At 36.6% G+C, this 72,089-nt stretch overlaps 1 protein-coding gene across 1 annotated transcript; it reads right to left on the bottom strand.

The window, feature by feature from the left end:
• Positions 1-17,989: 17,989 nt before the first annotated feature.
• FOXN2 (forkhead box N2) lies at positions 17,990-39,083 on the bottom strand. Its single transcript, XM_065891572.1, has 5 exons — positions 38,547-39,083; positions 29,152-29,276; positions 26,379-26,443; positions 20,016-20,084; positions 17,990-18,513 (listed from the first exon to the last, which is right to left on the bottom strand). The coding sequence occupies exons 1-5, from the start codon at positions 39,081-39,083 to the stop codon at positions 17,990-17,992; spliced, it is 1,320 nt and encodes a 439-aa protein (XP_065747644.1).
• Positions 39,084-72,089: the final 33,006 nt, after the last annotated feature.

The raw sequence follows: 72,089 nt of genomic DNA on the forward strand, positions 1-72,089 counted from the left end.
TTTGTGCCCCAGTCTGGGAGGATCCCACGTGCCGTGGAGTGGCTGGGCCCGTGAGCCGTGGCCACTGGGCCTGTGCGTGTGGAGCCTGTGCTCCGCAACAGGAGAGGCCACAACAGTGAGAGGTCCACGTACCGCAAAAAAAAAAAAAAAAAAAAAAGTCTACAAAAAACAAATGCTGGAGAGGGTTTGGAGAAAAGGGAACCCTCCTACACTGTTGGTGGGAATGAAAATTGGTGCAGCCACTATGGACAACAGTATGGAGGTTTCTCAAAAAAATAAAAAGAGAGTTGCCATATGATCCAGCAATCCCACTCCTGGGCATATATCTGGACAGAACTATAATTCGAAAAGATGTATGCACCCCTATGTTCATAGCAGCACTATTTACAATAACCAAGACATGGAAACAACCTAAATGTCCATCGATAGATCAAGAAGATTAGGTATATATATACAATGGAATATTACTCAGCCATAAAAAAGAATGGAATAATGCCATTTGAAGCTACATGGATGGACCTAGAGATTATCATACTAAGTGAAGTAAGATAAAAAGAGAAAGACAAATACCATATGATATCACTTATATGTGGAATCTAAAATACAACACAAATGAACTTATCTATGAAACAAAAACTGACTCACAGACATAGAGAACAGACTTGTGGTTGCCAAGGGTGTGTTGTGGGGAAGAGTTGGAGTGGGAGTTTGGGGTTAGCAGATGCAAACTATTACATATAGGATGGATAAACAACAAGGTCCTATTGCACAGCACAGGGAACTATATTCAATATCCTGTGATAAACCATAATGGAAAAGAATATATTGATATATATGTATAAACGAATCACTTTGCTATATAGCAGAAACTATAACATTGTAAATCACACAACATTGTAAATCAACTATACTTCAATTAAAAAAAACTTTCTCTTCTTAAGGAAATCGTTATACTGTATAACTGGGGGCAGAAAAAAAAGGTAAACAATTAGGGCTCTCAAATTAACAAAAAAACAGTTTCATGAGAGAAATTCTAAAAGAATATGCTTTTTGGGAAACAAACCAAACAGTCTGAGCAAGATGATTCTGGAAATCCAGTTTGGAAACAATATCGCCAGTCCACACCTGGGTCTGTCCAGCCCTGTGCTAAATTCTCTAGCAGAGTCAAGTGCAAAAGAGGAGGGACAATCTTGCAGAACTTTCTGACTGCTTGGAAAACTAAGATATACTTGCAAGGCCCCCTACCTGAGAACTCATACAACAACTTTGTGCAAATTAGGAAAAAGCACTACTCCAGGCAGACAAATTACAAAATGGCATCAGGGCGACAAATCAGTTAAAGACACATTTCTTGAGAATACCTGAACGAGGGTGTGTGCGGACGTATGGAGCATAGGCTGACTTCAGCTCCACTCACCCCCTAACTCTGTGTTGGACACAGACCATACACCTGTGTGACAGCCCAGCTTATGGGGAGCAAGAAAATAATGGGTCTAAAGACACCAAGGAGATAATCATGAGTTAAATCATGACCCTTGTGAAAAAGAGGTTTTAAAAATTTCCAAATTTACCGGTCTTTTCAAACCAAGTAAGGTCCTTAGTCTAAATAGAAAGTTTCCTCTCATGGCCTTTAGAAAGATAGCTTAAAAAAAAAAAAGCCATTTGTCTAGAGATTATTGCCATATCAGCAACAAGAAACCCTGACAGTGTGAGGGTTAAATGTTTGAAAATTCTCTTCCACTGAAGGCTGATCTTGTTGCCTAGTGACTGATGCATCGCTTGCTGCTGTCACTCACCTTTTCTCCAGAGAGTTATCCCACACTCTCATAAGGAAGGTTATGATTGGACAAAGGTGACATCATAGCACAGAGAGGAATGGCATCTCTTTGTCAAGACAGCACCAATAAGATGACTCAAGAGTTGGTGGCCAAGTGTTTTGGTTCCTTTGTTTTTGTTTCTTTAATATAGAGCTAACAAATTTGCTGAAACATTTTCTTCTTTTCTTGCCGAGCCAATTTTGCAGGTGTTAGTAGTAGTGAATTTTTGCCCATAAAAATATTCCTAGACAGCATATGGATTATCTTCCCACCCATTTAATCAACACTATCCTTGCCAAAGCCTTTCCCCCGCCCCGCTCAAGCACTTGGTCAGCACTTGAGAAGCTGAATAGATTACAGGCAGAAAATGACTACCCCAGAGCTCATTATCACACTACTGGTTGCAGAGTGGAATTTCATACAAGGCAGGTTCTTCTGGGTGCTTATCTGAGAAGTACCTAAAGTGGTTCCAAAGCATCAGTTTCAAGGACAGCACTGTAATAAGCCTTCAGCGCACATACATAAGGCATCAAAAAAGTTTTTAAAAAACTAAAGTTGAAAGCACACCTATTTTTAAAATCAAGCAGTTGGAAAAATCTCACGCATTTTAGATAATAAACAAACAAAAGCTCTTCGATTACTTTTAAAATTTACATCACACATGTTTGCTCTGCTTTGAAAATCAAGCCTGATAGTCTTTATTTTTTGTTTTGTTTGTTTATTTTTTGCCCTGACTTCAGCTACACATGTACTCTTGAATATTTCAGGCATTGAAGACATTAGCTATGTGATTGGAGTGTCCGTTGCAGGTTCATTATGCCAGTCTGCTATATTAAATCATCTGTTGAATGTGCTCTTTTCTTGGTAAAAATTGGGTATACAGCATAGTCACAGCTGGTATAATTGGATAATTGCTTCCAATTAACGCTCTATTTCGAAAGCTGCAACTCCATATAAAGCTTAGAGTTAAGCTGTAACAAAGGAAACCCCCAAGGGGAAACAGAAGAGAGTGAGAATTCCTTTCTGCAATTCTACTGGAAAGCAATTAGAGAGAGAGAGTACTAATAAATTATATATGGTCCTGCTTTTACCTGCACTGGTAAAGAACCTGTAGTGTGTCAGCTGAAATGTGTAAATACACCACTGCCTCTCCAAAGAGCTGGCTGCAAGTGTTTGAATGTTACAATTTCTCATTTGAATAATCAACATTTTTCTTAAAGTGAATTCAAGCTGACCATACATTTCCTGGGGAGAATTCATCTAAAAGAAGGGAGAGATAGTATTTACACAGAATCAAGTTACAAGGAAATATTTAGTCTCAGAATTATCATCAAACACTGATTTTCAGGAAAAACCAATTTCATTTGTAATACAATTTCCTTTAAGAATTCAGATTGGTGTGTAAGTGAAAGCAGAAAGTGGGTGGGAGTTCTTTTAAATGGAATCTTAATAGATGTAAGGGGCAAATTCTGCTGCAACATGGTTCTTGCTCATTTGACTAGAAAGATACCAAACATCTTGGTTCTTAAAGTGTTTACTTGGTAACAGTGAATTAGGCTCTTGTAGAACTGACATTGCTATAATTTGATCAAGATTCAGTTTTATATTTACTTTTACTCTACTTATTAAGAGATTTAATGCTGTAAACAAGATCTTAAGGGAATGCTTGAATTACTTAATGAAACCTCTCAGATAGGCTAATTATAAAATTATTCCTCTCTATTCCCTTAATGCCATAAAAAACTTGGGTGGCTTAGATCCAATTATATTTAAAAGTAATAATGATGTATTTTAATAGACTTTGCAGTAATGTAGCCTTATAATAATGAGAAGAGGTAAGATTTTTACCCTATGAAACAACTTGTTAATAAGATACAGTAATATATGTGCCAGTTTAGAGAAACACCACTACTATCTTTTTTTTTTTTCACCACTACTATCTTAACTTCCTGGATTTACATACATTTCTTGGTTTTGGAGTTATTTTGGCTTGAAGGGTAACTGTAACAGGTGATCATGTAGAGGATGCCCTGTTTTGTCAGAAGGTATTTAATTAAGATTTTGGATTTAAGCTTTGCTATGGACAATCTCTAAATCTCAAGGTGTGGTAGCGACCCTTAGAAAAATATCAATAATTTGATTACATTAGGCGCAGATCTGGGATTCTAAGCTCTTACTGTGGTGGCCACAGAACTCTGCAAGACATGGCCCCTGGTACCTGAATACTTCACAGGCCTCAGCTCCTACCAGTCTTTCCTTTGCTCTGGATGCTCCAGGCAAATAGCCATTCCTCTTGCTAATGCTGTAAAAACATTAAATAGCTGCAGCGTCTACTTTAACCTTCACTGTTCCCTTCCTCTGGGTATTTGTGTATGTTGCTCCCGCACATCATTCTAATCCCTGCTCAGAGCCACCTAGGTAAGAGGTCCTCCCCATCTAAAACAGCAACCTGTACTTGCCTAGTTTCAAGATCGGAGAAAGAGCCTGGAGTCAGCAACAGAGACATCTATGGTTTAATGGATTGGGGAGCTTACACGTCTGAAACAAGGTCCTGGAGCAACGCCCCACCATGTGCAGCAGTTGGCAGGACATGGCGGCAGTCTCCGCTCTTGGCGGGAGGGGGAGGTTACCAGTTATAGGGGAAATGACATCATGTTTGCTCATTGGTTACTAGGGAAACTAGCAGAGGGGGATGCCCTTCATCACCCCTTTGATAAGTTATCCCAGGGGAGACGGTCTGATCTAAAGTTAGAACAATCACTAGCTGGGCCCAGGGCGAGTATGTAGGAAGACCAGTCATGTGACTAGGATATAGGAGAAGAACACACTGCTTGAGCAGGGGATGTGCAGAGAGCAAGAGAACAGCCATCTTGGGTGGCCTGACCACACAGTAGCTGTCACCTCTCCTCTTCCTCCCGTTTTTCTTCATAGCACTACCATTTCCGGTATTCTGTTTCAAATTTTTATTTTGCCAGTCTCCTCCCACTAGAACGTAAGCTCCATGAGGGCAGAGACTTTCATCTGTTTTGCTCACTGCAGATCCACGAGGGCCTCGGCAAAAATGTGTTGAATAAATGAATAAAACGCCAATCATTCTTCTTGTGCTTGGTTGGTCCTATAAACTAGAGGCAGAAAAGCCGGGTAGTTAAAGCACAAATTTAGGAACCAGGCTTGGGTTTTTTTAACCATCTACTAGATGGTGTAACTATTGGCAATTTAAGCTCCTTGAGTGTGGATTTCTTTGTCTATAAATAACATTTACCTCATTAACCTCAAAGAGTTGATGTGAGGATTAAATGAAATAACAAACAATATCTAAATGCTTGGCTTAGTACTTGCCATGCCTGTCAAGTAGAAAACACTCATTAAGTAGTAGTTATAGCATTCCAGATAATACCCTTCATAGATGACTAAATCAGATTCAGGTAGTTCTTAATTTAATTAAAATTAAAAAACCATTGAACTCCCAGCAACTGATTTTCCACACCCACCCAACCCTCCTCAGAGAATATTTATTTCTCTCTGATCCATCTCATACTTTGTATGGGAGCCATCCGTCTGACTTGAGGTGACTTTATTCAACTCTCAGCTCTGAAAGTAATAGAATCTGTTGAATGTATTTCAGCTTCTCATCTGTTCCTTACTAACGAATTTTTATTAACTCCTTTACTCTGCAGTTCAAATAGGACAACTTATTTTTGGTTTGCTAAAATGAGTTAGGTCAAGGAGCTTTTCTCCCCAATGTCTGTGTGTTTTAGCTCTCACTCCACCCACCCTGCCCACACCTCTATCTTGGACTTCTTACCTCCAGAACTGTGAGAAAATAAATGTATGTTTCTTAAGCCATCCAGTCAGTGGCAGTTTATTGTAGCAAACAGCCCTAATAGACTAGTACACTGGGCTATATAGTAAGTGTATGTTTAACTTTATAAGAAACTGCCAAACTGTTTTTAAAGTGTCTGTGTTACTTTATATTCCCACCAGCAACCATGAGATTTATAATTGCTTCACATTTTTAAATTCACTTGTATTGTCAATCCTTCTAATTTTAGACAGTCTATTGGATGTGTAGTAGTATCCCATTGGGGTTTTAGTATGCGTTTCTCTGATGACTAATGATGTTGAGCAACTTTCTGTGGTCTATCTGCCATTCATATATATTTTGCTATTTTTCTGCTATTCATATATATTTTGGGTTAACAGTCTGTTCAAATCTTTACCTGTTTTTTACTCGGTTTATGTCTCTTTAATATTGACTTGTAGGAGTATTTTTAATATTCTGAATACAATCCTTTGTCAGATATACATGTTGTGAATATTTTCTCCCAGTATGTTGTTTGCTCTTTCATTTTTTTTTTTTTTTTTTTTTCGGTACGTGGGCCTCTCACTGTTGTGGCCTCAGGCTCCGGACGCGCAGGCTCAGCGGCCATGGCTCATGGGCCCAGCCGCTCCGTGGTATGTGGGATCTTCCCAGACCGGGGCACGAACCCACTCTTTCATTTTCTTAATGGTGTCTTTCAGAGAGCAAGAGTTTTTAATTTTGATGAGGATCAGTTTATAAATTTTTTTCTCTTATGGTTTGTGTTCCGTGTGTTTTATCTAAGAAATCTTTGCTTGCTCTGAAGTCAAAAAGGTTTTCCTCTGTGTTTTCTTCTAAAAGTTTTACACTGTTAGTTTTAACATTTAGGTCAATGACATTGATTTTAAATAAATTTTCATGTATGGTGAGAGATAAGTCAAGACTCATCATTTTCCACATGTATATACGATTGTCCAGCACCATTAAAAAAAAAATTATCCCTAGTTCTTTGAATTAACTTGGCACCTTTGTCAAAAATCAACTGCTCATATATGTGTGGATTTTCTTTCTGGACTATTCTGTTTCATTGAAATATATGTATTAAACCATACTGTGTTTATTAACTTTATAGTGAAATTTGAAATCAGGTAGTATAAGCCATTCAACTCTTGTTTAAAAATGCTATTGGTTATTCTAAGTCATTTGCATTTCCATATAAATTTTAGAATCAGCATGCCAATTTCCTCAAAAGAACCTGCTAGATTTTGATTGGGACTGAATTGAATGTGTAGATAAATTTGGAGAGAATTGACATCTTAACAATATTTAAGTCTTTGGATCCATGAACACAGTGTATCTGTCCATTTATTTAGATGTTCTTAAGTTCTCTCAGCTAGGGTTTATACTTTTCATTGCACAGGTCTTGCACATGTTTTGTTAAATTTTCTCCTTTGTATTTCATTTCTTGCATACTAATGTAAATTGTATTTTAAAATATTTCATCTTCCAGAAGTTTGCTGCTACTATATTGGAGTACAATAGATTTTTATAAATCATTCGACCTAGTATCCTGTGGCCTTGTTAAATTTATTAGTTCTAGTAGCCTTTTGTAGATTTCTTAGGATTTTTTATATACACAATCATGTTGTCTGTAAATAAAGGTGACTTTATTTCTACCTTTCCAAGCTCTATGCCCTTTAGTTATCCCACCCCGCCCCTCCTCCCTCTATTTTATTTTTTGGCCTTACCAAAGTGGTGAGGAGGCCCAGTAAAATATACAAGGAATGAGAGGGGACACCCTTGGCTTATTCATAATTAAAGGGGAAGTGGTCAGCCTCTCACCATTCGATACGATGTTTGCTGTAGATTTTTCAGAGATGCCTTTTATCAGGCAGAAGAATGTCAAGAACTGTGAAGGATGTGAGCCTTTACAGTACTTTCAAGCTAACAAGCTTACCTGCTACAGTTTCATGGATGCTGGCAGAAAACATGAGACTCCTGGGTCAGAGACAAAGAAATTTATTACTTACAGTACAGCAAGCAACATGAGCTTCTCAGTCACTTTGGATTTCAGTTTTCCCATGGGGCTGTGCAGAGCAGCCCAGGTGGATGCTGCTTAGGAAACCCTAATATTTTATAAAGGCTGCAAGCAAATGTGTCTGACCTTTGCCCCAAAGTGAGCCATTCTCTTTATTATGCTGGACCGCTAACAAACTTGTCCTCTACTCTGAAGGTAGACACTATATCCATCTTCCACAGTCATCCACTATAAAAATATCCTTGAAAATATAGTTTTGAAGAAAAGATTGTCAGTGCCTCTGTTTGCAAGACATGGGAAAGTGTGAGACACCCTACTTCACCTCCATTAGGATGATTTAGGATTACTATTATGAGAGAGAGAGGGAGAAAGGAAGAAAAGAACAAGTGTTGGAGGGGATATGGAAAAATCGGACCATTTGAGCATTGCTGTGGGAATGTAAAAGGGTACAGCTGCTGTAGAAAACAGTATCATGGTTCCACAAAAAAATTGAACACAGAATTATCATATCATCTGGTAATTCTACTTCTAGGTATATACCCATCAAAATTGAAAGTAGGTATTTAAACAGATCCTTGTGCACCAATGTTCACAGCAGCATTATGCATAAGACCCAACAGGTAGAAACAACTCAAATGTTCATCAACAGATGAACAGGTAAACAAAATATGGTATGCATTATGGTATGTATATACATTGTATGTATATTATATTATATATTATTTATGGTAAGTTTATAGTGATACAAGCCTACCTCAACAAACAAAAAACCTCATATAACCTAAACTTACACCTAAAGGAACTAGAAAAAGAACAAACAAAACCTAAAGTTAGAAGAAAAGAAGTAATAAAGATCATAGCACAAATAAGTGAAATAGAGACTAAAAGACAATAGAAAAGATGAAGAAAACTAAGATCTGGCTCTTTGAAAAGATAAACAAAATAGATAAACTTTTAGCCAGACTTATCAAGAAAAAAAGAGAACAGTCTCAAATAAATAAAATCAGAAATGAAAGGGAACTTACAACTGACACCACAGAAATAAAAAGGATCATAAGCGATTACTATGAACAATTATACACCAATAAAATGGACAACCTAGAAGAAATGAACAGATTCCTAGAAATGCGTAACCTCCCAAGACTGAATCTGGAAGAAATAGAAAATATGAACAGACTGATTATCACTAATGAAAGTGAATCAATAATTTAAACACTCCCAACAAGCAAACGTCCAGGACGTTTCAGATGGCTTCACAGGTGAATTCTACCAAATATTTAAAGGAGTTAACACCTATCCTTGTCAAACTGTTCCAAAAAATTGAAGAGAAAGGAATGCTTCCAAACTCATTCTTTGAGGCCAACATCACTCTGATACCAAAACCAGACAAAGGTACTCCTAAAAAAGAAAATTACAGGCCAACACAGGAACATAAATTCAAAAATCCTCAACAAAGTATTAACAAACTGAACTCAACAATACATTAAAAGGATCCTACACCATGATCAAGTGGGATTTATCCCAGGAATGAAAGGATGGTTCAATATCTCAAATCAATCAATGTGATACACCATATTAACAAATTGAAGAATAAAAATTATATGATCATCTCAATAGATGCAGAAAACTTTTGACAAAATTCAATATCATTTATGATAAAAACTCTCAGTGAAGTGGGTGCAGAAGGAACATAACTGAACATATGACTTTTATTAAGTCATATATGACAAACCTACAGCCAACACTTACAACTACATCAAAAAGAATTAAGTACCTAGGAATAAATCTAACTAAGGAGGTAAAAGACCTGTACTGGGAGAACTATGAGACATTGATGAAAGAAATTGAACATAACACAAACAAATATTCCATGCTCATGGACTGGAAGAATTAATATTGCTAAAATGACTGGATTCCCCAGGCAATTTTTCAGATTCTATGCAATTCTATCAAAATACCAATGCATTTTTCTCAGAACTAAAACAAGTACTTTGAACTGAAACACAAAAGACCCTGTATTACCAAAATAATCTTGAGAAAGAAGAACAAATCTGGAAGTATTATGCTATTTGATTTCAAGGTATACTACAAAGTTACAGTAAATAAAACAGTATAGTACTGGCACAAAAACAGACATATACATCAGTGGAAGAGAACAGAGAGCCCAGAAATAAACCCATGCTTATAATATCAATTAATCTATGACAAAGAATCGAGAACACACAATGGGGAAAAGACAGCCTCTTCAATAAATGGTGCTGGGAAAACTGGGCAGCTACATGCAAAAGAATCAAACTGGACTACTTTCTCACACGATATACAAAGATAAACTCAAAATGGATTAAAGACTTAAATGTAAGACCTGAAGCCATAAAATTCTTAGAAGAAAACTTAGTAATATGCTCTTTGACATTTGTCTTAGCAATATTCTTCCCCTCAGGCAAGGGAAATAAGCACAAAAATAAACAAAAGGGACTACATCAAACTAAAAAGCTTTTGCACAGTGAAGAAACTATTAACAAATGAGAAAACAGCCTTTTGAATAGAAGAAAATATTTGCAGATGATATAACTGATAAGGGATTACTATCCAAAATGTAGAGGACTCATACAAGTCAACATCAAAAAAACAAACAACCTGATTGAAAAATGGGTAGAGGACCTGAATAGACATTTTCCCAAAGAAGACATACAGATGGCAACAGACACATGAGAAGGTGCTCAGCATCAATATCATAATGGAAATGCAAATCAAAACCACAGAGAGATACCACCTTACATCTGTCAGAAAAGCTACTATCAAAAAGACAATAAATGACAGGTGTTGGGAAGGATGTAGATGAAAGGAACCCTTGTGCTATTTGTGGGCATGTAAATTGGTACAGCCAATATGGAAAACAGTATGGAGATTCCTCAAAATATTAAAACTAGAACTACCATGATCCAGCATTTCCACTTCTGGGTATCTGAAGAAAACAAAAACACGAATTCAAAAACATATATTAATCTCTATTTTCATTGCAGCATTATTTAAAATAGCCAAGATATGGAAGCAACCTAAGTGTCCACTGATAGATGAATAAAGATGTGGAATATATACATACATACACACACACACACACACACACACACACACACACAAATATCTACCTATCTATATATGCCATAAAAAATGAAATCTTGCAGCCTGTAACAATATGGGTGGACCTAAAGTGTATTATGCCAAATGAAATAAGACAAAGACAAATACAGTATGATTTCACTTACATGTGGAATCTAAAAATCAAAACAAATGTAACAAAACAGAAACAGATTCATAGATACGTATATAGAACAAACTGGTTGTTGCCAGAGGGGAGGTGGGATGGAATAAATGAGTGAAATAGGTGAGGGAGATTAAGAGGTACAAACTTTAGTTGTAAAATAAGTAAGTCACAGGGATGTAATGTACAGCATAGGGAATATAGTAATATCGTAATAACTTTGTATGGTGACAGATGGTAACTAGACGTATCGTGGTAATCATTTTGTAATGTATAAAAATATTGAATCACCATGCTACGCTGTACACTTGAAACTAATATAATATTGTAAGTCAATTATACTTCAGAAAAATTTGTTCATTTCATCTAAGTTGAATGTATTGGCTTAACGGTCTTAATAGTACTCTTTTATTATCCTTTTAATACCTGTAGGATCTGTCCTTATGTCTCATTTCATTTCTGATTTTGCTAATTTGTGTCCTCTTTATTTTTCCCCATTAATTAATCTGGCTAGAATTGTATCACTCTTATTGACCGCGTCAAAAATATTTCATATATTTTGCCCAGTTTTCTGGTTGTTTACAGAGGAGCTTAAATCTGACCCTGTTACTTCATTATGGCTGCAAGTCAAAGTGGCAGGGTGAAACAACGAGGACCTATTGTATAGCACAGGGAACTGTATTCAAAATATTGTAATAACCTATAATGGAAAAGAATCTGAAAAGTGTGTGTATATATATATATATTCAGTTATATACATATAATTGAATCTCTTTACTATACACCTGAAACATTGTAAATCAACTATATTCCAATACAAAAAAAAAGGGGGGGGGGAGAAAACCAAGTCATGGAATAAAATTGGGGGAAAAAACCCATAAACAAAGTGTTAGGGTGATTTCTTAAACCACATACACCTTCATCGGCTTCCCTAGGTACTTAAAATAAAAGCCCAAATCTTTAATTTGACTCACGTGGCTTTGCAAATTTTGGCCCCAGCTCTTTTGCTTTGTAAGACTAGCCTGCTACTTCACTGAAAATCTCATGTTTCCTCCAATCACAGGGCTCTTAGTGAATGCTATTAACCTTGCCCAGAAGAATTTGCCATGCTTTCATTCCCAAATTACCTGCTTCTTTCAGATTTCAGCTTAAATTACATTCCTCAGGGTAACCTCCCCTGAAACCCCAGATTAAATGTTATATATTTTGAGAGCTCCGTATTTTCTTCTTTCATGGCAATCACCACAATTCACAATTGTGTTTACATTTTTGAGAGGGATTGTCTATTTTTCTTCTTAGTGTGTATTGTATGTCCAACACTTAAAACCCAGTGCTTGGGATTAAGCACTGAAATACTTCAGTGAAAAGATGTTCAGTTCACAAAGGGTGTGCAACTTCTTGTCAATTCGTCTCAATATACAGGATTATCATATGAATTTAGTTCCATGGCAGAGCACTTTATTTAGCCTCGCTTAAAACACCAAGTCCTAACCACTGGACCACAAGGGAATTCCCGACTGCAGAGTACTTTAATCTGGCTGCAGTCTCTATTTCAAATTCTCAACCAGCAGATAGCAATTTTGCTTCAGGTTCTTAAATCTCCCCTAAATTAATAATTTTTACAATCTTTCTTTCCTGAACAACTCCTAGTTTCCTCTATTATTAAAATTTCCCAACAAGGTGGATTTGTTAAGTATTTACTTGAACCAAAACCTCACGGTTAAGGAAAATCTATAATGGAAGAAAATCCACCTAAACAAAATTTCTGTGTAAGAATCATTTTCAGTTAAGAGGGGATTGTTGTTTATCCACTATATTATGAGGTACATAACTTGCCCTGAAGTTCACTGAAGAGTATTTCTAGTTTTCCAACAATCTTTGGAACACAAACTATCCTTAAATATAAGTTATATTCTCTGTGTAGCACATGGCTATTTTAATTTAGAGGATGACAGCGTCTAAACATTCCTCTACTTAAAATTTCATGGAGCATATTAATATGGCTATTTCTAAGATTAGTAATTATTTTCATTCTTAAAGATTCTCAACACTTTTATATCTAAATTTTTGTATTTTGCTAGCTTCATTTCCCAAAAAAACCCCCAAAAAAACAAAGATCCATGTCCTGAAATTCTTGAGGAAAAGACTAAACATGTTTTAACCTATATTTTAATATTTTTCTAAAAATGGTGTATAAAAATTATACTAGCTCAGAACTTGTATGAGTGAGAAAGTGGTGAATCTAATAGTGAGAATAAGATTCTCTTTAAAAGGACAAATACATGAATCCCAAATGGCTATTTTTAAATGAATCTGGATTTCAAAGGGAGTTTAAAATCAATATGGCTGTCTCACCAACTCATTTTGAATACACAACTCTAGGTAGATACTACCGTTTAAATGACCAGCACAGAACTTCAAAGAAGTGACAGGGGAAATTAAAATCAAAGTATTGGTTGTAGATTATTCCATTTTACAATGGATGCCCAATTTTTAACAGGTGGTTATTATGGGTATTTTTGAAGTAAAACTACTGTACAGTTGACCCTTGAGTAAGGTGGGTTTGAACTTCGAGAGTCTACTCATACTTGGATATTTTTCAATAGTAAGTACTACAATACTACACAGTCCACGGTTGGTTGAATCTGCCTTTACGGAGGAACTGAAGATACAGAGGGCTGACTGTAAGTTATATGTGAATTAACCTCCACGTTGTTCAACGGTCAACTGTATTTAGAAATAGTCTTTTTTTTTGGCCGTGCCGTGTGGCTTGTGGGATCTTAGTTCCCTGACCAGGCACTGAACCCAGGCCCTCAGCAGTGAGAGTGCACAGTCCTAACCACTGGGCCACCAGGGAATTCTCAGAAATAACCTTAATAATTACATATTCTACTCAATTTTTCTTAGTTATATTTCAAAATATCTCATTATATATACGAACAGGAAAAGTTCAACTTCAGGAAGAGAATAATGTAATTCACACTATTTTAGCTTTCAATGATTAAGATGACATATAAAAACCAGGAAAAAGAATACTTTCAAAAAATAGCCTTTAAAAAATTCTGAAATTAAAACTTTTATTCTTCATCTGCATGACTCCAACTTTGTAACACTGGAATAGAAAGAGTGTGTCAGTGTAGGAGTATGAACCACCTACATCTATACTACCAACCCCCAAAGGAGAGAGAAAGTACAAGTATGTTATAAAACAAGGTTTATTCTGTAATACTTTATCATAATGAATTGCATCTCTTTGGTAAAAATAAACTTTATAAACAATTTAATAATCAGAGATTAGATACAAAAACTAAACATTTGTTAAGTTGTTTTTAATATGAGCAAAGACTGGCAACTGAGAAGTGGTTCACTTGGACTGGTCATCTACTTACTGGCAATTATAACTCAAACTCGGTAATTTTTATGCTACATTAGAAAAGAGGATAAGGACAGTTTAATAACTCAAATTTCTTGAATCAGAAAGCATTCTTTCACTTAAAAATAAATAATAGTTACAATGAATTGGCAATTGTACATTTTTATACACTATATAATGGCAACATAATACTTTAAAATTAAGCACTTAGTTTAATAAGAAATGTACAACAATTTTAAAAATAAGTTTTGACAATGGCACTGGCAGTTAGATGCAAAAAATGTGCTTTTAAAAAAATGGCAGGTATAACATTAAAATACTCTACTTTGTCTTTCAATAAATATTTTGACTACATCATTAACATACTAAAGCAAACTTTAAATCAAAGCTTATATAACATTTCAAACTAACAAAAAACTATAAAATATATGTAAACTAGAAAGCCTCAAAGTTTCTTAATTAAATGCTATGGTCTTCACAAAAGGTTGTTAAGTTACTGTAGTATTTAAGACAATAGTCTTCACAGCTTTGTGAAGTATTCACACCTGTTGCTTAAATTGCTGGGAAAGGCCTCCTGGTCTACCAAGACACACACATTCCCCCCTTAAAACTTTCTCTAGTTTTGAATTCATGCTAACATATATTTAACTGACGACCCAGTATGACACTTTACATAATGCCTCAGAAAGTAGCAAAAGAAAAAAAATATATATTCTAAACTTTACTATATACAAAGGAATCTGAATTAAGAGAAGTCACTGGTTACAAGGAGGACATGAAAGGCTCAAAGGTGGAAAAAAGGAGGTGATCCACCAATATTAGCTTCTCCATGTAATACTTTCTTTCTCTGAATTTGAAAAGTAAAATAAAACATGAACTAACTTAGTAATATATTGCACAAATAAATTTCAAAAATACATATTCATGAAACACTGATTCTATGTGGGATGTGAAAGATGAAGATTAACTGTTAAAACTTCTACTAGGGATCTATTATAAACTGGAATTGGTTTTAACAATTTATATTGATGCAAGGCAAATTATATGTTAGTTTAAGTCACAGTTTTAAAATATAAAATCTCTCCAGGATTGCCAAGTTGTTTTTATTATAGTAAAATTTGCTAGTAATATATTCTTAGAAATACAATTTCCAGTCCATAGGACTTGAAATGACTTTCCTTAACTGGGTGGTTATTAGCTATGTTTTTATCTCAACAAACCTGAGGAATGGGATGTCTATGGAAGTATTAATGGCGGACCATAATTAAAAAGGTTCTTCACCCTAAAAATAACTGCCTTGGTAAATCAGCACATGGAAAGTGATGCACTGAATTCTACATAAGAATTCAATATAAAATATCCTATAACTTCTTCCTGTTAGGTTTTAGTGTGAAAGTTTATTGACCTTGCTAGTGATGAATAGAACTTTTAACTTTTAAATTTGTGGGAAGAGTACAATGAAGAGGGAGAGAAAATCAAGTTTAAAGAGTTATTGTTATTTACATTAAGACAAAAATAACTTTGAAGATCTCTATTTGAACTGGGAAGGACTTTCCCCCTCATCTTATTTTCCTTTACTTCACAAATACTAATTATCTAACGGACTGGAACCAGACAGAACATTTGCGGTACAGAATTTCAGCTGAACAAGATAAATTGGAACCAGATCATTAAAACACTGTTAATAAGGTCTATACAGAGGGCCACAGTAAATAGCTTAAAAACATTTTGTTATTAAAATGATTTTTTAAATCTCGGTACTACTTATACCATGGTAACAATTTTTGGTGTTATAGGCACTGTCTACAGTAAAAGATGTTAACTTGGGTTAGCCATTTTCTGTAGCAGATGATGTGACATATACAAAGAACAAAAAAATCCAATACCTCATCCTGCACACTTATTCATTATCAACAAATTGAAAGATTACTATTTTTCAACAGCACCGATTCTGTAAATGTGGCTATCCAGGTTCAATTACAATTAACATGGGAACAGGACAGGTACTATTAATGTTGTTATCCCTGGCTTAAAGTCTTGCCAACTGAAAAAAGACGTTTTCATTATGCTTCCCGTTTCAGTTTTGCCCAAATAAACTCTACAAGTTAAAAATATTTGTTTAAAACAAAATCCAAGAAAATGCTTTATTGTCATAGAAGTAGCTGAAAGTAACAAACCAAAATCGTGAGCTTATGTGTGTATGTACGTATATGTCTGTATGTATATGTATATATGAAATTATCAGAAAATGAAAACAAGGTCATTATCCATGAAACAGGATGTAGCATGAGATAAGACTGAACTTTTGGAAAGTTGCTTCTGCCGTTGTAAAAAAATATATAGTGAATAAGTTGAGTTTTATTAGTATCCCTTGTTCCTTTTGAATGATATAGTCACATTATATAAATGATATGAAAAAATGTATCATACAAGCAGATTTGTTCAAATACTGAAAAAGGCCTTGGTCAATACACATTTCGAACAGTAACAAAATCTTTTAGCATGGATTTAATGGCACATAATAGGTATTATACTGCCTCCTCAAAAGGATGTATTATATGAGATTTAATTTTATATGAATTTTGAAATCCACAAAGGCATTTTGTCTCTATAGTTTTGTTAAATCCTTTACCTTAACTGGGTGCACATACAAATTTAATTCATACAAAGTTTGGGCAGAATTTTTTTCCTAAATGATCTACCTTTATTTACGATAACATAAGTAATACGTATTCAAAATGTTTATATTAGATTACACTCCATTCGTACTACAAGATTCTCAGAATGCAGGACATTTAACAAGCAAATGAAAGATCCTCTTATTGCAGAAGTGTGCCAAAATGGGTGTTAACTTCCTAATACACTCTATGGCTATATCCTCTCATTGGATAGTTCCTCCTCAACAAAGACAGTTAGTGGCTAAAATTTAAACAATGGTTGCAAAGCACTTTGGGAAAGAAGAAATGGCTCCAATAAATGCTATGCAATATCTGGGAAGTTAAAAAATTTCAAAGATAATATGGTAATAGGAATTACAGGGTTCTTAAATGAAATTACATCACAAAATTGCCTTTTCTAAATCTTAGAATTTTTGCTGTACTGCCTATGTACCCCAAAGGAACTTTCTAGACATCTAGGATCTTTTCCAATTTATATTCAACTTTGTTCATGTGTCAACAAAAAATAATTAAAAACAAAAACTAAGACAAAATAAAAAATTGAAATCTCATCCTACTGGATTGCATTGTGTCAAGAGAGGAGTATGTGAGAAAGAAAGCAGCAAAATTTTTAGCTGGATCAGCAACTATAATTAATTACAGATTGGAAGAGAAAACGAAAAAAATGTTTCAGAGTTGCCAATTCATACATTTGGACACATTAATAGAATAAATGATTTTCCCTACAAGTTTAAGACAGAGGCTGGGGATTTTTTTTTACATAATATTTCCAAATCTTATCACACTTATCACAGAAATTATGCTTTTAGGACTTCACATCATATTTATGATTGGGCATGATCCTAACAGCAATTATTTAATAAAAATTTAAAAAACAAAAATGTTTAGAAATAAACAGGTAATTAGCACCCCTCCCCCACCCTGAAACAAAAGAAGTCCATTATGGCTTTGATATCCCTTGTAAAGAATTAAGTAGAAGAGTATTGCCACATTTAAAAATAATTTCACACTAATAAGTATTTCTATTTTTTCCGCTGCTTTTGATTTTGTGTCTTTGCAGTACTTATTAGGGAACCTAGACATGTACGAATTCCAGCAAGGTGGAGCAGAGATCCAGCTGCCTCTTTGAGCTCCTCATCAATTTCTTGACACGACTGTTTTCGCATCTTTTTGTCTGGCTGCCCTTTTTCAGAGGTATCTGCACAAGCCTGTGATGCATAGCCACTGTCTCCAAGAGGATCATCTTCATAATCAACGTCTGTATCTTCTTCACTGTGAAATCCTTCACTGCCATCACTTCCTACATGGCTACTCTTTGGGATAAATTCATATACCTCATCCACAGAAGACAGGGAAGACACACTAGACCTGGATGCACAACGCTGTGCTGTCATGCTACTTGCACTGTAATTGTGGTCTTCTTTTGGATCAATGCTGGTGGCTAAAGAATCACTCTCGTGTAATCGCATAGCACTGGAATGATTAAATGCATTGCTATAACTCCTTTTTTTTTGCACTGCTGTTTTAAGAGGAAGCGGCTTCTCACCTGTGGAAAATAAAGCTTCCATCAATAAATCAAAAGCATTTGATTGCAGAAACAGGCCATTTAAAACTACTACATCACTCCTGAATAAGTGCTTTAGATTGGTAATGTTTTGTGGATTTTTAAATTTTATGCAGACCATATCATCCTGTAGGTATTAATGTGAAACATTTTTAAACCACTTAATGGTATGTCTTGACCTTTCCATGGACAATATAATTACTTTGAGCTGCTTGCACAGAATGCCTCAATATCAATGTGCCACTGGTTAGCTAACCATTTACTTATTGATATTTAGGTTGTTGCCAGTTTTCCACTATTACAAATAATACTGCAATGAAAATCCATCCACAAGTCTTTTCTTACACATACGCAATATTTTTCTAGGAGAGGTAACAAGAAATACAATTAATAAGTAAAAGAATATATACATTTTAAGTTTTAATTGGTATTTCCAAACTGCCTTCCAAAATGGTTGTACCAATTTATATTCTACAGTGTATGACACTACCCATTTCCTATACTTAACCCCTAATATTATCAACCATTTTAATTTTTCATAATCTCATGGACAAAAAGATAGTATCTCAATATCGTTTCACTTTGTATCTCCCTGATTTCTAGAGAAGCCGCATCTTTTCAAACGTGTGTTGTCCATCTATATATTTCCTCCTCTGAGGCCCACCTATTCATATATTTTGCTGACTTTTCTGTTGAACTGTTTCCTTATTTCTTACTTATAAAATCTTTTTTATATACACATGTATACTCAATATTATTTCTTTGTCTGTATATAAAGTGAAGAAATATATTGTCCCAGTGTTATGCTTAAAGATATCTGCTGTTGTCAGAACTCTAAAATTTTGATGTTTAATTAAATTTACACAGCTTTTATGGATTTCGCATTTTGTATCTCACCTCAAAAAAGGCTTTTTCCATTTCAAGGTTATAAACATACTTTTCTATGTTTTCTTATTCATAGCTTTCATTTTTACTTTTAAATCTTCAAGCTTAATTTCTAAGTATGCTATTTATTTCTTCATTTCTTGGTCAATGTAACAATATCTATCACAGCATTAACCTCGATCTCTCAACTGCTCACATAAATTAAAAGAAATATAATAAAACAGAAACTAAGTTATTCAGATGAAAACACAATCTAGTTAGAAAGAAGTAATTCTGCCTGCAACACTGTAATATTTTGCATCCTAAATGACATTTGAGGGACTTCCCTGGTTAAGACTCTGTGCTCCCAATGCAGGGGGCCCGGGTTCTATCTCTGGTCAGGGAACTAGATCCCACATGCTGCAATTGAAAGACGCTGCATGCCACAACTAAAGAGCCCACATGCTGCAACTAAAAGAGCCTGCATGAAACAGCGAAGATCCCGTGTGCCGCAACTAAGACCTGGAGCAGCCAAATAAATAAATATTAAAAAAAAAAAAATAACATTTGAAAGGCACTCACAAAAAATGTATTTTAAAAAGAAAAGTGTGATTGCTTACATTCCAAAATTCCTTGTTCTATAGAAGTATTTAAAAGCATCATTGCAGTGGCAGCGTCAATATCAGATTCTGAAAAAGGAAAAGAGTGATAATATTCATGTTCTTTATAAAAGAGAGTCTACTATAAAGGAGAATTAAGAGGTACTAGAGATAAAGAAAGTTCTCTTCTTTAATTATTCACAATGAAAATAAGAACCTGACCTGCATTTCAATAAGGATTGCCCTTAAACAGATTAAATTAGCCAAGAAAACACAAAAATATTAATACTGTCTTTAGTCATAATTATATACAAGCCTACAAGTACTACAGATTTATATAATACTCAAGAGCTCAAACATAATTATGGATATTCCATAAGAAAAATGGGTTTTAAAAGAAAGGCTGGTAAAATCAGCAGGTTCTATTCCAGAGGTCATTATGCTCTCATACCTACTTCTGTACTAAAAGTTCACCCCTCTCCATCTTAGCCATCTCTGTTAGTCTGAACAATCGTGACTGAATAAAAGTAAAATGGTATAATCTAAAATGTGAAGGAAAAGTTAGAAAATGTTTATAAATTTTAGGTTATAAAGAATAAGTTTAAAACAAGACTGATATGAAACCCCCCATTTCTATATCTCAAAGCTGGAAAATTTTTATTACCCCAAAGTTTTGCATTTTACTTGTAATATCTAATTATAAAGTTATTTTTGATAATAAATTCATGAGGATAGTGACTTGCTTTCTCCTCATCTTGACCATAAACTCTGTGAAGGCAGGAAATGTTTTTGACCTTAATAAACAGGCTTAACTTATCAGAAGATTGTTGCTATGAAGGAGCACATAATACTATACTCTTTTCCCTTGAATAAAATGTGATCTTATGAATCAGAGTCTCTAGATGAATGTCTTTCCAATTAGACTGTCAGCTTCCTTAAGATAGGAATCATGACTTATCCTTTTTATGTTCCATAATGCCTGGAACAAATAGTGGTTCCTTGATAAATGTGTAAAGAATATATTACATCTTTGCCCTTCCTCCTTTCCTTAGATTAAGCTGATTATCACCAAATTACAGAGTCTTTGGCATGTTCTAAGTATTAGCAACTTAGAAAATGGACAAAGATGGGCCTCTAAGAACAATAGAGGTGGGATTTAAACCTGTGCAGTCTACCTCCAGAACCCAGGCCTTCAATTTGTACTCTATCATCATCCCTTAATACTTACTAAGCATCTATAATTAGAGTAGGAAATTTTGTAGAAAATTACCGAGTATACTGGAAATTCTCTATTCTGTTATTCATTCAATAGAGTGTCCTGTTATAAGGCTGACATCATTCCAGGCTGTGAGGATATAGCAGAAAACAAAACAGGAAAATCCCTAACCTCTCATAACACAAAGAAATACAGTATATCAGAGTGAAAAACACTAGGGAGAAGAATTAAGGGGGAAGGGAGACAGAGAATGAGGGGAAAGGTGGTTGCAATTTTAAGTAGAGGTTAGGGAAGGCCTCAAGGAGAGGAAACAGTTGAGCAAAAACCTCAGGGAGGTGAGAGAATGAAACCATGAAGACATCCAAAGGAAAAGCATTTCAGGCAGAAAAAAACAGCAAGTTAAAAAGAATTTGAATCAGTGATTCCCACATGCCACAGTCACAGAGGCTAGCAAAACAAAGACCTCTGCAATTCCTATCTTTCAGAATGAGACCTGACTACAATACGATCAGAGTTCAGTATTCTAACATGTCTTTGAAGAATAAAAGGTACAGCTATAGCTCATATTGTATCTCTGTGTGAACTGGAAAAAAAAAAACAACTTGCCTCCAGGTGAATGTTTCCCTATACCCAGGCACACAGCTTGGGGACTGGAGTGCTGGCTGATTTCAAAGCCCATTCACTGCCTCAGCCAGGTGTCCTTGTGCAGGGCACAACTTGCATGGCATTATACTAACAGAGAGACTCCTGCTCCATGAAATAATTAAATATATACCTTGTTGCCAACTTTATTAAAAAAAAAAAGGGAGTGGTAGTGAGGGAGAGAATCTAATACTGAAATGCATTCTAATGAGGAAACAATTCCAGGAAATTTATTAATCTTATAAATGAAGCACCTATAAAACATTCTTAATTTCTGAAATACAATACCTAAAACTAAAGAAAATTGATTTAGAGACTTATCCTGACAAAATAAGAAAGCTGCATGAATACCATTTCCTTTCTTAAAATAATAACAAAATTAGGTACTGTTTCTACAACAGTAGAATGATAGGAAAAGTGTTCCTTAAATACCCTTATTTCTTGTAGGAATTTGTTACAGGCAAATTAATTTGAATTTTCCCACATGAAATTACTTATTTGCAAAAACTTCTTTGCAAAAGGATTTTATCTACATCTGATTTGTTTGGTTCAGAACATTTGCTAAGTATGCTTCCCACAATGCCTTGCCAATTAACTAAAAAAAAGTTTAACTTCAGTGTTAAAATAAGCACCAGAGAAATGATAGCAGACACTCGGTAATCAAGAACACCTGGTTATCAATACAATTTTGAACTTCTTGGAACAAAAACTGTCTGTGTAGATTTTACAAACAATTTTTATTTATAGTACCAAATCAGTTTTGGTATTAAAATTAAACTTAAGACTTATTTGTTTATTGTCACAACTGAACATACTTCATAATGCTTTTTTTCATTAGTAAGTACTTCATGCTGTTTTAAAGATGGTGCTGTGGTTTTAACAAACATACTATTAGCTATATTATTTAACATATTCAGTTCATGAAGAATGAAAATTTGGTTCATTTATAAAGTCTTTTGTATATATTTTCTCTGACACTATTTAGTTTAATCCTATAATTCACTTCCAGTTTACAGTCATTTGTCGTTAGAGCCATGAGAGCCATCAAAACAGTGAATTAGACAATAACAACAACAACAACTTAGTTAAGTCATATTATTTCCCTTTTTATCCTTCATAGTTCTGACTGGGGTTCAAAATATGCTACTGATTTAATAACTGGTTCAAATAAATCTCTGTAAAAAGTGTTAATTTATGCCTCCTGGTTTATATTTTCTTAGCCTTGATGCTAAGAAATTATTAACAATAATTGAGAAAAAAATTTAAAAGACATCAGTCTTAACTATGTGAAAGTGAGGGTTATAATAAGACAAGTAAGTTTCTATCATCTGATTCTCAGTCCATTTGCTTAAGGAATGATATGAGAACCAGAGGCAGAATTTAAATGGTTATAAGCTAAGTGATAAATATAATAGGACTTACTGCCTTTACCAAACCAATATACACATTTACAGAGCATCCAAACAGAGAACCTGTTTCTTGTGATTCTTTAAAGAAGTAGGAGAGCGATTTCAAAAAATTACTAAGACTTTAAGCTGCTTGGACCACCAGTTTACTTTCATTTCAATTAAGATAAAAATTATGCTAATTTGTAACCTGAAATTTGAACTTAGATATGGACTTAGCCCCTAACTTCATCATTAACTGTCTAAATTTCATATTTCCTTGTAGTATGCTAGTGCTTAAGTATAAATACTAAAATTTACTAACTAGAATATAGTTCCGTTTTTGTCTTCTTTGTTCACTGATATATCCTTGGTGCCTAGAACAGTGCCCAGCACACAAGTGCGCTCGATAAATATTTTTAAACAGATGAATTTACTCCAAACCCACACCAAATATTGACAAAAACAGCTTCTGTTTTGCTATCTCAGTATGAGATTCCTGTGCCTCCTGCTGCCCGCTATACAATACTGTAAAATAGTTATTGGCAAGATGAGCAAAAAAGATTAGACTTTAAAAAAGATAATTCTGTGAAGTGACAGATGAATCTTATATTGGATTCTAATACTGGAGCCAACAATGAAACTTCTGTGATCTTTACAAAACACAAAACTGACAATGTCATCTCATTCTTTAAAGACCTTCAGCAGTTCCTCCAACGCCTCATATCTGGTAGGAGTGCAGGCTTTGAAATCAGAGTTCCTTCTATACCATTTACTAGTTGTGTGACTTTGAGAAAGTTACTTAATCTCTCTGAAGTTCAGCTTCCTTATTTGTAAGAGAGGGTAACAATACCTCAAAGAGTTGCTGTAATGCATACGAAACACCACAGTCAGGAATTCAATGCGAACTAATGTTATAGTTATAGGAAGAAGTTCAAACTCATTATGCTAAATAAGCTCTCCTTGATTTGGCTAATGCCTGCTTAAACTTCTTCATTTGCCTTGCCCACACTAAACGATCACATCTACAGCCACTGGACGGAGGCTACCTGGTCCTCTTCTATGCACTTAGGTTTCAGCCACACTTACCGACCTGCAGTTCCCAGCAACTGTCCTCCACCAAACCTCTACCCAAAAATATCCTCCCAACTTCTGAGGCCCAGAGTTCAAGCATCACAGCTTCTTCTCTAAGAGGCCTTTCCTGACCCACCTCTAAGCTTAATTTGCCACCCACTTCCTTTTCTCCCAATGTACTCTGCATAATTCTAGTCAACCTTCTTCAATTAAACTCTGTTTTCTGAGAGTAGGGCCTGGGTCTCTTTCATCTCTGCATATCCCAAAGCACCCAGTTCAATGCTTGGCACAATGGAGGAATTCAGCAAGTACTTGTAGAATAAACAGTTGAATGTTTAATCGATTTATCGTTGTATTTTCAAACTTTACCCTAGAAATAATATCAAGAGTTATGAAAAAGCAAATTTCCTCAGAAGTCTATGAATATGTGCTAGAGCAACCTGACTTGATAAATTTTCTTAAGTTTTTGTGTGGTAGTACGTTTTCCTGTTAAAACTCAAGAGAATTGTGTATTCTGTTCCAGGACAGACTTGCACTGGTTGACAGAATGCCAACCACCCTCCCCAAGTGAATTACTAGAAGGGGAATAGCCCTAAGACTCACAATGATAGAGATGGAGGGAAGTAAGGTGTTAGCAGTCATGGAGAGATGTAAACTCATTAGATGAAGAAGTACCTAGGCTCTAGTTGTAGAAGCTGCTCCCCAAAGGAAGAAGAATTTGGATGGAATAGAACAAGAGCAAGAAGAAATTCTAAATAAACCCCAGAATTCAAAAGAGAAAATGTTCTCAAAATGTGTATATGAACTAAGCTTAAAAGATTAAGGGTCAGAACTCACTGAGGCAATAAAAAGATAAAGGAAGTTTCAGCAATACCTAAATGTAAAGAGAGCACATTTACTCATGCAGGTAACAGGAAAATGGATACTTGCCTTATGTTAAGTAACAGCATATTTGAAGCAGACTCCCAATCCGCTTAACTTCTCTGCAGAGTCCTCTTAAGCTTTTTCACACTCTTTCCCTCCCTTATTTTTACAGACCACCATCATATTGTTTCCTAGGCTTGGCTTAGTGTAGTTCTAAAGAGCCTAAATATTTCTGATACAGAGAAAGGCTTTTAGTCTGAGAATTTCTATTTTTAAAGGTCATAGAAACATCTGTAGGCTCCAAAGCAACAATGCTAGGAAAACTTATGTTAATATATCACTAACCTGTAAGAGTAACTATGAGTAGGGGGGGAAAACTGCAATTTCAGAATTTTGACCTACTTTTTAAAAGTCTACAAAATTCTAAAAGTTAACATTGCTTTCTTCCTAAATTATAGTTCTTTGTACTTAACCTATAAAAGAAATACGTAAAACCATCCCTAACTCAAAGGCCGTACAAAAACAGGTGGCAGGCCAGATTTAGCCCATGGGACATAGTTTGTCAACCTCTATTCTAGTCTGACAGACTTAAAAAGATAATTCTCTATTGCAGGCATTACTAAGAAATATTTCCCTATTTTCAAGGAAAAGTATACATAAAAGGAAATGAAAACAGGGATATAAAACAGTATACACAGTATAATCCCAGTGGAGAAAAAGTGTGTGTGGGAGGTGGTGGGTGTATGTGCATGTATGTGCATGCACGCAAACATATCTACTCATGTGAAAGGCATAAAAAGGACCAAAGCAATTATATTAAAATGTGAACAGCAGAGGTGCAAGATAGATAAGGGTAGGGGATTAAGAGGTACAAACTACTATGCATAAAAGAAATAAGCTTTAAGGATATATTGTACAACACAGGGAATAGTCAATATTTTATAATAACTATCTACGGAGTATACCTTAAAAAATCGTGAATCACTATGTTGTACACCTGAAACATATAATATCAAGTATACCTCAATTAAAAAGTTAACAGCAGAATAAAGGGTAAGTTTTAGTTTCTTTTTTATAAATGTTTTTATTTTCCAAAACTTCTACAATGAACATTTAATACTTTTATAATTTAAAAATAATTAAACAAAAATTCTGATTTTTGATCTGAGTTTTTATGATTTAAAATACTGATCTTCCACATACCTTTGAGAGTTCGCACCTGGTTCTGCTTGAGTACAGAGCTTAAGTAGTGAGGTGATAAAGAACCACTGAAAAATAAAGAGATAAGACAAGCGTACTTATAAAAGATCTTTATTTCACATTTTATAGAACTTAGTTACAAATACAACTAATTTGTACAATAAAAAACACAAACTATTTTTACCTTGTTTTCTTTGCTAATACTATTCAGTTTAGGAAGAGTCTGCCAAAGCAGAAAGAGCATAAGATCCAAGTTTAAATCACAACTATTTGGGTGTTCTTAGGCAAAATAATTAATCTTTTAGTTTCTTCATCTGTAAAACAGGAATAATTAAACCTCCCACGTAGGGTTGCTGTGATAATTAAATAAGAATAATGAATGTAAAATGCCTGGAACAATAGACAATACGTAATAGTTACTGTTTGATTTTGTATTGGATGCCTAAGTTTGATATGATATTAATACAGGTGTTAAAATACAAATAAAGTGTTTACCAAAACAATGTTTAAGGAAGACTGTATGGTGATGACAAAAAACAGATAAGCTCCTGATTTAATCAATAAATATCAGTATCAAATTAAACTTTCTATATTCATGAAAAAAGACCAGTAGTTTTTTTCTTGTTTTTGTTTTTTTAGTTCCAAAAATTAAGACATTTTTGGGACAAACTATTTCTCTTCTTTGGAATTTTTGATAGTATTTTTTAAAAATCTGCTTTTTGCTAACCAAATTGAAAGTCTAGGGCTTCCCTGGTGGCGTAGTGGTTGAGAGTCTGCCTGCCGATGCAGGGGACATGGGTTCGTGGCCTGGTCCGGGAAGATCCCAGATGCCGCGGAGCAGCTGGGCCCGTGAGCCATGGCCGCTGAGCCTGCGCGTCCGGACCCTGTGCTCCGCCACGGGAGAGACCACAACACTGAGAGGCCCACATACGGCCAAAAAAAAAAAAGTCTATTTCTTAGTCACAGTTTTACGTACTCTATAGATCATTCTCTTCCTCAGACTGACCAATTATGACATGAAAGGGCTACACAAAGTTGTGTCAGATGGAACTGTTATTTTGCCAAACAATGATAAAGAGAAAATGTTTCTAAAAATATTAAGGTAATGTTTTAAAGTCAAAGATTATAATCTTTATGCTGTTGTTTTATCTACCTGTTTTTAAACCACAAAATCAGCTTTATTTAACATATAAATATATGATAAAGCTAAGAGATATAAACATGAAAATGCATCATATCAAAGGCACAGGAAAGTGTATTTTTGATGGTATACAAAGTAGAGTGCCAATTCTCCCATTTAATTTTTAATAAAAAATAACATTGCTAAATAAAACATGAAAGGACCATCAGCAGAACTTACCATTCGCTTCTAAACTATTTTTTTTCTTTTTTTTTTTTCCGGTTCGCGGGCCTCTCACTGTTGGTGGCCTCTCCTGTTGAGGAGCACAGGCTCCAGACGCGCAGGCTCAGTGGCCATGGCTCATGGGCCTAGCCGCTCCGCGGCACGTGGGATCTTCCCGGACTGGGGCACAAACCCGTGTTCCTTGCATTGGCAGGTGGATCTCAACCACTGCGCCACCAGGGAAGCCCTAAACTATTATTTTTTTTAACTAGGACATCTCATAAGCACCAACATTAAAGAAGGTATCAACTCCCAAACAATGAGAATATGAAACTCTGATAACGCCTTTTCTAGGTTTCATTTCATAAGGATAAACCAGTTCTTGTTACAATGATCCTTCTAATCTACTAATATGGTAAATAAGCTTAAATCTCAATAAGTATATATGTATATATATTGCTGACATTTCAACTTTAGTCTTACTAATTTTTTTAACTGTATCTCAGCTATAACCGCTCCTCTAAAAGTCATCTAATAATACTTAAAGAAATTAAACACACAAAATGTTGATAACTGTTGCAAATGGGAGTTCACATTCTCCCTACTTTTGTGTATGTTTCAAAATTGCCCTGTATTATTTTATTAAAAAGCTTAAAAAACTTTTTATAGACTACCCTTAAAGGTATCTTGACAAAATCTGTCATTTTTAACTCAAATTAAGATATGTAATAGAATTTAAAAAAAAGATTCTGAAGGTTTCTTTAAGAAAAGGAAACAATCAGATTTAAGGACATCGTATCATTTTCAGATTTAACTTAAAATTGGAAAGCTATAAGATCAATTTGTTGATCACTGAGTTAGAAAACAGAAGCCAAGGAAAATCATTATATTTACCAGCAGAAACAAAACAAATAAAAAACTCCAAAGCAATGCTATTTTACTTGACAACATTTAAAAATCTGAGACTTGAACATAATTTTCTAATATTAAACATATTGTGAAGGAAAAAAACTTAAAATAGAAAAAGAAATATAAATATGTATATAAAAATGCTGCAATGACAAATTTAATCACCTTATTTAAAAATTTTTAAATATACTTTTACTTTCCCATGTCTTCAGGTCAGCATTAGCACTGCAGACAATTTAAATGATTTAACCTTTACAAAAAGGTTTCAGGTGATACCTGAAATCATATTATCACTGTCTTTAGAGTTTAGTTAGAATATTATTAACTACATTTTCCAGAATTTATGTTCTCACTTATCCAACATCCTGTTTCCTAATAAGTTAGACTATAAGTAAACATGCCTTATGCTAATGTCTTATTCATAAATCTCTATATAATTAAAAAACACTACAACTCTAAGTTTCTCCATCTCATATAATGAAATCTTATCTATCACCACTGACATTTACATGTTAGATCCTGTACCTTTGTGGTGATGCAGGAGGGGTGTAAAATGTTGATTTTGAGGGAAAAGGTTGCTTCTTCAGTGCTTGCATAAGGTTGGGTTTATATTCTGGATCAACACACCATAAGGAGCCTTTTCCATTAACCTAGATTAAAATATACAAGAATTAGTAACCTGGAACTTTAAGACACACAAAATCAGTGTCTGAATGCTTTTAATAAATGTGTGTGGGGAAAAAAACCCAATAGTACCTTTTGAATACAAGGCAAAAGTTGAAGTAAATTTGCTAGGAATGGACTGTGTGACTAAAAGCCCCAGAGGCAGACTGCCTGGGTTCCTATCCCCTGCCCTGCCATTGACCCGCTGTGTAATTTTAGGAAGGTTAACTAACCTCTATTTCTCTGGGCCATTATTCCCTTATTTGTAAGGTATGGATAATAACAGTACCTACCTCATAGGTTTGTTCTATGTATTACATTATGCATAAAGTACTCTGCACATTGCATGGCACTAGGGCCACAGGACTGCACAACTCTAGGACATGGCATTCACATCACATTCTGTGAGAATGATACAACACCAAGCTGTGCAGAGAACAGCATGAAGGGCTGTACAAGGTGGTCCTCTACATGCTAAGATGTCAACAAATGTTACCCCTTATCATTACTGTTAAAGAAAGAAAAGATTAGGTAGTGTCATTCTCCCAAAAGTGCTAAACAATATATTAGGTGATGCATATAAAAATAACTTCATTTTTTATGGCATTAACACTAGTGTTTAGTTTCCCATTTATTTTCTTTTTTGTTTTTTTTTCCAGTACGCAGGCCTCTCACTGTTGTGGCCTCTGCCGTTGCGGAGCACAGGCTCCAGACGCGCAGACTCAGCGGCCATGGCTCACGGGCCTAGCCTCTCTGCAGCATGTGGGATCCTCCCGGACCGGGGCACGAACCCGGGTCCCCTGCATCGGCAGGTGGACTCTCAACCACTGCGCCACCAGGAAAGCCCTGTTACTAATTTTTGTTTTTATGTTACACCTTTTCTATTTCAAAAACCCTTTCTTAAACTTTGAATTACACTTCATAACATTAACAATTATATAGACAACAATAAAACTGACCTGTGTCCTATTCCCCTGCTCCTTTCTGCTTGTATAAAATCCTATATGATGTACGCTATTATCATTGCTGAAGATTTAATGTGATAAATTCCAGGGTGCTTCCATTTCCTGAACTCTTTTTCAAGGTAACATTAGCCTATTACCGAGGCTTTTTTATCTCTAAATATCATGTCGTAACTATTATAGCAGAATGGCATAATGAAAGAATACTGTTTCACACGTTTTCAAACTGAGGTTCTAATCGTTGCTTATTGATTGGCTACTTGATAGTGGACAAATCACTTAATCTCTAGGAGTCTGTCCTCTCATATTTTATCTGTAGAATTAAAAAAACAGGCCACTTCATTGAGTTGTGATGAGAGTCAAATAAGGTAATGTATATGCAAGCGACATAGAGCTGCAAACTAAGTGAATACTAAGAGATTATACTGAAATTGGCACATATCAATAGTAAGTGTATATGGCTTAATAACAATATATTCCTACTCCTAAGAGATGAGGGAGTTTTTAAAAACATCAACAATAAGAACAAAAATCAATTAATTCCGAAGAGACAAAAGTTAGAAAAAAAAGAGATGGATTAAATTGATAAAGGAAAAACATTCTTGTCTGAGGAAAAGTATGGTAATTGAGTATAAGGCAGTTTTTAACATCCTAGCAACTTAAATATATTGGAAAAGAAAAACCATGGGTGTCAAATCACACTGTAATATAGTAAGAAACATACCATACTATCAGGTGAAACCTTTTCTGGCCTACAGCAGCAAGATATCACATGAAGTACACTAAACAAGTGTTTGAAATTTTAATTTTTTTCCAAAGGAAGTCAAATTTTACAAATGTAGTTTTGAATTAAGTGATGGAACATCTTAAATTAGATATATTTTCAGTCGCTTGACCTAAGTGGTAACTGTGTTTTGAAGATTGGGAAATAAAACTTTAAAATGTTAGCACCCACAACATCCTTTGCCCCAAAACCACTTCAGTTTCATACAGAAAAGATATGCATGAATTATTTTTCATATATTGACTAAGACAATTATTTTAATAATTCTAACCATGTTCTACCTTGGTATTCCTGAGATTATACTCCTAGAAGCTGTTTAGTTCAAATCTACTTTTAAAATTCTCTTGTGAGAGAACTGCAAATAATTTTGATCTTTTAAGAACTGCTATTTCTTTGAAACAGCAAATTGGAAGAACTGGTACTGAAAACTTGTAGTTCAGGGCAGTTAAGTGTCTTGAGTAAGTTCTCCAAATAACAGTCTGGTTTATGTTACCATGGCAGCACTTCCGTTCACTGGGTCTGTTCACAAACTATCAGTAACAAGATAAAATTATGTATTTGCTAATCTATGTTTCAGAGTCTAGAGCAAAAAACTTATTTGGAATCTAAGTCTCACTTAAAAACTTTGCTTCTTTATTAAGTTGTGCTTAGATGATGGAACACAAGTAATAAAGAGTTTTAGAAGTATTGTTTTAAATTTGCCTACTACAAGACACATTTTTTGTGCAATGGAAACAGGAAATGTGCATTCTCTCATGTACTGTTTTGCATTTTGGAACTCTAAGGCTTCTGGACTTATTTGGTAAAGAACCACAGAAGCTTTTGAAGAAATGAGGAATATATATTAAGAATTGAACTTTAAAAAGATTTATCTTAATGGAAGTTGTAAAGAAAACTGGGAGAAGAAACAATGTTCCCTATTCCTGAAATGTTTTTATGTACCTGCCCTGTACATTTTAATAGTTTCCCCCCTTGACTACCTTTTTCAGTGGTTTTTAGAACCACTAAGTTTAAAAGGGCATTATTCATAATTCTTGCTTATAGTGTGAACTTTTATGGTGGCTTGCATGACTTCCTTTCTTGGGATTTAGCTATTGAAGCAAATCACAACTACGAAAATGTAGAGACTAAAATTGTACTAAACCAGGCAAAACTTCTAATTTCATGTTTCCCAGTTAAAATCTCCATTAACTGTTTTAGTTTGGCTTTTACAAAAGTTTGAAAAGCAGATTTAAGACTTCAGTGTTAACATTTAAAACATAAAAACAAATCAAAACAAAAAAAACACCATGTCTAGTTTTTGTAATTTTAAAATTCTGAGACAGATAAATGCCAAGCCAAGATTTTTAGACCCATCTCTTGAGAGTGGTAACTATGGTATGGATGAGGGTAGGAAACTAATCAACAGCTATACCAGCTGGCTGGGTATCAATATCAATTTGTAGTTTGACCTGGACCTTTGTCAATCTTGTCTTCTTTTTTGAGATTACCATCTCTAGATAACAGCTTTCATCAGAAAACTGCTTTCAAGGTTGCCAAATTCAGTTCCAGCATCTAATGGAAGTAAGTGTAACTTGCTTGCCTTTTGCCGACTGGAAGAGAAATACTGTCCTTTTGAGGCATTGATTCAAGAAGTATTTTATAAATTAAAAAAAAAAGAAATTCACAAGCCTTCCCAATCCCACTTGAATGTATCACTTTCTGTCCAAACTTCAGACATTTAAGTAAAGTGGTCCATTGATTTTCGTGAAGACCATCACCTACCAGTTCCTTCCCTCCCACCCCAACTTGTGGCAATAGCTGGCTAATTTTTATACCAATGTATTACAATTTCTGTATTTATTCTCATATTCTTTATTAGCTAATAAGATAATTTCTTTCTCTTTATCACACTCTCCCTGAAATCTGGACTGTACGTTTTCCCATTCACTAACTTCCACTTCCTTAATTCCTTTCTTTCTCTAAAGATTCAAAAATGCTCAGGTTAATTATATAAATAATGTATACAATTAAAAATTAGGGACAAGAACAAATCCCTTTTGATTACTAACACAAATTATACCACACTAGACATATTGTTCTAGAACTTTACCACAATGAATATTCTTATATATTGAATGCATCTCTGTCTGCAAGTATGAGTTTTACTTAAGGGGAGAAATCAGAATCTGATCCACTAGATCAAAGGATACGCACATTTCTAATTCTAATAACTACTGCCAAGTTGCCCTCATGAATGGTCATACTAATTTACACTCCTATTAACGGTGAGAAACTATTGATATTGATTTATTTCCCCATATCCTCAACTAATAAAACATTAAAAAATTTTGCAATCTAATGGGTAAAAACTGTTTTGTTCTTTTAATTTGTATGTCCCTGATTGCTAGAGAGGATGAACATCTCTGCATATGTTTATGGCCATGTGTATTTCCTCCTCTGTGAAGCCCCTGTTCATATTTTTGTTAATTTTCCTATCAGGTTTTCTTTTTCTTATTGGATTGTATGTGTTCCTTACATACAGCGGTGTGCTGCTGACTGTAAACATCCTCTATCCACTTCGCATTTAATGACATAATGTTGGTAGCTCGAAAGTGGCCACAATAGAAATAACCACTGTTCATATATTTTTTTTAAACTTTTTTTTTTTTTTCGGTACGCGGGCCTCTCACCGTTGTGGTCTCTCCCGTTGCGGAGCACAGGCTCCGGACGCACAGGCTCAGCGGCCATGGCTCACGGGCCTAGCCGCTCTGCGGCATGCGGGATCTTCCCAGACCGGAGCACGAACCCATGTCCCCTGCATCGGCAGGCGGACTCTTAACCACTGTGCCACCAGGGAAGCCCCATATATTTTTAATTCTAATCTTTTGGCTGCTACTTGTCTCAATCACTTCTTAGCTCATCATTTTCAAGTTGTTTTTTTTTTTTTTTTTTTGCAGCATTTGACACTGTCGCTCATTCACACTTAAACTGACTCTCCCTGGCTTCCATTATACCATACTTTTCCTAGACTCTTCTACTGAAAATCAACGCTGAGGTCTTTAAACTTAGAGCTTTAATACCATAACATCACTACCATTCCTGTATCATATTTCTAAATATCTAGTAGACAGTTCCCCTTTTACATCCCATCATAAGCATAAACACAATAGGTCTAAAACTAGAAAAGAATTAAGGATACAGTTCAAAAAATAAAACCTAATAATGCACGGTGGAAAGGATACATCCAAAATTTCCAATGCTTTCAGTCGTCTGAAAGGAAAGTTTGACTGGGGCAGGGGGATCTGCTTCCAAAATGGCTCACTCATATGGCTATTGGAAGGAGGCCTCATTTCCATGCCACAGGGGCCTCTCCACAGGGCTATTTAAATAAGTGTCTGTATGATATAGCAGCTGACTTCCCATAGAGCTAATTAGCCAAGAATCCAAGATGGGAACCATAATGTCTTTTATAACCTGGATTCAAAAGGCACACTTCATCATTTCCACAATATCCTCTTGGTTACATGAGTCAGCCCTCTGCAGTATTGGAGGGGACTTCACAAGGGCACAAATACCAAAAGGTGGGGCTCATTTGGGGGCCATCTTGGAGGCTGGCTATAACAGAGACTGATCCTTTGAAATTGCTAAGGCTTTGTTTAATGGCCTAACCACATAGTTGCCCTCCATAAATGTTCCATGTGTAGTACAGAATGTGTTACACAGCAATTTATTACATAGCAATAGATAACTAATAAGCTCCTTTAAGTTAGTTATAAGACGATGATGTGTCCAAATGTCTTGCTACCCAGGGTGTGTCCATGGATTTAGAGGCATCAGGATGACCTGGGAGCCTGTTAGAAATGAAAGAGCCTCAGTCCCCATCCTAGATTTGCTGAAGCAGAATCAGTATTTTAACAAGATTCCCAGATGATCAGTAGGTACATTCAAGTTTGAACAGCACTGTCCTATAAAATCCTTCAGTTACCAAAAAATATAAGTACTTGTCCTTTTAACTTTTATTCTAAATAAGAATAGGAGATTTCTGCTACCACTTGGGGTATAGAAAGCCATAAAAGAACATCACTCCCAGCCTAACAAGAAAAAAACTGGACTTCCCTGGTGGCTCAGTGCTTAAGAATCCGCCTGCCAATGCAGGGGATATGGGTTCGAGCCTGGACCAGGAAGATCCCCATGCCGTGGAGCAACTAAGCCCGTGCGCCACAACTACTGAGTCTGTGTTCTAGAGTCTGCGAGCCACAGCTACTGAGCCGGTGTGCCACAACTTCTGAAGTCCGCAGGCCTAGAGCCCATGCTCCACAACAAGAGAAGCCACCACAATGAGAAGCCTGCACACTGCAACGAAGAGTAGCCCCCGCTTGCCACAACTAGAGAAAGACCATGTGTAGCAATGAAGACCCAACACAGCCAGAACTAAATTATAAAAAAATTAATTTTAAAAAAAAAATTAAAAAACGAAATAGCCTACATAACCGTAATTTTTTATGAGCCTATCTGAGATCTAAGGCTGCAAGACAACAGAAATAATTGAATTTTGAAGTATGACAGGTCCTGTGAGGAGAGACAAAACATATGAACAGTTTCACATTTGGTAGACCATGGAAGAAGTGGCAGTCACAATAAAAGGCAAGAAAAAAAATACTCAAAACTGTAGGCAGGCAGGAGACCGAAGGAAGACACCCTTGGAGACGGAGATAGATGTGCAGAACCTACCACGGTCTGAGGCTGGAGCAAAGATATCAGGCAAAGCCCATTCATGCTCCAGGCCCTGAATGAGCAGAAGGTGAGATCAGGTGTCACTGTGGCAGAGGCACAAAACCTGCCTAAACCCTGGACAAAGCTCCATACCAAGCAAAAGCAGTCTGCCGCTGAGAAAGAGGCAAAGTATACTCCTCACCCCAGTCCCCGGGAAAGGATGGCTGCTATTGGGAGAAAAGTACAAAACCCAGCTATCTTCACATTTTACTGACACTAGGCAATGTATTCAATACTACATGCCATTAGAAGGGCAGGAAATCTGTTCATGCCCAAATCCTTCAAAGATACAAAGCAGAGATCTGCTGCTGCTGGGAAATGGTCACTCACTTGAACCTAGAACTTCCCACTGATATTAGGCAACATCTACCCACCATGATAGGAATGAGAAAGAAATTGGCCTGAGTGCTGGAACAGTGCTGTCCAGTAGGAATTTATACAATGACAGAAATATCCTATTTTGTGCTATCCAATATGCCAACCACTAGCCATATGTAGGTAGTTGGCTATTGATGAGTGCAGCTCTAGACTCCACTCTGAGTAAATGGGAGAGACTGTCCGCTCATGCAGGAGACAAGGAAAGTCCCACTCTTGAGGCACAGGTGTACAGAGTCTGATTAAGACTAAAACTGGAGCAGAAGAACCAAGAAACCCACCCTGTTCACACTAAGAACTTTGCACCAAGTAACAAGCAAGAGCAATCTATTGCTAAGGAAGGGGCAAGAGTACAGAGAGAAATACTCAACTCCTGTCACCTCTAAATGTGTCACAAACTGAAAGATGGAGTTGGAGCAGAAATGCTGAGAAACATCACCTGACATTGCAGGCCGCACACTAAGTACAAAGCATCAACAGTCCATCTCTGTAGGAATGTGAAGACTATGGTACACTGAAGGTAACTATGACAACCACAAAACCCAAACCCAGCTCAATTATTTACTAGATTGACCAATACCTGTTCATACTAACAATGTGACAGAAGTAGAGGAATATCTATTTCTGGATAGAAATATTATTTACCTCAGTCTCTACCATTCTTTAACAAGCAATGGCTGCCACTTAATCCAAAATTATGCAACACACAAAAGCAGGAGATAAAACAATCAACAAAACCAGACCCAGAGATGGACCAGATATTGAAGTTATCAGACAAACACTATAACTATGATTAATATGCTTAAAGATCTAGCGGGAAATTTTAACAAAAATATGGTGACTACTTTTTAAAAGGCAAATGAAAATATTTAAAAAATATGAAGACTTTATCAGGCTAATCAGCAGAATGAACACAACAGAGGAAAGAATAAAACTATAGAAAGACTGGGAGATTGGGACTGACATATATACACTAACATGTATAAAATAGATAACTAATAAGAACCTGCTGTATAAAAAATAAATAAAACAAAATTCAAATATTCAAAAAAAAAACCCCACAAACTATAGAAGGATCAATAGAAATTATCCAAACTGAAACAAAGAAAGAAAAGAGTAGGAAGAGGGACAGAGCAACCAAGAGGTGAGACAATAGCAAATGGTCTAATATATTTTTACTTGGAGCCCAGAAGTAGATGGTGAACCACAAGAAATATCTGAAGAGATAATGAGGAAAAAGAATTCTAAGTTTAATGAATGACAACAAACCACAGATCCAAGAACCTCTGAGAAACCAATGCAGGATAAAAATAAAGAAAAACACACCTAGGCACATCATAGTCTGCTGCTAAAAAGTAGTGATAAAGAGAAAAATCTTGAAGACAGATAGTAAGAAAAAAAAATTACAAACAGAACAACAAAGATAAGAATCGTAACAGACCTCTCTTCAGAAACTATGCAAGCCAGAAGAGAGTAATGTCTTTAAAGTACTTAAAAAAAAACCTGTCAACCTAGAATTCCATACCCATCCTCCACAAAAAGGTTAAAAAAATATTTCATTGCTAGTAGACCCAAACTATAAGAAATGTTAAATCAACTTCTTGGGAAAAAGGAATTGATCCAGATAGGGCATCAGGATTAGTCAACTTTTTCTGTAAAAGGCCAGATAATAAGTGAATTAAAATTATTTGAAGGTAGACTGTGATAAATTAAAAATATATACTGAAAACTGTATAGCAATGAGTTTTTAAAAAAAAGAGTAGCTAGTAAGCCAATAGAAGAGATAAAATTGAATCATAAAAAAATACTCAATTGACAAAAAGGCAGGAAAAGTGGAGAAAAGGGAACAGATACAGCAAATAGAAAAAAAATAATGTAATGACAGATTTAAATCCAACCATATCAGTTACATTAATGTAAATGATCCACACTCCAGTTATAAGGCAGAGATGGTCACATTGAATAAATAAGAATAATACATAAATATAGTGACAAGAACATTACAGAAACTAAGAATAGAAAGTTAGAACATTAAAAAAAACTAATTATAACTGAATCACTTTGCTGTACACCTGAAACGAACACAACACTGTAAATTAACTATACTTCAATTATTAAAAATTTTTTAAAAAGAGAGAAAATAATAATAAATAAACCCTAATTTATGTACCTACAGTAGATTGAAAATAATTCTGCTAGGTTTATATCAATACTGAAGAAATTTTTAAACTTCTCAAATGAAAGCAAATGGTGAATATAATTAACCTCAAGCTGAAGTAATCTGACTATTTTTTGTCTTCCTTTGATTTCCTCATATGTTACGATCTCCATGTTAATTCTCCCCCACCTCCCTAAATATAGCAATGTTCATAAACACTGACCTTGCCATGGCTTCTTTCCACTTTCTGAAAACATTTATTCAGGGATAGATTATGTCGAACAGAATTCTTCCAGCCTGTTGGTGCGGTTGCAAAATATGGGAAGCGGTTCAGTATCCAGCTATAAATTTCTTTGACAGGCAAACATTTATTTGGAGACTGTTCAATAGCCATATAAATGAGAAGACTAAAGGAGTATGGGGGTTTTGAAGTTGCTGATTTTTTTTCTGGGTTCTGATAGCACGACGGTCCTAAGGATGGCACATCATCTCCCTCTATGTCATACAATGGACTAACAATTGGAAGACCCTCACTTCCAAAGCTGAAGTTTGTTAGGAGATTAGTACTTTCGTGAAGCCAGTTCAAGTTTGTGAGTTCATCATCTGCTGACTCACTGTTCACTAGAGTGGCCTTTGGCCTGGCAGCATCAACAGCTTCAGGCAAGCTTCCCATTTTGTAAATCTGGCTTAATCCTGCAACCTTTTCAGCTCCTGGAGTTTCAGCTCTCTTTTCTGGAGTCATTCCAATTATTGGACCCATTTACTCTTACAGTTCTGCAACAAAAGAAACAATTATCAGTCAATGTAATACTTAAGATTCATAAACTCATGGAAGAAAGAAATACATATTTAAATAGCCCCAAATCAGAGAAATTTTGCAATCAATATCCCACATAATATTTAAGCACAATATCTGTATAACAAAGATGCTAAAGGTTACTATACAAGGAACAGAACTTATTTCATGTTATTTGAAATGACGGCAAATAAAATGCAGCACTATAGCACAATATGTACAGGTGATATTAACAGAATTAAGTAATGTATTTTGAATACTTATTAAAGTCCCTAGGCTTTAGTAACTGCCTAATAAGTAATGTTTACTGTTATTAAAAATGAACAATTATTTCTTTGAATTATAAAACTCTATAATCTATTCATTTTATGGATCTATGACTTCACTGTAATTAACAGTCATACATATGGCTCAATACAAACAATAACCAAATTTAAAATAAAGCTCAAATAATAATTCCAAATAAACCCTTTCCTCAAATCTGAAATACTTACCATAAATAATTTCTAGTATTTTTATAGTATATCATACTAAAAAGATAATATTCCTTAGTAACAAACTAAATTCGTTACTAGCAAAATTATATTTACTATAAATTTATTATTTATTTGTAAATTCCAGTATTTTTTTTTTTTGCGGTACGCGGGCCTCTCACTGTTGTGGCCTCTCCCGTCGCGGAACACAGGCTCTGGATGCGCAGGCTCAGCGGCCATGGCTCACAGGCCCAGCCGCTCCGCGGCATGTGGGATCTTCCCAGACCAGGACACGAACCCGTGTCCCTTGCATCAGCAGACGGACTCTCAACCACTGCGCCACCAGGGAAGCCCCAGCTTACATATTTTATTATAGAGAAATAGCTAAGTAAAAGTACATGTATTTAATATTTAGTAGTCGTTAAAAATGACTGTCTTGAAGATTGTGAAGTAAACAAAAAAGCTTATTAAAAACTGGTGAAAAAGTAGAAAATATACAGAAAGCTAACAGTGCCTTATATTAGTAACTTGGTAATTTTTTTCTCTGTTATATTTTCCGGTTTTTCTTTAAGGTGTTTATTATTTTTATAGTTTAAAGTTAAAACAATATACTCAAGGGGGAAAAGACTGTGTTAGACTATTTTTTAGTTGTAGTATTTCCATTTCACAAGAAACAAAATCACAAAAAGGTCACAGACTGATCAAAGACCTCTAGTCAAAAACAGAAGCCACCTCTCATTCTTAGTACAGTTTATTTTGTTATTAAGCTTTTCTGTAACACAAATTAGTTCACTGGTAAGTAGGGGAAAGATTTTAGTACAATGTGAAAGTCACATTGGTTTGTACATGATTTTTCCCAGCCTATGTCTTTGCACTACTAAATAGTAAGAGCTGAACCCCAAACAAGCTAACACAGTGGAAAGCAGCAAGCTGCTGAAAATACAGTACTGTACACAATTCTCATTCAACCCATGTTCTTCCTCTTGGCACAGTCTGGTCACACGCATTGTCTTGAAAATACTTAATGAAGTCTTCTCTGCAAATCTTTATGCATTTCACTCTGGCCTCCATAACCCTGTAGCTTCAACCCTTCCTTGCACACCCTTCCACCAGGCTACCTTCATCTCTTGTTTTTTAACCTTAAGTGGACTGTAGTATTTCTTTATATGTAACAGAGTTAATATATCTTTTTAAATATTCTAGTGTTCTTATTAAGACTTATTTTTATTAGTGTTCTGATTACAAAGCTTTGCATGTTTTGGGTGCGAACCATCAGCTCTGCACAATTTCAGTGTTCTCAGAAATACATAATATGTAACATTACAACAGAAAGGTCTGTATATTTTACACCAAAATCAAGAAAAGTTTGTTTTAAATTTTTATGAAACTACTTCTTAAAATGAACTGAAAGCATTCGATAGCAGATAATTAATAATGTGCATGGAAGTTTGCTTCATAAAGCAAAATAAGTAAAGAAATAAAAGGAAATCTGGGCTACTGATGTATTGATAACACTTCCTTTTAGTGATCTTTTAAGAACAATACTTCAACAAACCAAGTTTAACTGTTACACATAATAAATGTCACTCAAAATAGGCACTTAAGGCCTAGAAAATAAAATGTGGGATATGAAAATGTATCCTAATTTCTTAGGTGTATAAATAACATAACCCAAATAATGAATACATCCACTACAAACAGATTTCCAAGACCAAGACATTGGTACAAAAAAAAGGCATGTAAATGTACAAGACGATTTAGCAAAGTACACATTTGTGTTAAGACTCCAAATCTACATTTCAGGAAAGGACAGAATTTCCTCTCACAAGGAGAATTTTCAAAGTGGAGAGTTCAAATAAACCCAGTACAATCACTCTGGAGCCCCTGTCTAGAGCTTCACTGTATGACGGCCATGGCAGCATCTTGAGAAGACAGCTCAGGATTAAAATGCACCATTTTTTCCCACAGCTATGCAGCTCATGCATCTCCAAAGCTGTCCAACAGAGAACTGCATGTCTGCATATTATGTTCAATGCTACAATGACACTCAACTCCAGGGCAAGAAAAACATAATAAGATTCCATATTGGAATTCTCAGATCACTTCTCAAAAGGTCAGAGGGAGCACTTTTGCTTAGGTTTGTATTAACACTGGTCTGAGAGGAAATGCTTGACAGAGAGTAAGTAAGAGAAGGGAAACTAAGGCAGCAGAGAATTTTCAGTGTCATCTAAGGTACAAGGTGCCAAATTACAAGGTATTAGAGGTGTCACAGTGATAGCTTTTTTTAACCTGAAATAATTAAGGAACCTCCTAAACACAAAATGTTGGTTAAAACCACATAGATTTTATGACTTAATTTATCCACATTTTTAATTGATTGTATCAAAGATTAAGCAAACAAATTTTTCCTTTATAGTTAGAATCCTTAAATATTATATTATTTAGCCTCTAAGTTTTTCACACATCTCGTAAAATTGAGTTGTACTGAAACTCGTTTCTCCCCCCACCAAATTCATTAACATTATTGCAGCAGTAATTCATTCTTTTTACAGATGACTTATATTCTACTTTATGAACATACCACAATTTATTATACTCTTAAGAATATTTATTTATGTTTATGTTTGGGGCTATTACAAGTAGTATTGTTATGGACATCCTTGTTCATATCCCTTGGAACACAACTGTAAATAAATTTTCTGAAATTCTAAAAGCAGAATATATGTGAAGGAGTGGACTTATTGGGTCACAGAGTATTCTTTTCTTCAATTTTAACTGATAATGACAAATTGCTACCAGGAATGTAGGTGTATTTTGTTTGCTCCATGTACTCATCAAAAAAAATTTTTTTGCCAACCTGATGACTATGAAATTGTAACTCCTTGTGGTTTAATTTGCATCTCCCATATAAGTAATGGGGTTGAATATCTCTTCATATACAAAAGAAACATAAAAGTGTATATATATGGCAAACATATATATATATTTGCTATTTAGATTCCCTCTTCTATTAAGTGTCTGTTGAAGTCATTTGTATTGTTTGGATACCAATCCTTATATGTGATGCAAATATCTTTCCCTATTTAGGTGGCTTGTCTTTTTATTAGTTGCCTATTAATGAAAAAGTTCTTAACTTTAATAGGGTGCATTAACCCTTTTCTTTATGGTTACCATAGTTTATTTCTCATTTAAGAATTCCTTCTGGGGACTTCCCTGGTGGTGTAGTGGTTAAGAATCCGCCTGCCAGTGCAGGGGACACGGGTTCAAGCACTGGTCTGGGAAGATCCCACATGCCGCGGAACAACTAAGCCCATGCACCACAACTACTGAGCCTGAGCTCTAGAGCCCACGAGCCATAACTACTGAGCCCACGTGCCACAACTACTGAAGCCTGCATGCCTAGAGCCCATGTTCCGCAACAAGAGAAGCCACCGCAATGAGAAGCCCGCGCACTGCAACGAATAGTAGCCCCCGCTCACAGCAACTAGAGAAAGCCCACACGCAGCACGAAGACCCAACACAGCCAAAATTAAATAAATAAAATTTATTTTTAAAAAAATAATTCCTTCTGTACACCAAATTCATAGAGCTTTTATCCCATACTGTCTTCTAAATGTATTATAGCTTTTACCTTTCACAGTAGGTCTTCAATTCATAAAAAAAGTTATGTACATATTTTTTACTCAATTTCATTTTTTTACATATGGATACACATCTGTTCCAGCATTATTTGTTAAAAATTTTCTCTTTCCTGCTGGAAGAACCAATTCATCATTGGCCCTTAGCATCTCTAACATTCTCACCAGGTATGCCAAGACTGAAAGGCCTTTATGTGGGCCATTTCTCAGGGTTGTGTTTGCCACAAACAAAATTGAGGGATGACCTAACATCTCCCAGACAAAGGGCAGTCCAAGCTCCATTAACATTTCTTCTTTCATACATGAGTTATTTAGACGAATATATCTTAATTTCCATGTGATTTTTCTTCTTACTGATTTCTAACTTAAATGAATTGATCTATAGGATACGAATCCTTTGAAATCTGTTGAAACTTACTAGATGGTCCAGTATGTGGTTGATTTTCATGATGATTCAGCTGATGTTTCCACAGTGACTGGGTGCAATATATGTCCGTTGGATCATGCTTGTTAATTACATTAAGTTTTCTATATTCCTGATTTTTTTTTTTTTGGTCTGCTCTCTTTACCAATTAATGAGGAAGATATATTACAATCTCCCACTATACTGGTGAAATTTATCAATTTTTCCTGGTAGTTGTATTAATTTTTGCTTTATTTGTGGTTTTGGTTATTAGTTGCATACAATTAAAACTTCTAAACATTCGTGGCGAAATGAAACATTTTCCATTACATATCAATTCTTCCTCTCCCATTGCGGAGCACAGGCTCCGGACGTGCTCAACGGCCATGGCTCACGGGCCCAGTTGCTCCGCGGCATATGGGATCTTCCCAGACCGGGGCACGAATCCGTGTCCCCTGCATCGGCAGGTGGACTCTCAACCACTGCGCCACCAGGGAAGCCCTCAATTCTTTTTTTTATCTCTAGTAATTCTACTTGTCTTAAAATCTATTTCAAATGATATCCCAGCTTTCATTCCATTAACATTTGCCTGGTATATCTTTTTCCATCATTTTACTTACAACATGTTTTCCTTTTGTTTCTTTGTAGTCTGGACTAAACCCCATATAGCTGAACATTTTAAAATATAAGGTATAGATATATTTGGATTTACTTCTATCATCGTATCTGTTGTTCCACACTGTGTCTTTCTCTCTTTTCTTGCCTCCTTTGGGATTATTTTTTTCTGGTTCCATTTTTTATCATCTACTAGTTTGGAAGTTATATATTTATTTCTATTACTAAAGTGTTACCATAACATTTTTTTTTTCCTGCGGTACACGGGGCCTCTCGCTGTTGTGGCCTCTCCCCTTGTGGAGCACAGGCTCCGGATGCGCAGGCTCAGCGGCCATGGCTCACAGGCCTAGCCACTCAGCAGCATGCAGGATCTTCCCGGACCGGGGCACAAACCCGTGTCCCCTGCATCAGCAGGCGGACTCTCAACCACTGCGCCACCAGGGAAGCCCATTACCATAACATTTTTATCACACATACTCATCAAAATCCAAAGTTACTTTTAATCTTCTCCTGAGTAACAAAAAGATCTTTTGGATACTAGTTCCAATCACCTCTCCCCAGTTTATAAAATAAACTGACAATTAGTAAATAACTAAAACAACTGCTATTTCAGTTTTTTTAATCCCATAAGACACTATTATTATTGTTTATACAGTTTTAAAAAAATTAACTTACACTTTATTAACATACGCTTACCACTGTCTTTGATCATCATTCCTTTTTGAATCTCAGACTTTCAATGACCATTTTCCTTCTACTTAAAATGGTCTGCTAGGGGGATGGGGGAGCAATGGAGTGGGAGTTTGGGGTTAGCAGATGCAAAGTATTATATACAGAATGGATAAACAACAAGGTCCTACTATATAGCACAGGGAACTATATTCAATATCCTGTGATAAACCATAATGGAAAAGAATATGAAAAAGAATACATGTAACTGAATCACTTTGCTAAAAAGCAGAAATTAACACAACACTGTAAATCAACTATACTTCAGTTAAAAAAAAAAGTGGTCTGCTAGTGAACTTTCGGATTTCTCTGAGCATGTCTTTATTTTGCCCTTGTTCTTGAAAGTTATTTTTTGCTAGCTGTAGAATTCTGGGTTGAACTAGAGTAGGTCACAGCTTCTAGATTTATTTTCACTGAGTACATCATTTCATGATCTCTATTTCCATTATGTTATTGAAACCTAATAATCCTTTGAAAGTGTTCTGTGTTTTCTCTTAAAAATTTTCCCTTTATTAACCTCTTTTATATTTTCCACTTTATTGTCTCTCTGTACTGCATTCTGAATCTCTTCAGGTTTATCTTTTTTTTTTTAACTGATGTAATTGGAATGTTTATTTATTTAAATTCATTTAAATTTATTTACTTATTTATTTTATTTTTGGCTGCGTTGGGTCCTCATTGCTGCGCAGGCTTTCTCTTGTTGTGGCGAGCAGGGGCTACTCTGAGTTGCGGTGCACAGGCTTCTCACTGCAGTGGCTTCTCTTATTGTGGAACACGGGCTCTAGGCACGCAGGCTTCAGTAGTTGTGGCTCATGGGCTCTAGAGTGCAGGCTAAGCAGTTGTGGTGCATGAGCTTAGTTGCTCCACAGCATGTGGGATCTTCCCAAACCAGGGTTCAAACCCACGTCCCCTGCACTGGCAGGTGGATTCTTAACCACTGCGTCACCAGGGAAGTCCCACGTTTATCGTATCATTTTTTCTTCAATGGGGTCTATTTGCTTTTACCTATTCCTTGAATTCTAATTTCAGTTACTGTATATTTTCATTTCTAGAACTTCTGATTCTTCTACAAAATGTTTGTTTGCTCTTTTCCTCATTTTTAAGCTTTCACTGAACATATTAAATATAATTATTTTCTATTTTACACCTGATAATTCCAAGATGTGAACCATTTGTAGGTCTGATTCTACTGATTCTCTTACATTGTGCCCTGTTTCCTTAGATGGCTTGTAAATTTTTATTTTAAGCAACTCATTTTCATTGTAACTTTACCAACAGGAATTCTCTGACAATGATGATTTGTGCTGCTTCTGTCAGGCCCCTGGGAGTAGTAACAATCCAGGATCATTTAAAATTCTTATAACAGAATTCAAATGCGAAGTATAGAAAGTGAGGAAGTGGAAAAAGGTAAGAAAAGCAAAGAGAGAAAAGAATAGGGCAGAGGGGACTTCCCTGGTGGTCCAGTGGTTAAGAATCCACCTTCCAATGCAGGGGATGCAGGTTCAATCCCTGGTCAGGGAACTAAGATCCTATATACCACGGGGCAACTAAGCCTGTGTGCCACAACTGGAGAGCCTGTGTGCTGCAACTACAGAGTCCACGTGCTCTGGAACCCACGTGTCCCAATTAGAGAGAAGCCTGCTCGCCGCAACGAAGGATCCCCCATGCTGCAACGAAGACCCAAAGTAGCCAAAAATAAATAAATATTAAAACAAAACAAAACAAACAAAAAATAAAATAAAATAAAATTCTTAGCTTGAGGTCTAGTGTGAATTCAGGCTGCAAACCAGTGTGAGGGCTGGATTGTGGTAACAAATTTTCAGTAGAGATTTTTTATTTTTCCTGTTAGCAGCAATATTATAGAAAGATAATTTTCTTTGTTGGGAAAGAATTTCTAGATCACTCTTACACCTAGAAGGTATATACCCCTATGGAAAAAGGGCTATTACTGGAGAAGACTGCTAAATGTTTTACTCTGGTGGCTCTGGGCTTTGCCTCCTGATCCCTGAGCCCCCAAAAGGCCAGGAAAACAGAAGCTCACTTGATTTGGTAAATACCCTCAAGGAAATAGCCAGCTTCAGTACTCAGCTTACCTCACTGGGTTTCCAATTAGTGTTCAGTCTAAATATTCTTTACTTTTGTGCCAGAGCACTGATGCATTTTGTCCAGCATTTTAGGTTGTTTTCAGCAGAAAGACTAGTCCGGGTACTTAGTTCCCCATGCCGCTGGAAACGGATGTTTACATTAGTTTCTGATGGCAATATCTCTAAAGAACATTATCCCATATTTTAGAGCACTGGTTCTTCTCTAACTTACATTATCCCGTATTTTAGAGCACTGGTTCTTAAGTTTCTTCTGCCTCCACACACTTGAGGAATTTCACTTACTCCTATCACTAAGAGTTGCTTGTTATGACAGTGATTCCCAACTGGCAGTAGGTAGAAGACATTTCCTTGGAGGTGAAAGGTGGTAATCAAAAACTGTGTGTACATTTTTTTCCCCAAGAGGTTACTTCTTCTCATCCCTTTAAAAAATCATACTTTAAATAAAGGAAAGGTATTTTAACCCCTTAACTATGATTCAAGCTATTATAAACAAAGATTTGGTAAAGAATAATACTTATAGGGATTGCTCAAGTATATAGGACTATTTGCCACTTTCTCAGTGTTTCTCAATAAGTGTGTGCCATGGATAAACTCTGGGGGCCACAAATTTGCAAATTTTCATTTTGTGTTTTCATTTCAATAACAATATAAAGAGAAAAACGAAAGACTTAAAAATAAACTTACTTCCGAAACTAAAGTCAGTGATTCTAAAAATGGGATATATAATTATTTTCTTTAAAAGGGATCCATATATTATTCCAGTTACAAATACTGCTTCACACTCAAAGGTCTCACATTTGTTATGCTTGAGTTACTGGATTAATCTTCCTAGTTCTATATCCTAGTCCTCAGTTGTACTGTAGTCACTGTACCTGACTATACAGGTATATGATCCCTTACTTAAAATCCTTGAGGGCAGATATATTTCAGAATTCAGAATATTCTGGATGTTAGAAAGGGACTACAATGCACACGTGATATGTTATACAGTGTGTCAGTGAGGTCTGAGGCAGGACCCCATAATAAAAATGTTAATGTTTCTGCAGAAAAATGTATATTCACAGTAAGAAGGGAGTAAATAAAGACCATCAATAGTCTTATATCAGTTCAGATCATGTTTTAACACTACATGGGTTAAGAGAAAACTTTTGGCTTTCGGAGCACTTTGGATTTCTAAAACATGGAAATACAATTATAGAAGCATTATCTGCTATAGACTGAAAATCCAGATAAATTTCATTAGAATTTCATATAAGATATGATAATGCACCTTAAGGTACATGAATTTAATGCATCAACTTTGTAATTTTTTCCCCCAAATACTTAGGAACCCCTTTTTGTCTACTTGTAGTTTAATAGTTGAGGATACAGAATAAGCAATTTCCTGACAATATTATATTATAAATTCTAAAATGTCAGAAATATCTAAATGTATATAGGAATTTTAAATATATTCCAAAGCTAACATATAAACTATATTGGATTATGATTATAATATCTCTACATCTGGTAATGTGGATAAAAGATAGAGAAAGCAAAGTATAAGAGATACACTATTCAGAATAATCTCTCCTTGTCCTTTTCTAAGATGCTTCAAGAAGAAACCTTTTACTCCTACTACACTCATGGCTCCGTTGTCATAGGTGTTAGATTCTATGGTAAAACAGTGTACAACTATAAAATGAAAGGCTTCTTCCTTGAGAAAGGAATATATATATGTAATACTAGAAGGTACTAAACAGAAAGTTGGGGAGGCAGTACATTTGAAGTTAAAATTGTGAAAGATAAGGCAATTTCATATTATAAAGTCATAAAAGTGAAATCTAAATCATTATTATTAACATTAGAATCACATCTGGTGGCAGTGAAGCAGAGGGTTAAAGAGCATGAGCTGTGAAGAGATATTGCCTGGGTTCAAATTCCAGGTCTGCCATTCAACAGGCTATAAGACCTATCAACGAAGAATTCTAACAGTACCTACTTTCATAAGATTGTTAGTACAAATTAAATGAGAATAAATATAAAGGACTTAGAACAAAGGTAGAGAGTAAGTACACAATAAATACTAGCTATAGAGATGGTAATTATTATTACTGTTATTAATTTTTAAATTATTATTAGCTTTCTTCCTAAAGTAGTAGATTTATATATGTTATATCTCTCGAACACAAAAAAATTAGGGTATAAAATCAGTAACTATACTTTGTGTTTTGAAGAAATTAAAAAAAAATTCTAGTATTAAGGATGGGCCTCCTTTATGACCAGTGACACCCTCTGGTGAGGCAGAAATTAGGACTTCTCAGAAGAGTGCTGCAATAACAGTTTCATCATTTTCTTTATGATGCGACTTTCACTTCCTTATTCTGTTTCCATGAACTTTATGTATGTCAGTCTTTTACCAATCATACCACATGACAAAACCTTTCTTCAAATCTTTCTAGTTTAATAATCTAAAAGCATTTAAATCATATAAACTTTCAGAACTTTTTTTAGTTTTTTGTTATTAACGGCCCCAAAAGATTTTAAGTTCCTTTATTAATAGCTGCCTAATGCTAACATTCTAACAAAAGAATTTATATATAAAAAAAACTACATTACCTCTGAAATAAAATATGTTGAGTTTTCACTAGTAATGACATTCTCAATAACAAAAAGATACAGTGGCAAATATAATGCTATAATCAAAACAGCACAGGAATATAAATACCTACATATATAGTTATATTTATTTGTATCTGACTAGTTCAGAATCTATCATGAATCTACCGAATTCTTACCAAGTTAAAATATTCAAAATAATTTCTTTAAGATATTACTTATATTACTTATACTGTAAATTTCAGGATAACATCTATAGTACCTTAAAAATAGACTCATGTATATAAAATTTAACAACCCAAAAAAATCAGGCTCTCAGCCCAGCAATTCTCATGAACATAAAAGTTTTTTAATGTATACCTTAGTAATATAAATCCATAGCAAATAAGAAATAATTGCAATTAATTCAGTTCTACTGTGTTTAATACTTTTAAAAAGTGCTTTTCAAATTATATTATTGAATTTCATGTTACACTTTTCAACTTTAATTAAGTTTTTATCTTACCTATATCATAGTTCTTAAGAACCCTAAATCCGTAAGTTATTGTTTGCAAGATACTTTTTTAATTGTTACAAATTTAGATTTAATCCATAATATTATTTAAGAATTCATTTTAGGAAATGAAAAATAGCACTGAAAAAAGACATCAAAATAAAATAATAGTTAATTTTTGATATCCCAAAGGAAATTTATTCCAATTTATTTCTTCCCTGCACCCTTGAGCCAATCATTGAATATTTCTGTCCTCATTACACAGAAAGGATAAATGAGGAAAATCAATTTTGCTGTTTCTAAAAAAATTTTACTACACTGGACTAAAAAGGAAGCATGCCATCTGTTATGTTCTACTAGAACTGGAAAGAAGTTGAAACCAGCTCTTGAGCAATCGTACTGAGAAGCCCCGAAGAAGACTTAAAGCACGGGATGATTAATCTGGAACTATGCGGCAGCATCTGACCTACAGATACAGTTGTTTCTCACCGTCTTCACCCTACTAGTCTAGCTTCCTATTTAAAATCAGTCTCATTATAAATACTTTAAACATCTAAATTCCTGAAGCATGTGACAAATGAGTATGATATTTGGTTGTATTTAATTATACATATTTACAATTTCTAATTATGCTTTTTTACATGGTCTTAAGACATCTGGAAACTTTATTTCTATTGACTTGCTATTTTACCTCTCACCAAGAACTTAATGTCATCAGTAAATTAAATAATCTTAGAAGTGTGAAAAGAGTAACCAGAGAGTAGGCCCCTTCTCAGATTTGTGGCTTTCCCATCCAATCACTTTAAAGTAACCAATATAAAAAACCATTTGACAGTCTAAGACAACCCTAGCAAGGGGAAATAGGCTGTCATTCACTTAGCTCACATGACTAAACAATGTTTTCCATAGGAAAAAAAAAATCTACTACAGAGTTAAGGCATACACAGAAATCGCAAATGTTTGTGAATTTTATCAGAACTGCCTGGCAATTACTTCAATTCTTTACTGTAATTTAAGCTTTGTCTCTGATTAAGATTTACGATATAATAAAAGGAATTTCCATTCAATTTCCCGCTCCTTTCCTCACCTTCACCTCCTTAGGAATAAACCATTTTTATTAATTAATTATAAAACATACCATAACTCAAGACTGGAAGCCACAGTACTATATTTCCTAGATTTATTCAGCAGTATAATAAGCTTATAATAAGCTCAACATAAAATATTTTAGCAGTTTACAGATACTAATTATTTTCAAAATCTTAAGATTTCCTCATTTTTAAATAAGGAAAACAATTTTCTTGTTAATTTATCACATTGGTAGTGATAATAGTGTAACATTTATCGAGCACATACTATTTGCAAGGCTTTGTGTAACAAATTTAATGCTAGATATTCTATTAACTCAAATTATCTGATAACTTTGGTAACCCTGAGGTAAGAAAATTAAGCCATATAAAAGGAACTCACAACCTTTTCTACAATACATTCTTTGTTTTAAGGTTCTCTATCATAAATACTGTCCATCGCATAAAATCCAATATTGAGATTAGAGGGTAGATTCAAATCCCAAAAGTACTACTGCAAAAAGACGTATGTTTGATTATAATGCTACATGATGTCATGTATCCAGGACAACTGAAGCATTATGATCTCTTAGGGATAAAACTCTTGGTCATAGATTTAGGTGACACAGCATGTGATCCATTCATTGTCTCTAAACAAAAAATGTGTGCAGCTGCATTTTCCTGTCAAGAAAGGGAAAGGGAGGGAAGGACGCAGAATACAAAAGGGTCAAAGATTTGTCTCATAGAGAAACAGTTTTTCAAATAGGGGTAAAAAAAGAAATAAAATTGAGAGGGGGTGCTTCCCTGGTGGCGCAGTGGTTGAGAGTCCGCCTGCCGATGCAGGGGACACGGGTTCATGCCCCGGTCCGGGAAGATCCCGCGGAGCGGCTAGGCCCATGAGCCACGGCCGCTGAGCCTGCGCGTCCGGAGCCTGTGCTCCGCAATGGGAGAGGCCACAACAGTGAGAGGCCCGCAAACTGCAAAAAAAAAAAAAAAAAAAAAAAAAAAAATTGAGTGGGGGAAAAAACCTTTCCCCAACTCGTGCTAAAAGCAGAGAACACTAAAATTGGGGAGGGGAGTGGGATCTGTTGTGGTAATCTTCCACTGAATCCACTTTTCTCCTAAGTTAACTTGCCCAAATACATCGTGTAACCATGGTTCAAATGCCCTGTCTACCTAAACAATTTTGTGCTACTTGTATACAGTATATAGAGGTTCCCTACACATTGTCACAGCACTTGTCTCCCCCCACGCGCCAAAAAAGTCTCAGTTGTTCATTTGTTTCTTGGAGAAGTTAATATGAAGCAATAGCTTTATAAGTTAAAAAAAAAAACTGCTTCTAACCAGTAAACAAACATGATATTTTCCATATAAAGACCAAATATATATATATATTTTAACAATGAATCCCTAGCGCATAACCCTGCCTTTCACACAGAGAAATACTGGTTTCAAAAAAATAGTACCATAAGAGATCTAAATTGAGTGAAAATTGTTTTCTCTGTCGAAAAAAATAGCTATTTCTAATAAATGTTTTTAAAAAGTTCATGACAAAATAATTTGTAAACTTCTATTAGTATCTAAAACATAGCACTAGTTTACCTTACATGTTACTAAACATAGTGAAAGAAAAAAAGCGCTTACTAGCTTTCAGAGTAAATCTAGCTGAGAAAACCCATCTTCTCAATCTTTGGGACTACAATCAATGCCATATCTGAACCAAAATGCGTTAAAGGCTGAAAAAAACTGACAGTACAGAAAAACAAACAAACAAACCACAAATGGAGAGAAATATCCTTACCATCTAGAATTAGAAGTAATGTCACCTGTGCTACAAACCATATAGAGACCAGTTAGCCAACAAACACTTTGGGTTTTTTATTTTAGATGTTGGGGGGGGGGGGGTAGAAGTTTATTTATTTATTTATTTATTTATTTATTTGCTGTGTTGGGTCTTCATTTCTGTGCGAGGGCTTTCTCTAGTTGTGGCAAGCAGGGGCCACTCTTCATCGCGGTGCGCGGGCCTCTCACTATCTCGGCCTCTCTTGTTGCCGAGCACAGGCTCCAGACACGCAGGCTCAATAGTTGTGGCTCACGGGCCTAGTTGCTCCGCAGCATGTGGGATCCTCCCAGACCAGGGCTCGAACCCATGTCCCCTGCATTAGCAAGCAGATTCTCAACCACTGCGCCACCAGGGAAGCCCAGCACTTTGGTTTTTTGATAGCCTTGTAACTGTACTTGAAAAGTTATTTTGAAAGGAACAAAGTTACAGAAACCTGAAAATCAACAGATCTAATGTCCTAAAGTACAAAGATAAATTTGGTTGGCATGTGAATACAAACAGGTGGTATTTTTTATCACCAAAATTTATTTATGTGTAATATGGTTTTCAGTGCCTTGAATATAAGCTATAATTAGTCAGCCATGCAGTAAAACTACAGTGAATTGTTCCACTGAAAATAAGCATCTTTTAAAAGCACACTCATGGGCTTCCCTGGTGGCGCAGTGGTTGCGAGTCCGCCTGCCGATGCAGGGGACGCGGGTTCGTGCCCCGGTCAGGGAGGATCCCACGTGCCGCGGAGCGGCTGGGCCCGTGAGCCATGGCCGCTGGGCCTGCGCGTCCGGAGCCTGTGCTCCGCAACGGGAGAGGCCACAACAGTGAGAGGCCCGCGTACAGCATAAAAAAAAAAAAAAAAGCACACTCATGATCAAAATAAATTTAATAAAGGCAGACAATGATATCTTACCTTACTAATAACCCCCATATCAAATTTGGAAACCAAGATTAAAACTTAAGACTGTATACTGGTTGACTTAATATACTGATTTTATATGTAATTCTAAAAACAACACAAAAGCATGATTAACTTAACACAGAATTAAGCCCTCTTTAAAATAGGACTAAACTAACCCTATATGAACCTTACTTAAGTAAAATATATTTATGCTAAAAATTATTAAAGGTATATATTATTGGTATTTCCCTGGTGGCACAGTGGTTAAGAATCTGCCTGCCAATGCAGGGAACATGGGTTCGAGCCCTGGTCCAGGAAGATCCCACATGGCGCGGAGCAACTAAGCCCGTGTGCCACAACTACTGAGCCTGCGCTCTACAGCCTGCAAGCCACAACTACTGAGCCCACGTGCCACAACTACTGAAGCCCGTGCGCCTACAGCCCGTGCTCTGCAACGAGAAGCCACCGCAACAAGAGAAGTCCCCGCTTGCCGTAACCAGAGGAAGCCCACCCGCAGCAAAGAAGACCCAACACAGCCAAAAATAAATAAATAAATAAATTTACTTTTTAGAAAGTATATGTTACTAAATAGACTAACTCCAGAGCATTTTAGAAAGTAGTAATACTTAACTGTAATAATCATTCAAGTTTCTAAATAAACTTATATGGAATATAAAACCCGAATTCTAAGTAGCCATATCAACTGCAGCTATTTACAGCTAGTTGTCACTACTAGTAGATAGAATCAGCAACTGAGTGGATGTTAGTTCCATTTGATAATACTATATAGAGAATACTGAAAGAGAATATGGCTGTTTTTCTTCTTGGAGGTAGATCAATGTTGGTGGTGGTGGTGGTGGTGGTGGTGGTGGTGGTGTGTGTGTGTGTGTGTGTGTATTTTTTGTTTTGACCAGTTGAGCTTCAGATACCTGTGAGATACTTAAGTAGAGTGGGCATTTGGGATATATGAGATCTAAAGTTCAGGAGAGAGGTTTGGTCTGGAGATAGATTTTGGAGTCGTTAAACCTGAAATCTGCCCATCTTTCTCCACTTTCACAGTCACAACTATAGTCCAGGTCAACATCATCTCTCATCTAGACCACTACAATGGTAGTCTACATGAATGGTACCCCCTACGGTTTGTGTTCTGCACAAACATACGCAGTGGCTCTGATAATATCTTCCTAAATTAGTCCCCCTGCATCTATGCCTGATGCTCCTAATTTGTTTTCTATAATACAGCATAATCTTATAAAATGCAAAACTGAAAATGTCCCTTTCTTGCTTAACCCATCAAAGGGACCCTTAGGTCAAAGTCCAAAGGCCTTAACATGGTGTATGAGACTCTGCATAACTTAGCCCCTGTCTAACATCTCTGGCCTTATCTTTTGTCACTCTCCCTTGTTCTCCCCACTTGAGATGTCTGAATAGGCCATGCTTTCTCCTCCTTCCTCAGGGTCTTTACAAATGCTACTATCTTTGCCTAAAATACTCTTCGCATTCTTACTTGTATGTACATTTCACCTAGCCCTAACGGCTATCATTCGTATTTCAGCTTAAAAATCTTAAGAGAGACTTCCTCTAACATCCCAGACTACAGAGGGCCCCAAGTTCATTTCTTCCATAATTGCCTATACTTTTTAATAACATTTGGCACACCTGAGATGGCTCAATACACATCTTTCCTAACTGACTGAAAGCTCCATAATGGCAGACAAAACAGTTGTCTGTTTTGTTTACTGCTCAAATATTTATTGTCTGACAGATCTTGGTTCCAGCTCTGCTACTACATAACTGTGACATCTATAAACTGAGATGGTTGAACTTTTGTTCTACAATAATCTAAGTGCTATTAAAAACTGAAATTCAGGGCTTCCCTGGTGGCACAGTGGTTGAGAGTCCGCCTGCCGATGCAGGGGACATGGGTTCATGCCCCGGTCCGGGAAGATCCCACATGCCGCGGGGCGGCTGGGCCTGTGAGCCATGGCCGCTAAGCCTGCGTGTCCGGAGCCTGTGCTCCGCAACGGGAGAGGCCACAACAGTGAGAGGCCGGCGTACCGCAAAAACAAAACTGAAATTCAAATATTACTAGCTTTCCTGTAGATATATACATGGTAAGACCTTTCCTACTTGTATGTACATTTCCAACATGTGTGAGTGTGTGTATAAATTATGTACACATAATTTATGTAAATGAGAGCTAGTACTTTCTTACATAAAAAAATTCATTGAATGCTTATTGATACCTGGTGTTTTACTTGTATTAACTCTTTTAATCTTTGTAACAACTCTACCAGGCAACTGCTATTATGTCTATTTTATGAGGAAACAGATGCAGAGAGATTAAACAGTGTGCCCACATCACAAATCATGAAGTGGCACAACTGTGATATAAGCTCAGGGAATAACATGACTCCAGAGCTCATGCTCTTCACTAGTATACTAGTTGTCATCCTACCTAGATTGCTTCATAGGAATAACAACAAAAAAGCTACATACTATCATCAATATATCTGACTCAGTATCTATCAATACATCCTCAACCTAATGCTCTTCCATATGAAGTTAGTCCAAACTAGACAAACCTGTTCAAATACTTCCTGTACATTTCTTTATATGCTTCCTCCTGCTATTCTAAACATCAGGGTTGTCTACTCTCCCTACCACCAATCAGTCAAAACCCTAATACTTAAGGCCTCACTTAATGACAACTCCTCCATGTAATTCCCACCTGGACTTCTCTTAGGGATTTTCAATCTCTCTCACAATGTTCCAATTGCATTTATATGTCCTCTTTTTACAGTAGTTATTTGTGTCAACAGCTCAAAAGAAACAATTGACATGAAATCACTTTATAAACACTAAAGTTCTATATTATAAAGTATTTAATCCAGACTAAATAAAAAACCAGAGGAGACTAGGAAACAATGGGTTCAACACACCTAAGCAGAATACTTCAAGCAAGTACAACCTGACTCTAACTTGCTGCCAACTAGACAAGAAACACAAAGGTAAAATTATACTCAAATTATACTGCATGATAAGTTTTTTCAATTAAACAAAGGAGACATTTTTTTTTCAAAGGAGACATTTTAATCAAACTACATGGAACAAAAAGTTGAAGGGTGAAATATGATATTCATTAAAAACAAATTTACTGAGCATTAACTTTCAAGTAAAGAATATTATGTTAGATACTATGTTCCATTCTGCTCTGTGATCTTTTCACTTCCTAAATTTCAGTTCTCTACTTAAGAAATATTTGGAAAATAGTTTTATCACAAAAGGAAACTTTTAAACATCAATTATTTTAATTCCATCTGAACAACATGCTCTTTTGAAGTTGCAATTAAAGAAAGCCTAATGCTAATCCACGTGTATGAAGAACTACTAAAGGAAAAGTTTGAAAAAAACAGAGATAATGAGTTGTTAAAGGTACTGACACACCATTAATAAGCCTCCATTATGACTATAAAATCCACCTCACTCAATCCCACTCATTGGGGAAAGTTCCTACTCTGTGTTCCCACAGTACTAGAATCCATGTCTAGAAGGGTATGTCTCACACTGCAATTATTTACTTTCATGCATCGGATCCTTGTTATTAAACCCAATTTTTTCTCCATGATTTAAGAATGGTCCTAGGTGTACACAATGTAGGTTAGCTTTTGAATATTGGAAAAAGCTAAAGCATTAAAAGTCAAAGCACTAACACTTGTATATGTGCAACAGAAAGACAATCCCATGACCCTTTCACAATTTCCCAAAGGATCTTTAATAGATTCTTAAAGGCTCTCTTAACTATGAAGAAATAATCAGGGCAAAACAACAGGTTCAGAATTTTGTGACATCTATATACAATCAGTGGACGGCATTAAGTGGCAATAATTTCAGAAGAAATGAAAGTTTTTTGTCAAGATTTTAGGAAAAAAAGACATGACCACTCCCTGAATTTAAATTACCAGGAAGATGATTTTGGGAAGATGGCAGCTGTCGTGGCAGCAAATTTTTTTTTATTTCTTTAAATTTTTTTATTTTTATTTTTTGCTGTACACGGGCCTCTCACTGTTGTGGCCTCTCCTGTTGCGGAGCACAGGCTCCGGACGCGCAGGCTCAGCGGCCATGGCTCACGGGACCAGCCGCTCCGCGGCACATAGGATCTTCCCGGACTGGGGCACGAGCCCATGGCCCCTGCATCAGCAGGCGGACTCTCAACCACTGCGCCACCAGGGAAGCCCGGCAGCAAATTTTTGATTCCTTGCAAATCTTCACATAAAAACAGGCAGAGCAGCTATAGAGCAAACCCCAAACCCATGGGTAATAACTACAATAAAACTATTTAACAAAGTCTCCCTGCAAACCTCAAAATACAAGGACATAAACAAACCACCAAACAGCCCACAGACTTATTTTCTATCAGTGTCTTAAGTGAGAGAAAATAGAGGGAAGCAATGAGGTGTCTGAGGAACTTGAGAAGAGAAGCACAAAACAGCCAAAAGGTATTCCCTGGAAAGTACTGAGAGACAGTTTGTGAACAGAAGCTGAAGCTATTCCAAAAGTGGGTAAGTGCAAGGGGTCTACAGTAAGGCCTACAGGCATGGAACAATCTAGTCCCTTTGAGCTCTCAAAACTTGACCTTTGGGGCTCTCTTCCAAGACAGACCCTAGACTTAAGAGGAAGTACTGGGAATAGAAACAAAATTGAGCAGGACAGGGAAAAACAAGATTAAGGAAAGAGGGTCCGGACATAAGTGCCAGAGTAGAAAGAGCCAGAAAATCTCTGAAAGCCATCCACCATTTTTTAAACAATGGAAAAAACAAAAAACAGAGGACTGTGAAGTTAAAAGAGCTATCGGAACCAAGCCTCCTCCTACAAGTTCAAGAAAACTAGTTTCATAAAAAGAAATGATGAAAAGTGTTGAGGGTTGAATATCATACAAAGTTACAGTAAGGAAAGAGAAACAAAAATAGTTAAACTTGGGACTTCCCCAGTGGTCCAGTGGATAAGAACCCACGCTCCCAATGCAGGGGGCCTGGGTTCGATCCCTGGCCAGGGAACTAGATCCCGCATGCATGCCGCAACTAAGAGTTCTCATGCTATAACTAAGAAGCCCGCATGCCTCAACTAAGAAGTCCGCATGCCGCAACTGAAGAAGCCTGTGTGTTGCAACAAGGATCCTGCGTGCTACAGCCAAGACCCAGTACAGCCTAAATAAATAAATAAAATAAATATTAAAAGAAAAAAAAAGAAAAATAGTTAAATGCAGAGAAGCAGGGCAGAGGGGGAAATGGGAGTTGTTCCATGGGTAAAAGTTTCCATTTCACGAGGTGAATATGTTTTAGAAATCTGCTGTACAACACATTTCCTATAGTTAACAATACTGTATTGTACACTTAAAATTTTAAGAGGGTAGATCTCGTGTTAAATGTTCTTACCACAGTAAAAATAAATAAGTAAATAAAATAAAGATATAAAAGAAAAAACAGGGAATAAAATTATATCCTACAATGAAAGCATGCCAGAAAGATATGCTCACAGGAGAGACAAAAATGAGCTTCTATTTCAAAAAGAGCTTAAAAAAATTACGTAAGACATGAAAAAAAAAATCAGAACTAGAAAAGCTCAGGAAAGTGGGGTGTGTGTGTGTGTGTGTGTGATGGTGGTGGTGTGATGAATTGGGAGATTGGGATTGACATGTATACACTAATACATATAAAATAGATAACTAATAAGAACCTGTTGTATAATAAAATTTTAAAATTAAAAAAAAAGAGAAGCTCAGAAATAAAGTGACAGAGCTCAAGAAAGAATCTGAAATAAAAGGAAAAAGAAAACCACTTCAGAAATGAAGACTTAAAGGAATACAAGGAAAAATAAACATATAAGATAAAGCCTTAAGAGAAACAAAGGGTAAAAAGGAAGAAAACTTAATCAGAAAGAAATAAAGAGGAAGGGAGAGAGGAGGGGTGCAAGCAGGCTAACCACACTGTTTAAGGACACATACTTGGGTAATAAAGCCAAAAAGAAACTTAAGGGATTTTCAAAAAAGTTAGAATAGTGGTTAGTTTTTTTTTTTTTTCTTGCGGTACGCAGGCCTCTCATTGTTGTGGCCTCTCCCGTTGCGGAGCACAGGCTCTGGACACGCAGGCTCAGTGGCCATGGCTCACGGGCCCAGCCACTCCGTGGCATGTGGGATCTTCCCAGACCGGGGCACGAACCCGTGTCCCCTGCATCGGCAGGCGGACTCTAAACCACTGTGCCACCAGGGAAGCCCAGTGGTTAGTTTTTGAAGGAAGGGAGTTATGTTTTGGGAGAGGCACTCGAAAGGGCTTCTAAGGTGGCTGGCAAAATTCTATTCCTTAACCTTGAAGGTGGTTACATGAGGGCTGGCCTTAGAATAATTCACTAAGCTGCACATTTCTTGTGTGGTTTTCTGCATCCACATTTTATTTTACAGTAAAAAGCATTTAAAAAATTTAGAAAATAAAAAACCATAAATGGTATTAATTTAAAACTTCTAGCTATCAGTAGAAAACATAGTAACAAAAAGCTCTTGGAATAATCTTCAAAATGACTTAAAAAAATTACACGGCAAACCGAGAGACAAGTTTCCCACAGTGTTTCATCATGATGCCTGGCAAACAGGACAATGAATTAAAACTCCACCATCTTATTATACAGAACCTACCTGTTCTGTTTTTCACATGTAACACATAGTTTAAAAGTGTTTGACATTTACTCATTCTTAGAATAAATTTCAACTGATACTTAAAATTTGTAAAAGATTTTTTCAGTTAAGAGGTACTCTAAAACTGTGAAGAAAACTCACCTTTGAGACAAACACGGTCTTCTTAAAAATAAGTATAATTAAATTCAACAAACATTCATTGAGCACATGTACGAGGTGTTTACAATTTAGTTGAAGAGATATGTAACACATATAAGAGGAAGCTATATATATAGTAAGTGCTTTGAGAAAGGTAAAAGTAATATGGGTTCAGAAGAAAAGGGCATCCCACCTGCATTACAATTCGAACCAGACACATCTCATATTCCTCCAATCCATCTTCTACAATACTGGCAGAATGATCTTTCAAAGACCCCAAGTCCCCCTTTTAAAACACTTCACAAAATAACAGTACACAGCAGGCAATTCAAAAGCCTTACAAGAACCAGGCAGGCAACAAACAAGTGAAGCTGGTCTTCTGTAAGACAACAGAGAATTATGGAGACCGCCAAAAGGGGGCAGCTGCTTATAAGCTTCACCGAACCAACCCATGAAACCAATACTGCCACGATGTTCAATTTTCCAAGGGACAAAAGAACTCTAGATTTTTGTGTGAAATGTACCAATATTTAAGTGTTGACAAATATGCAAAAAAAAATTTTTTTAATATTCCTGGCCAAACAAAACACAGCTGTAGGTAAAGGTTGCAAACCGTGGCTTACAGAAATGGGTCTGATATTAATATTCCAATAGAGGGTCCCTACTGTCCTCAAAATTGAATAATGGCTGTCTTCCAATTCAAAGGGAAAAAATGAACAATTTTCTCTTATAAAGTTTTCTTCAAACTTTAGCATCTGCTACCATTAGTCTGCTAGCAATAGCAAAAATGCAAGAAAAAGTAGAAAAGGAACATTTGATTGTAGCCTCAAAACGGTTTAATCTTTTTTTGGTTGTGATTGTTTTTATCAAAAGTTGTGCTCATACCCACCATTTTATACTACATAAAGTGTTATATGGTCAAATTTTCTATTCCTAAAATTGTTTCTAGATTGCATGATACAATCAAATATACAAATGTATCTGTTCTTTAGCAAAAGAATGCCATGAGACTCCAGAAAAACCATGGGCCTAATAAAATCTACAATCTTTAATACGGTGGCCTACAAATTCCATAAAAAATCTGGTTCCTGTTTGCACCTATTTCACACCACCCCAAGCTTCCGGAATATACAATGCTCTTTAACTTCTTCATGCTTTTAGATGTATTTTAGGCTCTCCACCCCATGTTTCAGAGAGACTCAAAGTCATCTCTCTAGGAGCCTTCCTTGAATTATACAATTTTTTCCAATTATGCTTCCTTAGCATCCTATTTAGAGCCCTATTATAGAACTTACTTGCTATTTCTGATTATTCATAATTATTTGCTTATTTTTCCAACTCAGCCACTAGACCAGTAGTTTTCAAACTTTTAATGCTATCCCACAATAAGAAGTATATTTTTATAAGAGATCCATGATACTTACATATGTAACGGAAACAAAATGAAATAGCACTTTTACCCTTACCACATACAACACACTGAAATTTTCTATTTGATTGTATTTAAGATATGTTGGTCACAATTTACTATATTGATTCTCTATCCTCCATTTAAGAAATATTGTACTAGAATATAAATCCTTGTAGGCAGAACAAAAATACATTCATTTTTATGCTCTACCACAGACCATAACATTTAGTAAGCAAATGTTTAAATGAATGAAAATAGCAGCATCCTGTACTAGAAAAGTAAAAGACTAATAATAAGGTTTTGAAGTCAAGCAGACCCATCACCTACCAACTTTCTTATGCTATCTCTGACAAATGACCTAACCCCCTTACATCCAAGGAATAACACCACTTACTTAATTCACTATGACAATAAAGTAGTGGCACTCATGTCACAGAATAGGCATTCTATAAATATTAGTTTGCTCTCTTTACCCTGTATTCTTCCTTACTTTTTCCTGGGAAAGAAGTATCTCATCCTGGCAAATATCCATTTTTTCAAAGACTTCAGGTCACAGTACAAAGAATATGAAATTTTAAAATCTGACAGACCTGGGCTCAAACACCCAGGGCTGCATTTACATAACTTCTGTTTCTTTATGATAAAATATGTCCTGCACAGTTGTTTTGGAGAATTAAATTATATACTCATGTGTCTAGCATAATGCCACACCAGAACATAGTAGGCACCTGATAAAAGGTAGTAATTGTTGCCATGATTATTAATAAATGTTGCTCAATCAGCATAGAGGTAGAATTTAAATTGAACTTTTAAGGATGGAGGAGTTGGACAGAGGCATAGGGCAGGCAGAAGGAACAGTAAAATCTCAATTTACAAGAAATCTCTTCCTGTTTTCCTGTATTTCCTCTTTTAAGATAAACCACAAGGATGTAAGTTTATCAATTTCCTCAATTCTCTACCTCCAAGGTTATATAAAAACTCAAAGTAACTGTTCTCTGTGTCAAAATTCTAAGTTAAATATTAAATTATGCTCAGTGGGCTGAACACTATAAAATGTGAAAAGTGTAAATGTATTAATAATACATTTTAGGGAGAATTTCAATAAGAGTCCAAAGTAACAGTGCTTTTAGTTAACCCAGGTAAGGAGAAAAAATTAACTGCAATTCTTATTCAACACGTCTTTCAAACCACTTCTTAGAAAAAACCGCTAAGTAGCAAAAGCACCAAATGCCTCTGAAATACAATCAAGAAGCCAAGAATTTTCTTATACAACCTGCAGTTTATAAGATACGAAGATAATTAACAATAATTAAACTATTCTGCTAATTAAACAGTAATACACCTACTTGGAGAGAATCAAAGTAATTTTCCCTTATCCATGTTGGTAGCAAAAAGATGGTTATTTTAATGATATATATATTTAATCTTTTTGATAACAGCATATTTTCTAAATGGCTACTTAAGAACTTTATTTAGCCTTTTAGGCTTACAGTAATACTATGCTTACAACTGTCAGTGAAATAAGACCTATGTAGGTGAGGGGATAAATTCTATTTACTTTATGTTCACATCAGGCAGACTCCAAAAGAGTAGAAATGATGTCTCTTGCTCACCACTATATCCTTAGCACTTAAATACAGAAGATGCTCAATGAATATTTGTCTAAGTTTAATGTTTATTTATGGACAAGAAAATTAGATTGAGGGAAATAAAAATATACATAAATTAAAATTAGGTCAAGGCCTTGAACATGAGCTATGCTTGGAAACTTGATTCCAAAGAGTATGATTGGGTGGGGAGTGAAACCCAACAAAGACCTCAAACAGGTGATCAACATTTGTCAACGTTGTATCAATTTTATGTTCTTAGTATATACCCTAATAAGCTGTGAAGAAAATGGCACTTCACCTCTGTTGTCTTCCTCCCTAAAACTCTAACCCCAGTCTAATCATGAGGAAAATGTTAGATAAATCTCAACTGAGGGACATTCTATAAGATTTCTGACTAGTACTCCTAAAAACTGTCACAATCATCAGCAATAAGAAAAATTTGAGAAACCAGAATTCTGGAACAGAAAAAGGACACTAGGGGAAAACTAATGAAACCTGAATAAAGTATGTAATTTAGTTAATAGTAAAGTAGCAATTTTGTTTCCTTAGTTGTGACAACTGTACCACTGTAATGTAAGATGTTAACAATACGGTAAACTGGGTGAGGTATACTGTACTATCTTGCTATTTTTCTGTAACTGTAAAACTATTCTAAAATTAAATGTTTATTTAAATTTAAAAAGTTAGGGTAAGGGGAATAAGAAATATATGAATCAAAATCCTTTGGAAGTGAATGATGATAAACATTCTTTTGGTTCCTATATATTTGGTAGCACTCTCATAGAGTGGAAATTAAGTTACTGAACAAGTCTACAGTATTAATTATGAAGTCACATATGACCAAAGCAGATGCCCCTTATTCTTGTTTCCCAAAGCATCATTCTTAGGCCTCAACACTTCAATTACTAACTCTATAACAAAAAATTGTAATATAGCTGTCACCTCTATATTGAATGGATTATCTCACAGCTCTAATCTCTAGTCATTAAAGGTTATATTCACCTTGATATCTCCCACTCACCTAACACTCCAACTAAACTCACCATCTTCTTGACTATGCTCCCCTTCCAAACCTCCTTCTCAAAGTTACTAATTTGTCCTTTAATAGATCTCTTTCCTTCCCATAGTCAATAATTAGTCCTGCACGCTGCTGTCAAATGAACCTTCCTCAAATAAGGATTTTATCCTATCATGCCAAGCTTAAATGCCACTTTTTTTTTTTGGCATTAAACCATGCTTAAATTCAAAAGTGATGTTTTCAAGCCCATCCATAATTGGTTATTCCTTTGTACCCTTCACTTATAAAAGAAAGACCTTTCCATCCATCTCTCTACCTCATAAGTGCTGCCTTTCCTTTACTCAGAAAATAATCAAATACTCACTAAGCATATAACATATACCTGAGGTGGGGGGAAAAAGACTCCTCTGGGTGGTCAAAGACTATAATTTTCTTGGGGTGATAAAACCTAAAAAGATAACAAAGAATATGGGCATTTGTCTTATTCAAGGCTGTAGCCTCAGTTACTGTAACAGTGCCTGGCACATGGTAGGTGCTCAAAAAATATTTTTTAAATAAAAACAAGGCAGTATAGAATGCTACAACCCAACAGAATAATATGCTATTAGAGAAAAGAATTTCAGTTGGAGAGGTGGAAGACAGGTCTAAAATTCTATGATTCTAAGGCTAGCAGGGCAATCAAGATTTTAACCAAGCCTCGAGTTTGAGAAGATCTTCATCAGTTAAGAGGATGCGTGCAGGTGCATTTCCAACAGAAAAATGTTGTATCAGCAAACGTAAAAAGTAGTAAATTGTTATACCATGTTGAAGTAGTGAATAATGAACAGTTTCTGTACGTCAGTGGAAGATAAGAAGGGAGAAGACTGGGACCAAAGTTTGAAAAATCTTGAGAAGAAATTTGGTATTATGCTTGATATAAGGTGTTTTGGTTGTTAAAGTGATATAACCTTTAGGAAAATTAATCTAATGGGAGTAACATGAAGGTTAGACTTTTGAAAACAAAAGCCTTACTTTCTTCAAGAAGCCTCCCCTATCTATATCATCTCACATTGTAAACTTTTTTTCACATATATTAATCATGTCTCTTCAACCCACGAATAGGGATCAAATATTAGAACACTTTTTCTTCCCTAAGAAATCAGCAAAGGGACTTCCCTGGTGGTCCAGTGGTAAAGAATCTGCCTTCCAATGCAGGGGACCCAGGTTTGATCCCTGGTCAGGGAACTAAGATCTCACATGCCGTGGGGTAACTAAGCCAGTGTGCCACAACTAGAGAGAGAAAACCCGAACACCACAACTAGAGAGAAGCCTGCGGGCTGCAACGAAGACCTCACACAGCCAAAAATTAAAAAAAAAAAAAAAAAAAAAAAATCAGCAAAGAATTGGGCCCTCAAAACTTTGTTTTTGGAGGACCTTTTTACATTTATGCAAAACCCACTTACTAAAATGACAACAATCTAAAAGCAAGGCACACACATATAAGCTGCCATAAGAACAAGATTAATCCTTGTTTGGATGGCACTTTTTAAAGTTTTATTTGATAGCCGGATTCCATAACTAATTATGTAGCTATCTCCCAGCATATGTTTTCAGTGCTTCCTGCTTTATATAAGTATTTCTTCACCTCATTTAGTTTTCTTTCTCAACTATGCACTGCTCTCAGCGGTCAGCACACATATTCATTTCTCAATTTCATTATCTTTTCCGCACCTAAGCCTCTCCAATCTTTTTAACTACTAGCTTCACTGAATTAGAATTAGAATTAAAATTCTAATGGTACTACTGTTAACTTCTCCACACAGTTCTTTTAAACATTCTAAGTGTTTTCTGTGGTTTAGCATTCTTCAAGTAAAACTGATTCAAATAAAAACATGTTACAGAGATAATTCAAATTCACCAAAACATTTACAAAATGAAACATGATGCACTAGTAACCAAGGATTGTATGTAATTCTTAAATTCTATAAATTCCAAACTCTCCAAAAGTTTATCTTCAACCTGTTTTTTACCTTACTTTAGAATAATTTATTTAAAATTATTTCATTTTATTTGTTTTACTTTTTATTAATTTTTTGCTCTTCAGCCCTTGACCTTTTACTTTTATATATTCTAAAACTTTAATTTCATTCCCTTAATATCTGTTGATGTTAACATTTATATAAACTGTTAATACTTTTCCTTAAAAAAGCTTAAGAAAGTGCCCATGCACAAATCAAACAAGTACTTATTTTATCCCTAAACAAGTGTTTTCACTGGTAATATATTTATATCTTTTCAGATCACAATTTTTATGTAAAAAGAGAAAAACTGAGATTTTTATGAAACTATTCTGCAGAAATCCTGCAGAATGTGATTATTTCTGATTACATTAGAAACTCTCATTAACGACTCTGAAATTCAAACGGTTTTTTTCCAAAGTTGAGAAACTCCGTAATGTACTCTTCTATTCCCCATCACTCCTTAATGGTACCTAACACTGCTGCTTAGATTTTAAAGATAAATCATCAAAACAGCAGAAAGCAAAAATGTCAATATATACATTACAAGGACTGCTAGAAAACAGTCTTCCATTCGGTTGGAACAGAGATAGACATGAACGGTTCAGCTTTTTCTACTTCCATCTCAGAAAACACCAAAATACAGGTGGATGCAAAGCTACCGCATGGTTACAAAGCCCCCTGGCTACCAGTGAAGCCTCAGCCCTGGCTGCGCTAGGGCGCTCAGTTACACTCAACCGGCCACGTGGCTGTCACAATCAGAAGACAAGATTAACAGCGTAAACTAACCTGAAAATAATAACCTCCTCCCACAACCTCGGAGTTGGGGTAGAAGAAATAAAGTATGTGTCATTTCTTTGCACGCTAAGACTTTTTTCCTGTAAGGAGAAAACCAAGTACAGAGGCTGCTTTAAAGAGGCTTTAAAGCAGAAATCAGGTCCAGGAAGATCCCGAGAGTGTGCCCCCAGTGAATTAAGACACGCCAACTCCCGTGAGCTGCGATGGGAAAAGAGGCACTCTGCAAAGGGGCAATGGGCTGGAGTTGAGTAAGACGGAGCACTACGCACATGGGCCGCTTTCCCCTGACTCCCACCGTCCTCCCGGGTTCCAGCCTCGCTGCTGTTGCGATGGGGCGAACTCAGAAGGCTTAAGGGCCTCGCACACGCCCACACGACCTCTCACCTTCCCGGTAAGGGCAGAGATAACCAAGGGCCCAAGAGAAGAGGCGAACAGGAAGTGTCCATATTGCAGCGCTGAAACACTGACTCCCATCCCACCAAGACAGCCACCCTCGCAGGCCCCCCGGGCGCCCGCTGGAGGAGGGGCCAGAGGGTGCCTGGGTCGGCCACCCCCACATCCGGGACCCGCCCCTGCCCACCCCCAACGCCCAGCCGCCCCGCTGCTAGAAGTTCACTGCTGGCCGCACCCGGAGCCTTCCCGGGCACTATTCGGCCGGGCCCAGCCAGTCCGCCCGGGGCCGGGCGAAGGCTCCACGCCCCGCACGTCTTGCTGCACTTTATGCCGGGGGCGGGGGGAGGGGGTGCGTCTGTGCTGCAAAGACTCCCGACGGGCTTGGGGCGCTTCCCCCAACAGAAGATTCGTCCCGAGTCGAGCCCTAAGCGTCCTCGGGGCCACCTCCAAGCCTTTCTGAAGAGCCGGCAGCCCTCGCCGCGGTTTCCGCCGCGCGACACCCGCTCCCGGGCGGTCATTACACCCCTCAGGAAAAACTCCTAACTCCTCACGGGGCCGCACTATCCTCAGTTCGCCAACCCCCCGGGAGCCCACACGCCACCCAAGGCGCGCGCAGGGGAGACCCCCGCGCCAGCGCCAATCCCTCACGGGACAAAAATGTCCGGGCCCGTCACGGGACAGCCGCCTCCGCGCCCCACGCCCGGCGCCCGCTCTGCCCGGAGCGCGGACGCCGAGCGGCGCCTGCTGAGGAGGGCGCCGCTCCTCCCGGGACTCACCGTCAGCTCGGCCGCCACAGCGGAGGGGTGAGGAACGAGCAGGGGAAGACACAATATGGCAGAGCACCGCAGCTGCTCCCGGCGGCTTCCAGTAGCCGCCTCCGGGAAGACGCGGCAACGAGCAGGCAGCGGCAGCTGCGGTGGCGGCCGCGGCAGTACCACATCCCCCTCCGGCTCTCTTCCTCCCCTCCCTCCGCCCTCCCCCGCTGCCATGGCAACGCGGCGCCAAGGAGATGAGCCCCGCCCCTCCCTCCGGTCCCCGCCTCCAGCGACCCCTTGGGAGGGGGGCTCCTCCCGTCCCTCCCTGTTCCCTCCCACCTCCTACCGGGGGGCCAGGACTGGGACCCGGCAGGCTGCCCAGGCGGCGGGTGTGGGAGGAAGGGGGATGCGGTGTCCGGAAGGGCGGGGCTCGCACGGAAGCAGGGCGGAGACGTTGTGGGCCAGTCGGGTTTCGGGCTGAGGAGGGGCTGGGGAAGGCGGGAAAATGGAAAGGCCTCGCTTGCCCCGCGAAGGACCTATAGGAATGCGGCGGGGCGCGGCGCGGCCGCTGAGTGGCCGAGATGGGGCGGAGGCGGGGCGCGGCTGGGCGGAGCGACGGGTGGCCGCCCGGCTGGTCCGTCTGCGGAGCCTGTGCTGGGACTGCAGCGACGGCCCTCAAAAGTCGGAGCTTTTGTGGGTTTCCTCAGGAGCTTTCCGGCATTGGCCAGGCTTTGAAAGAGCTTTAGGAACGATAAAGAACTAATAGAAACTTAAAGTAGTATCACCCTCGCTTGACTGAAATTTTGTGTGGAAACTAAGCTCAACGTGTCTGAGGTAAAAAAGAAGAAAAAAAAAAAGACAGGAATCAGATCCAAAATTTAATAAGCATTTACCGGGCGCTCACTAAGTGATACGGGTTGGGCTAAATTCTTTACATGCATTGTCGTAACCGTAGTGCTAAAATAGCATTGCCAGATAAAATACAGGTGTGCCCAGCTAAATCTGAATTTCAGCATAAGAATGTACCATTTGGGAAATAATTCCTAGTTTATTTTGTTTGTTTGTTTGTTTTTTGCTAAATCTGCCAACCCTATCCTAACTCTTACTAATTCCAACTTTACAGATAAGGAAACTGAGGCATAGAAAAATAACGTGTCAAATAGAGGGTAAGTGACAAAACTAAGCCTCCATTTTACTGCTATCATTTTGATCCTGATAATTAAATCTCTGAATTCCTATATCTACATCTTCAAAAACTAGAGTAGTGATATCTATCTCACAAATGTGTTGAATGGATTTTTTTTTTAAAGGGTATATGAAAGAGACCTGGACAGTGACTGAGGCATAGTAGGTGCTAACAAAAGTTCATTTCCTTCCTGAAAAATGAATGTTAACTGTATATGTGCCAGGCTGTAAGTATAAAGTGGGCAGAATGTGAAACAAGCTGCCTACTGACAACTAAACAAGTCAAGCTGTGGGGGTGACAGAGATACAGAAGAATTATAGGAATCACAATATATAATAACAAAAATGGAAGTTTCATCCCCTCATTCCACAGATGAAAACACTGTTTATACGATTTGTCCAGTCATCTACTAGTTCCATTTGTTTTTCATTACACTGTCCTGGAGGGCCTCGTAGCTGCATTCAGAGTAAGAGACCACAAGGCAAATGTACAATGTGCTTCAGTTGAAGCAACAGTTGCTTCATTTGAAGCAAGAGTTGCTTCACTTTCTCCCTTAAGCTCAATCACTGTTACCCCCTCATGTGGACAAAGTCAAGGAAGTTTCTAGAGGAATAGTGTAGCAGAAAGGGAGAAGAGGTAAGAAGGAAGAAAGTTTGAGAGAAGGTGGCTTCTGGAGAGCGACAGTCTCCTCAGACCTCAGTCTTGTTTTATCTCTGCTGGTCATTGTCATAGTGACCACTAACATAGGTCTTCATCTCCTTATAGATTATTGCACTAGTGTCTTACTTGATATATGGAACTTTAGTTTCTGTTTTTCCTTCTAATCTATTTTAAACTCAGGTAACAAAACAATCCTCCTCAATTCCAGAAGAATTGCAGAATTTGAGAACTGGAAGTTATATATACTTTAGAGATATATCATCTAGGAGCCCAATCTATCATGGATGGGAAAACAAACCCAGAAAAGTGATGTAACTTGTCCATGGTCAAATAATGAACCTACTGCATCCGCATCCACTAAGCTTTCTCTGCTGGTCCTCTCTACTGACTGATTCACCCCAGAGAGGCTGGCACATTTAAATAATCTCTGTGGGTAAGGCTCAGGTCTCTTAGGAAATCTGTCACACAGTTCAGAGTCCAGGGACACTTTTATACTTAGAGGCTATTTTAGAGGGCTTTGAATACCTACCAAGGAAAAGCTCTGATTAAAAATAATAATGTTTCAGAGTGAGTAGCTTTTTCCCAGGAGTTTACAAGAGTAAAAAGTCTAGGAAACCAGAGCCTAACTCTTTAGGAAAAAAAGGATCCTGGCGTTTAAGATCTCCTGCAAAGCTTGTATTCTTTTTTTTTTTTAATAAATTTATTTATTATTTGTTTTTGGCTGCATTGGGTCTTCGTTGCTGCGCACGGGCTTTCTCTAGTTGTGGCGAGCGAGGGCTACTCTTCGTTGTGGTGTGTGGGCTTCTCATTGCGGAGGCTTCTCTTTTTGCCAAGCACGGGCTCTAGGCACGTGGGCTTCAGTAGTTGAGGCATGAAGGCTCAGTAGTTGTGGCTTGCGGGCTCTAGAGCACAGGCTCAGTAGTTGTGGCACATGGGCTTAGTTGCTCCACAGCATGTGGGATCTTCCCGGACCAGGGCTGGAACCTGTGTGCCCTTGCATTGGCAGGTGGATTCTTAACCACTGCACCACCAGGGAAGTCCCGAAGCTTGTATTCTTCTTTCTCCAAAATACTTAAAAAGAACGTACTCATTAGTAAACTTTACTAGAAGACAAATGCATTAGAAAATATATTGTTTAAAATGCCCTCATGTTTAGGTTGAAAAGTGATAGGAACTCAAATATACATGTTTAAATTTTAAATGTATTTATCATTGTATCATGTGTATTTAACAAAAGACTGTTTGATCATGAATTGATGCGTCCAAAAGTAACCAGTTTACCAACACGGAATCTAGACTTCAAGCCCCTTGAGGTCAGTGATCATGTCTTTTTCATCCTTATAATGTAATTTCTTAGAATAGCTTTCAGAACAAAGATGATGTTCAATGGTATTTGTCAATAAAAGAAGTAACTTTCCTCACATGATATCAGAACTTGGATACAACATTCTTAAATACTG

This window comes from Phocoena phocoena, chromosome 14 (assembly GCF_963924675.1).
Source record: "Phocoena phocoena chromosome 14, mPhoPho1.1, whole genome shotgun sequence".
In the NCBI taxonomy this organism is placed as follows: Eukaryota; Metazoa; Chordata; class Mammalia; order Artiodactyla; family Phocoenidae; genus Phocoena; species Phocoena phocoena.

Coding starts and splice junctions, on each gene's coding strand:
- FOXN2 (XM_065891572.1), bottom strand. CDS start 39,083: ATGGGTCCAATAATTGGAATGACTCCAGAAAAGAGAGCTGAAACTCCA. Junction 26,444..29,151: donor CCTCCTGCATCACCACAAAG/GTACAGGATCTA, acceptor TTTATTTTTCAG/TGGTTCTTTATCACCTCACT. Junction 18,514..20,015: donor AGAACAAGGAATTTTGGAAT/GTAAGCAATCAC, acceptor TATTTTCCACAG/GTGAGAAGCCGCTTCCTCTT.